This window comes from Hesperophylax consimilis, chromosome 30, assembly GCF_061612785.1.
Source record: "Hesperophylax consimilis isolate HC1 chromosome 30, BYU_Hcon_1.0, whole genome shotgun sequence".
NCBI lineage: Eukaryota > Metazoa > Arthropoda > Insecta > Trichoptera > Limnephilidae > Hesperophylax > Hesperophylax consimilis.
The window spans coordinates 7231821-7303909 of NC_142865.1; the positions used below are offsets into that span (position 1 = coordinate 7231821).

At 34.2% G+C, this 72089-nt stretch overlaps 1 protein-coding gene across 1 annotated transcript; it reads right to left on the minus strand.

Moving 5' to 3' along the window:
• Positions 1 to 21002: 21002 nt before the first annotated feature.
• Positions 21003 to 56010, minus strand: LOC149409581 (uncharacterized). Its single transcript, XM_089649404.1, has 6 exons — positions 55836 to 56010; positions 44150 to 44235; positions 30785 to 31591; positions 25239 to 25374; positions 23320 to 23496; positions 21003 to 22076 (listed from the first exon to the last, which is right to left on the minus strand). The coding sequence occupies exons 2-6, from the start codon at positions 44162 to 44164 to the stop codon at positions 21907 to 21909; spliced, it is 1305 nt and encodes a 434-aa protein (XP_089505530.1). The 5' UTR covers positions 44165 to 44235; positions 55836 to 56010; the 3' UTR covers positions 21003 to 21906.
• Between the last annotated feature and the right edge of the window lie 16079 nt (positions 56011 to 72089).

Genomic DNA, 72089 nt, shown 5'->3' on the forward strand with positions numbered 1-72089 from the left:
CGTATTTATTGGGTTAAAATACAGTTTCTACACGTGTTAATAGGGAGCAATTATTCTTATATATAAACAGAAATATTATAAGGCGTCAAAGCGCCGAGAATTAATAACTAAGGTCCCACAGTTTTGTCGTGCGAGTAATTCATCCTTGAACTGGCGATATGACACGTTTACGGTGATTTTAAATCTCATCATCGTGCGACATAAGCCTCAAAGGAGTTGGCATCGTAAAATGTGTGATATCAGAATATTCATTTTCTTAATTATTTAGGTACATCCATCTGCTGTCCGGTACACTTAGATTGAAGATGCCTTAATCTCACTGGCTCCAGATGGTTAGGAGCAGTTGAGACTCTTGTGCGGTACTTACATTTAAGAAAGTGTTAGAATATTGAAGCAAATAATTCACAATTTTGTTATTAAAACGCTTTTAATAATTACAAAAAAACATATTCTTCTTCTTCTGGTGCCTTCTCCTATCAGGTTGGCTATCATTATGGCAAGAGGTGAAGACAGTTACGTGGATTATCAATCTATTGTACCAATCTTCGATAAAAAAACAATTATTCGTGCTGGCACTGCTGGTGGACGCGGTGGACTCTCTTGCTGCAGCAGCTGGTCCAGTTTCTTCATCACCTAGGATTTTTGCTGCAGATTCTCCATCTTCTATCTTCGTCGAACGTCACAGCGGTGCTGCCAAGGTCTGTTATCTATGTGAGGATATTGTGTCAGCGCTTTATTAGCAGCAGACACATACCTGGATGGATGATGAACCTCGTGTTGGCACTGTTGGTGGACTCTCTCCCTGCAGCAGCTGGTCCAGTTTCTTCACCACCCAGGATTCTTGCTGCAGAGTCTCCATCTTCTATCTTCATGTCACCTGTTCCTGTTTTTCATTTTACTTTACTTAACTTCACTTTATTTTGGTAATATTTATATTTTTTGTAACACCTGCATCAACTGTAAAGCGCCCCTGAGGTGATAACTCAAAAAAGCGGCGCTATAAAAATTGTCCAATATTATTATTATCATTAAATTTAAATAATTAAATCAGGAACATTATTTTTCTCCGTATAGTATTGCATACCATTTGAAATCAGCTATCTAACTAATAAATCTTGTAACCTATAATAATGTACATCACTGGGCATATTGAGGGAACAGGGTCTCGTGATCGCTGATCAGGTTGCGTACGTTTTTTTGCCGCTCACTGTACCAGTACCTTCACCGTCGAATATCATCTGATAATGTGAAATGATTGAGAAATCATTACGTGGGTATTTTTGCAGGGCTAGGAGTTATCCGTTTAAATAAGAAATAAATTAAATTTTTAAAATTAATTTATCATAATTAATTAAATACATTTTTTCAACTTTATTGCCGAACAAGTCCCAATTGTCAACAAAGATAGGAAGGAGATTGGTAGGAGGAAGTTTGTGAAATTCGCGGCATTAATCATAGCTGAGTAATCGAGAGGTGGCGGGTTTAAAGCCGGCGTGCGCAAGTAAATTTAATTTAGTTAATTTGTGTTGTTTCACAATAAATTAATTAAAAATAAAATAATATTGTCTACGTTCCAGAGTGGAAATACCGCCTCGGTATAATACCAACATTCAGAATTTGAAACTTTGCTTGAAATAACTCGTTTTTGACGAGATCTGAATAGCCAGATACTTCCCCACCTCACTCTTCCCTGTCCCTTTCGGCCTCGTAACATAATCCAAATCAGGAAGCCATAGTCTCATTGGATCTAGACGGTTGGGAGCAGTTTGAGCTCTTGTGCGATATTTATATAAATAAAAATTGTTCGTTTGTTCAAAATCTTAAATATTTGAAAGTTCTTGCTTTGAAATTTTGACACAACGTTTCATTCGAATACGGATATGTTTTTATATACCTATATTATTTAGGTAAAAACATTTTTTTTAAACAGCGCCATCTGTTGGACGTATAAGCGACACGCTATTGTTTTTTTTATCTGACAAGTTAGTGGTGGCGGAGTACAGCAAGTTTACAATAAAAAATAAAATAAATACGCATAGATTGACGTCCGGCATAGTCCAGTGGTAACGCATTGGACTGCCATTCCGAAGGTCGCGGGTTCGAACCCGGCGTGCGCAAATAAATTTTATTTGATTAATTTGTGTTATTTCACAATTAATTAATTAAAATAATATATAGTATATTTGCGGCACGTTCCAGAGTGGAAGATACTACCAGTATCGCCCTGGTGTAAGACCACCATTCAGAATTGAAACGTTGCTCCAAATGGCTTTAGCCGTGTTTAGTGACTAGATCTGAATAGCCAGGTACTTCCCCACCTTCCTCTTTCCCTTCCCCACTCACCTTCAGCCTCACAACATACCCCAATTGGGGATGCCATAGTCTCACTGGCTCCAGACGGGAGCAGTTGGGACTCTTGTGAGGTATTCACTATAAAAAAAAAAAAATAAAAAAAAAAGATTTAAAATGGCGATATTTCACTAAGACATATTAGCTGGCTGTTAAAAATCTCGATACGAGAGGTCTGATTTCCTGTCAATTAGTAGCTGTTATTTGCTCAATAGATTAATCCATTTCATCGTGAGCTATGCAGCTTTTTAAAAAACACTTTTCAGATGAAATATATTATGAGAAGTCGCCATATTGTGTCCATTCGTTACTTATCATCATTAAATGCTTGCAAAAAAGATTCAAACAACCTTCCACGTAGCATCAAACAAATAACCGACATACTTAAATTTTAATCATCACTAAAAACATTTCTTTTAAACAAATGTCACTACACCTTAAATAAATACATTACATAAATTAAATACCTCTGTTTTTTTTATTTTCATTCATTTTTAACATGTAATTGTTGGGTTATGTAATATAATATGTATTTGTTGGGTTAGCTGGAAGAAATAGGATGATACCAATAAGCTCTACCCATTGTACTCTGTATTTTTGTGCAATAAATATATTTTTGAAAAAAATAAAAATATTATTCAGAAATTATCTTATGTATTATGTGAAATTTGTCATTGCTATATTCAGAAGAGTTAGTTTGTGAATACCAGTATTTACAATCATTTCTATATTTTCTCAATTCGTTTTACGAAGCGGTGTTATTGCTGGAAATCCTGGGTTCGATTCTCAGATGCGACCGTTACCTTTTTTATTTTCTGTGTCTTGTTCTGTTTCATTTATATTCATAAAATACATTAATTCATTCATAAAACTACCTATTTAAAAAAAATATATATCACAAGACCCTTCTTTTACAGAACCAGAGATATGCTACCTAATAACACTTAAGTAAATGTTGCTCAACTCAATTTAATCACCGTAATTAGTTCGTACTTATCTAACATTGCATCTTGTTCGGCATTTTTCTAACACCGCGTTAGCAATTTTTCAGATAATGTATGAGATACAAACCTAACATTACAACTGACAGCAATACGGGCATTTTGTAAAGTAGCGGTTGGATAGGTCAGTGTTTCACAAGAGAGTTTGTAAAAATTGCAAAAATATTGATTCGGATAAATTTGCTAATAGAAAAAAGTTATTACTTTTTGCTTACTTCATAAAATGCCTGGAATCTGGATGGCACTATCAAGTGAATCAGATACTTGAGTCGGGCCATGTAAAGAGTCAGAAAATAGTACAGTATGTATGAGACGATGTATGAATGTGAATGAGGCAATAAGCGTGTGCCAAGATTGAGATGTTTAGCGGTCCGTTCTCTCTGCCTACCCCTGCGGAGAAACGGCCTGATAGTTAGTTAGTTTATCTCTCAGCTATTGTGCTCCCAATCGTTTTTTGTCGTACACTCGTATCGTATCGTGTCTTACACTCGTATCTTCCACTCTGGAACGTGTCGGAAACATATAACTTTAAACGAATAAGTTGTAAAATAACACAAAGTAATCAAATAAAATTTACTTGCGCACGCCGTAATTTGAACCCGTGACCTTCGGCTTGCTAGTCGAGAGCCTTACCCCTTGGCCACGGAGGCCATCAATATACGAAATAAATTTCGATCCTACCCGATCGGCATTTGGCGAGGTTGTTAGCATGGTTGACGGTTGTTAGAGGTAGTTAGTACCTCCATACAACCAAAAAGAGTTTGAAAATAGCTTTTTTTTTTCAACGTTGAATGAACAGTCCAAAGGATAAAAAATATAACACGTGATTTTGATAATGATTCCTTCTGTTGTTAAATAACAGTACTTAATGATTCTTTCTATTGTTAAATATCAGTATTTAATGATTCCTGCCATTGTTAAATGACAGCATTTAATGATTCCTACTATTGTTAAATAACTTAATGATTCTTTCTATTGTTAAATATCAGTATTTAATGATTACTACCATTGTTAAATAACAGTATTATAAGATTCCTACTATTGTTAAATGACAGTATTTAATGATTCCTACTATTGTTAAATACCTTAATGATTCTTTCTATTGTTAAATATCAGTATTTAATGATTACTACCATTGTTAAAAAACAGTATTATAAGATTCCTACTATTGTTAAATGACAGTATTTAATTATTCTTACCATTGTCAAATAACAGTATTTAATGATTCCCACTATTTTTAAATAACAATATTTAATGATTCCCACTATTGTTAAATAACAGTATTTAATGATTCTTTATATTGTTAAATAACAGTATTTAATGATTGCTACTATTGTTAAATAACAGTATTTAATGATTCCTACTATTGTTAAAACGATCGTAGAGCCTTAAACAAAACACCCGGAAGGATGTTAACAAGGAACCAGGAAGTACCTACACAAAACATTATTATCACGAAGATAATTTTATTATATCCATATGAAAAAAAGGTTAAAGAATTTCGCCACCACAAAGGAAATTATTGTAACATGCCTTCCAATGCCACTGAGTACAACTTGTTAGAGAAACATGCAGTTGTTGTCCTTGTTCATATTATTAGTGTCGGTGGAGTAGGGTGGACACATTTGAGAATGCTACGTATACACAGCCAATTCTGTTTACTATCGCAGCTACATGGCATATTCCAATTTTTCAATTTAAGGCGATGCCATACGTAGCAATCCAAAATAATGTGTTTTTTGTTTGAAAATTTAGTCGCCTAGAAATGTTTCAGATGCTTCAATTAAATACTGCGAGTAGAATACATCCTGGCCTTTGAAAAAATCGAGTAATTTTTAGATAAGTCTTTTTATAAGCCCAGAAAAAATTAAGGTATAAGTCTTATGTAAACTGCTTTAAAGTTCAAAATCTCTTACTTACGAACCCATTTTCGGTTATGATTTTATTATTTAATGTGGCAAATTAAAATATTTATAAAATTATCGAAAAAAAAATATATTTATGCCTGAACATCCACAAAATAAAATAAAAGGCACTTTTTGGCAATGTTTTTTTCTTGCATAAATCAAAACTGGCGGATGGTGTTAAGCGGGAATTTAAACCTTATCGCTATCAACGGTTGTTATTGATAGCAGCTCAATTTAAAATATTTCACGACGTAGTGCATCGCATTAAACAAATTCTGTTTAAAATATAATCGGTATGTACTTTAACGCTTTTCTGAATTATTCAAATAAACAACAGTTTCAATTTTGAAAATGACACTTAATTTCAAAGCAATAATATCTAGAGTTCATTGGTCCAGAGTCACGCAGGACAGACACAAAGCCAAATAAATAATTAATTAATTTTAATAATTTACATTAAAAATAAACAGTTCATTGGTTACAGTGATGAACTAATTATAAATATGTATTTCATTATGATGTCTTATTCGTTGTGGGTGCATTCAATAATTACCGGGTGACGTGTGATGTGTGACGTGTGACAATGATAATACAGAAGACAATACAATAATGTCCTGTCCCTGCTTCGTGAACAGGCTCGATCGCACCGAGCAGTACAATGGAATAATACAACAATCTTACCGTAGTTCAAACGCGCATTACGAGCGAGTTTGCCAAAAATATTTTCTTTCTATCTGTCTTTCATACCAAGATATATTGTAATGTTCCATTTACACGACATTTTTAGCCTAAATACGATATCCGATCGTCGAGCGCCGATATACTTAGTGGCTATTGTCTTTTCAAAACGCGTTTACACATTCAACGTGCCCGGGCGGGGTTTTGGGGTAAGACGCTATCCTGCAGAGGTAGCTTACCCATCTATCTCCGTGAGAGTGTCTTAGTTCATTGCCCTGCCTTCTAAACTACTGTTCACACTAGGACAGCGGGTCCAGAGCTGGGAAAAAAACAATATTGTACTATCCTCGTGTGATCGCTGCATAAGTCTGTATGTTCCGTCACGCCGATTTGCTTTTGACAGGCCGTGTGCTGACAAATAGTATGGTCAGAATTTGAACTGTACAGTTTGAATTCACACACGTCAACTATAATCACGGAGGGCCGTGAGCCGTACAATCGCATCGAAATGTTTGTCTTGTTAAAACCAATGTGTGTACTCTCGCCGGTTATTTATCGGAATAATCCCTTAAACGTATTTTATCGCAACTATCGTAATCCAATTCAACATAACGAGTGCTACCGTATAACGATCACCGTCCCAGTGCTGACAGATGATTATCGAGATGCAGATTTCGTTCGCCACCCGGTAAGCTGACTGTGAATTAACCTTACAAATTGTGTTTTTGCATTCGCCTGTCATAAGCCATAGGCTTTATCCATGCTTTATCTGTGTGGAATAGCCCTTCAAAATACGGCTTTCCCAACCCTTGTTCATTCCTCGAACACTGTATATGTGTGAGTGTGTTGGTTTGTTTTTGGGTGGTAGTGGTGATCTAGAAATATAAATGGTGCGATATGAAACCTTAAAAAAGCTTTAAATATAACATAAAAAGCCTTGAGCGTCCACCCTACCGTACAAGTTGCTGTAGGAACATGCCTTCGACGTCCTTGTGCAGTAATTCTTCTCAGTCACGACTATTTCAGCAGTTATAATAATATTGAGGTAATCTCTTCGCGGTAAAGGTCCCCGGCCGATCTACACGCAGATATAAGCAGGGGACTCATGTTCGGAGCCCGGGTAAGAACTTACTGTTTGTATGCGGTTTGCGCACTGAACAAAAACTTACAAGAACTGTGACCTTTTACAACTTATTGTCTTTCTTTTTGTTTTTTATTTTTGTTTTATTTCTTTTCATTTGATTTTTTTTTTCTTTTTCTTTTTTTTTCTCTTCCTTTTTTATTTTTCTGTAACATCCTCGATATTAGAGTAAGAGCTCAACCATAGATTAACCCTAGTCTATTATTTTACCCATAGATGGCGTTTAACTATCGAGTATTGTAGAGACTGAGTGTAAAATAAATAAGGTGGGACTCTCAAGGTCGGGGGTCAACAAGATTCCAACCACCTACTAATGAAGCCACCAGAGCCCACTGTCAATCGATCACATTAAATTTCAAGTGTTTTATATAATAATAGAGTTTGAGAGAAAACCCGGATATACAACAAACTGGCGCAGCTGGTAGGATCTTTTGGATAGGTCGAGAGGACACCAGCGACTTCCATGAAGGCATTTCTAAGGATTACTTTTATTTATCGTTTAATCAAAAATGTATTAATTAATTAATTTATTTATCAACACCCTGCTGGGCTTTACCATAATAATCACAACATATTTTTAAAACAAGAGGTTGTTTGAGAAAAAAAAGTACATAAACCAGAACATAGAACTACGGTTTCCTAACATTTATGCTAAATGGTTGAGAGGTAAGGCTCTCAACAAGCAAGCCGAAGGACGCAGGTTTTAATCCTGGCATTCAAATGAAAATTTTATGTGATCAATTTGTGTTATTTTACAATTTACTAATTTAGTAAAGGATGATACTCTCAGTATCGCCCTGGTGTAAGACCACGATTCAAAATCGAAACGTTGCTTGAAATGGCTTTGGCCACGTTAAGTGACCAGATCTGAATAGCAAGGTACTTCCCCACCTTCGTCTTCCCCATTTCCTTTCCCTCCCCACTACCTTCAGCCTTACGAAATACCCCACTTGGGGATGCCACTGGCACATAGTCTCGCTGGCTTCAGACGGCCGGGAGCAGTTGGGACTATTGTGCGATTTTATATTGAAATAGGGCCCTGTACTACGCGGGTGCAATTGGAGCAGTCCGCGTAGTGCCTACTACCCACTAACTACTTCCTACTTCCTACTACCTACTATTCAAAACTAGTCGCTAAATTCCCCCGCACAGCCTCTAGAGTTGCTTTTTCCAAACTTTTTGGGGGTGACCCACTGAACGTCTCCCTCTAGAATTTCAAGCACTATTTTCAGAGAACCTAGAGTTCTGGCAATCTCAGTAAATATCCAGAACGAATCAATTCAGAATTTACAATGAAAACTCACAGCTTAAGACATCTATTGTATTTAATTCCATTCACTTTCAAATGCACAGAATCCGTTAAACCTTTAAAAAATACTCAACCATTTTGGTAGTTCCCATATAAGGACAAGCCAAGTTCCAAACCTAAATTTATTTCAACCTTTGAAATAGTAACGGCAGATGGCAATAACTAGCTTTTCCTCTATATTATACAATTATTATTTAAAATAATAAATTTGGGTGATTGAAATTTATCAGATAGTAATTGATTGAACAAATCCTTTGTTAGTGAAGTCCTCAATCTTCACCTATATAAATGATCCTCAAAAAACTGTCATAAGCCTCAAAGCTTCTTTTTACTATGCAAATTATTCGTATTCCGGTTGAAAACGGGACTGCAGGCCTTATCCAATGAAACGACAGGTTTCCTAATAAATTATCGGAAACGGTATGCTATCGCGTTTTCAACAAGCTTTTTATAATTCAGCACTACTCATTTTTCTCCGTGTACCCTTCTTCAATTGACTATTGACATGGCCCGACTCTTGGTTCGCCTATTCGTGCCATGTCTTTTTGGGTATTCTTCGTACTCTTTCTACGTTCATTCGCTCTGCGTATACAAACCATCTACCAAACATACGATATAACATCTTTTTACTTTCTCACTGCAATATACTTATTACAACACTTAATACATATCATATTATTAATTGCTTATAAATAACTGCAATAATGTATTGTACACTCCTCTTTCAAACACAAACTAACGTTTCTATGCAAGAGTAGTATTCAAATATCTCAATATGTAGAAATCCTACCGGCTGCGCCAATTGTTATGTATCTGCTTTACTTGCAGATTTCTGTGTTGGGAACTCTTTGATGAAGTAAAAGGTTCTTTTACCATAATTGTATTTATTTACGTAACAATTAATAAATCTGGATTTAGCTTCCCTGTTCGTTACCCGAGGGTTGGTAATTCTCTGTTTCTGGAAGCTTGTTTTTTTTTTTTCTTATTATTTCTGGCTTTCACCCTTCAAGGGTTGTTCTTGGCCATCATTTAAAATTATTGAGAAATGAAAGGTGAATTTAAATATTAATTTTATTTAAATTGGCAAATTTCAAAATTATAATGAAAATTGGAGTCGAGTTCAGACTTAGAAGAGATGAGATGTTGAATGGAGGGGAGGCAATTTTAGATAAGGCTTGATAGAAGAGAGGATATTTGTTTAGAGAGGGACAACCAAAAAATATGTGATCTAAAGTTCCCACTTCTAGACCACAGAATGTACAATCTGGGGAGTCGACAACGTGAATTTTAAAAAGATGGGAAGGAACGGAACAATGTCCGATCCTCATTCGAATGAGTGAAGAAATTTCTTTTTTGGAAAAATGAGGGAATTGCTGAAACCACGGTTTTGATGGAATAGTCCTTTGTATTGAGGCATAGCAGGCTCCCTTGGATTGACTAGCAATGTGCCAATACTCCGACCAAACATTGCGGGATCTATCTTTGATGATGGAAAAAATGTCAGATAGGGGAATGTGGTTTACGAGGGTAACAATAGGGTTGGACGCTCCTTGTTTTGCCAAGGCATCCGCAATATCATTACCCATGATACCAACATGTCCAGGAATCCAAATCAGAGTTACAGTTTTACCAGAGCTTTGAATGGAGGCTATCATCTCTCGAATAAGGCATACAAAGTGATCATCAGGATGAAGAAGAGGACTGGATTTAAGTTTTTGGAGGGAACTGAGAGAGTCAGAGAGAACGAGGGAATGTTCAAAATTATTTTTGATTATATATTTGAGAGATTCTATTATTGCAATGCACTCGGCTGAAAATATTGAAAATTGATTTGAAATTGAATGAAATATTCTGTCATTAGAATTATTGTGGTAAACGTTAATACCTATACCACAGTTAGGAGAGTCGGGAGATTTGGATCCATCAGTAAATAAAAGAGAAAAGTTGGGCCATTTAGATGAAATAATGTCATTGAACATATTATTGACAGTTCGGGCCGGGAGATTGGAATGACTTTTAAGGATTCCGATCCCTTCTATTATTGTTGGGGATAGGGTGACGTGACTATATTTTAATTTGTATAAGGGAAGTAGATCATTTTGGATAATGTGAAGCTCTGAGAGAGACTTAAAATTTTTACAGATGTCAGGAAGAGGTTTAGTTGAAGCTCTGATTGTAGATGAATGAGTTGAGTCAATGAACAACGAGACGCTGGGGATAACCTGATGACATTTAGAATTTAAGCATTTAAGAACAAATTTGTCAGCAAATAGTTGACGCCTTAAATAAAGAGGAGGATCAGAACATTCTACTTGAAGGGAATTGATGGGTGATGATTGCATCGCTCCAGTTATAATTCGCAAAGATTTAGATTGAATTTTGTCTAATTTATCAAGTACATGTTTTGAGGCAGTACTAAAAAGTGGGCAGGCATAGTCAAGATGGCTTCGAATAAGTGCGTTGTAAAGCAACTTAATGCAAGTAGGGTGAGCACCCCACCAAACGCCAGATAATGATCTGATGATATTTAAATTTTTTTCGCATTTAGTAACTAAATTATTAATATGGGAAGACCATTTAAGTTTCCTATCAAATGTTACTCCCAAAAAATTTACTTCAGAAGCGTTGGGGATTGGAGAATTTTTAAATAAAATTTGAACGGGGGGGTTTTTATGGCGGTTTGAGAAGGTGACACACTGAGTCTTTTGGATTGAAAGTTCAAGACCATTTAACGTGAGCCATGTGCAAAGGGCATTCATGGCTTCGTTAAGATATTTGACGGCGAGAGGGATGATTTTGGATGATAAGAAGAAAGCTATGTCATCTGCGAACTCAATAACTATTACTTGTGGGGGAATAGCGACATGCATATCATATGTGTATATATTATACAGTAAGGGGGACAATACATCGCCTTGTGGTAAACCCTTCCAAATAGACCTACTTTGAGGAAAAATATCTGGAAGTTCAATGAAAATTTTTCTATCTAGAAATAGATTAATAATAGATTGGACAAACATGGGGGGAAGGCCAAGGCCTAGAAGTTTTTTTTTCAAGATTGGGATGGAAACATTGTCAAAGGCGCCTTCTATATCTATAAAGACGGCAAGACAAACTTCCTGTTTAGAAATTGATAAATTAATATCAGTACTGATGATGGCAAGGTTATCTTGAGTGGATTTTTTTTTCCTAAATCCAAATTGAGATGGAGAGAGAAGCTGTTTACTCTCGACAAAAAATTCTAATCGGTTTTTAATTAATTTTTCATAAAGTTTACTGAGGGTGGATGAAAGAGCGATTGGCCTGTAGTTGGATCCAGAATTTGGTGATTTGTTTGTTTTTAAAATAGGGATGATTATTTGACAACTCCAGTCATCAGGCATTATACCAGTCTGGAAGATTTTATTTAAGATGCTTAAGAAGTGGTTTAGAACATTATTATTACTATTTTTGATTATGCTGTAAGGTATACCATCTCTGCCTGGAGATGAGTCCTTGACTGTTGATAAACAATTTTTTAGCTCAATTAAGGTGAACGGAGAGTCTAGCCAATGATTAGACATAGGAGAATTATAGATGGGCGTTATTTCATCTAAGTTAGGTACAGAAGGGGGGGCAATTTTGTCCAAAAATTCATCGATCCATTTAGAATGAGACGCTCGAGGAGATGGTGAACTGAAGGAGGATCTAAATCTTCGGATCATAGACCAAACTTCCGAAATTGGAGTGTTCGGAGATACTGAACTGCAGAAGTTGTACCACCCGGATCTTTTTTTTGACCTCAATACCCTTTTGGCATTGGATTCAGCGTTTTTGTATATAAGATAGTTCTCCATAGTCATATTGTAACGATAGGAAAGAGATTTAGCTTTCCGAATTCTTACTACTTTGGAACATTCCTCATCCCACCAGGGAGTTGGAGGGAGTTTTTTGAGAGATTTAGTTTTAGGGGGAGGATTTGATTTATTTATTGCAGTTATGAGCATTGATTTGAAGTTATTATAATCATCTTTGACGGAAAATATATCGGTGGCGGGTGAATTTAATAGGAACTTGTCCATATGAGAGTTAAATTCATCCCATTTGGTGTGTTTCGTTTTAATTTTTGTCGAAATATGAGACTTGTCTGATTGGAAAGAAGTTTGATAAGTAATGGTGATCGGGAAATGATCACTGGAGCAAGGGTCGGGGGACACCACCCACGAGGAGAGAGAAGCCAGACTAGTAGAACATATCGATAGATCCACTGCACTGGGGTTTGTGCTGGGGCGTGAGATCCTAGTAGGAGATCCGTCATTCAAAAGAAAAAGGTTGGATTGATCTAGGAAATCCATCACACTTCGACCATCTCGGTCGGAGAAAGCAGAACCCCAGACGGGGGAATGGGCATTAAAATCGCCTAATATAAAGAAAGGAGGGCTTAGTTGACTTACAATTTGCAACCAAGTTTGTTTATTGAAGTGGGCTGTTGGGGGAAGATAGACTGAAATAAAGGATGTGTCCTTTATTTTAGCTGCAACCATTTGGAAGTCAGCATTGGGGGGTTTGATATTATTTATTGGGGAAAATGATATGGATTTTTTAATAAAAAGGGCAGCACCGCCGCCCAAACCTTCCGGGCGGTCATCGCGGAGACAGGAATACCCTCCCACATTAAAATGGGTGGATGGAGTAAACCAAGTCTCCGAGATAGCAGCCAAAGAAATAATGTTGGAATTTAATAGGTTAAGAAGATCAGATTTGTTAGAAATAGCACTTCGGCTATTCCACTGAAGTATTCTGACATCCTGAAGAGTCATTTTGAATAAATGATTTTAATGTGGAAATAATAGTAGCAGCGTTGGACGGTAGATTAGTTTGAGAAGAAATAAGGTCAATTAGAAGCATAATAAGAGTTTGGATAAATGAAGAATTGTCTTGGGAGAGTTTTTCAGAAAGTTTAAGAGAGTTCATTGAGGACGGATTATAATTATTTGCACACCCATTTGTGGCATTTGAAAGAGGTGAACCATTGGGATTTAAGAGCAGTGAGTTGTGTTGTTGCTGATCATATCCAGGAGCCGGTTTAGAAATAGCGTTTTTGTATGTGAATTTAGTTGAACGAGAAGAAGTTGTTGTAGTGGAGGGAAGAGGGTTGGATGAGGAGTTGCTGGATAAAGCCTCAGCAAATGACTTTTTGACAGGCGGGAATAGTTTAGAAGCCTGCAGAAAAGACAAGTTCTGAGAGGCCATAGAAATTTTAATATTTTTTTGGCGAGATTGTTCTGGGCAAGATGTGTTGATAGCTGTATGTGAGCCTGAGCAGTTAAAACATTTAGGTGAGGAGGAAGAAGGACATTGGTCAGCTGCGTGGTTTTCTCCACATTTAAAACATCTGGGTTGAGATCTGCATGCAGCTTTGGTATGACCAAAACGGCAGCAATTGAAACATTGAGTGGTGGGATAAGTATACATTTCAACTGGTAATGAGTTGAAGAATAAATATATATGGGAGGGAAGAGATTGACCTTCAAAGGTGATAACGACAGATTGGGAGGGCTTCCAAGAAATTATACCCTCAGAGGAGTCCTTGTAATTTAGCCTCCTGGCTTTTATGGGATTGCCAATGTGTTGGGGGGTTGAAAGTGAAGACAGAATTTCTTCGATGGACAGATCGGTCGAGATACCTCTGACCAAGCCCATGCGAGTGACATTGAAAGTAGGGATATATGCCTTAAACTTTGAATTAGATGAAATGAAGACATTTTTGATGAAACTGTTGGCAGCTGACCCTGAGAGGAATTCGACGGAGATTCGGAAGCGACCCTCGGCTTTTACACCTCCAGGCTTGATTGAAAGATTCTTGCTATTTGATAGGAATTTGCCAAATTCAAGAGGGTGGATGGTTTTTCCTTGCTCAGTTTTTTGGGCGTATACTATGAATGGGCCACGGGAATGAGGAGAATAAAAGTTTGTTGGAGGAAGTTGAGAAAGTGCTGGTGGGGACTGTGAAGTCGAAAGCGAGTCAAGTTTTATTGGGGAAGAAGGAGTAAATTTCCTTTTTTTGGTAGAAGTCAAAATGACAGAATCACTGTCAGAAATTTCTACATTTTCCCCGTCTGGGGGGTCCGGAGAGGGATCTGGGGGCTTTGTAGGGGGTCCAGGAGGGAAATCTTCCTCCATTATTCACAGCAGTAAACAACTACAATAATAGTATGAAAAATGACAGAAGTAAAAAAGTTTATAAATATCTGAAAATCAGCAGCGAAAAGTGACTCCTGGAAGATCAGAAGGGAGAAGAAACCTCAAGGCACAACACACTACACTTTTTTTTGGCCAGAAAACAAAATAGAATGGAAAAAAAATAATTTTAGATAGAGCAAAACAAAACAACTGATGACAGCCAAATGTTATTGTTGCAATCCTGGAAGCTTGTTGTCTGTCAATAATATCCCACAGGCAATTGCTACACTCTAGCGACATCTGTCGGACTCTGGAGTAAGCTTTATGACTAGTGTCATCTATCGCTTGAATACCCAACTTATTACCATACATCACACCAATGTAAATATTATTTTATTTATTTTTCGGAATAACTTTATTGAGTAAAACCTCAAATTGTAATATTTAAATATTGAAGACAATATTAGTGATTTCTAAACGAAAATCTGAAACAGAAAAATCAGAAAAGGAAACCGTTTCCTTTTCTGATTTTTCTGTTTCAGATTTTCGTTTAGAAATCACTAATATTGTCTTCAATATTTAAATATTATTTTATGTGTAATTACTTTATTTCTTTAATTAAAACATATTTTTTAATCTACCTCGTTACGCTTGCAGATTTGAACGGAAACCAATATTGTCACTGACTGTGTACATAACTTCTGACATTGTATTAACTATTCCTTTGTATATAATTTGTACTGAGATATCGAACTTCTGAAATTGAAGTTTAAACAAAGGAACAGTCAGACAAAATTTTATTTGATTAATTTGTGTTATTTCACAATTTATTCATTTAAAATAATATGCATGGTTTACTTCCGGCACGTTCCAGAGTGGAAGATACTCTCAGTATCGCCCTGTTGTAAGACCACCATTCAGAATTGAAACAACCTTCAACCAACATACCTCAATTGGGGATGCCATAGTATCACTGGTTTTAGACTTTAAACACTTATCGGTGTTTAACTGCAATTATATTTGATCAAAACTAGATAACGCTTCTGCTGTTTGGGCACCATACCAGAAAAAAATACATGGAATAACTTGAACAAATAGACAAAAAGTTTCCAAGATCTCTATTTTTCCCAACGCAGTTGGCAAGTATCTTCTTGTAAATTCCTACCTTGGCTTTGTACCTATGAGTATATCCCTGTCTGTTTCCTATTTTTTTTCTTCTTGTTTGTTCTACTGAACCTCCCTTTTTTCTATTTTTTTTATTGTTTTGTGTGTGAAACTTATAATTTTGATATCAAAATAGCAATGTAAAATTAAACCTATTAACTCCCATTGGTATTGTATGTTCCTCCTGTCCTACAATGAGTTTTGTAACTCATCGGGAATACTATAGCAAAAATTAAAATATTTAATAATCTTAATGCACGGTTATTAGCATTACATGAATTTGCTCTCCTAGACGCGCTGCAAAAGTTTTCAATCTAGGATGAATGTGGTCCTTTACTATTTCATTGACAGCCCATACCTCCTTGAATGTTATAAATTATCGAACAACTACCGTCAGAGTTGACATTACGATCTGCTATGTATTCCACGTAGCAGAATGAACGTTCTGGCCCATCATAGCACGACAAGAGGTATACTACAGGGTTTTCCAATAAGAGGTGTTATTTTGATATTCAATCGTAAAAAATTAATGGTTTCTTTACTTGTTTGGCACGTTACGCCGTCTTGTTGAAAGTAAACGTTGTCCAGATCAATACTATCTAATTCCGGCCATAAAAAATCATTAATCATCTCTCGATAGCGCAATCTATTCACCGTAACTGTTGCTCCAGCCTCATTTTTGAAAAAGTAAGGTTCAATGACTCCGTGGGACCATAAACCGCAACAAACAGTCATACGTTGAAGATAAAGAGGCTTTTCAACAATAACTTTAGAGTTTTCCGAGCCCCAGATGCGACAATTTTGCTTGTTGACGAAACCACCGAGGTAGAAATGGGCCTCATCACTCAAGATGATTTGCATTTGATTCACTCAAGTGAATTTTAATAATTTCAATGCGTTGTTAAAGCGTGTATCGTTCCATTTTTATTAATGGCGTAGTTTCTACTTGTCAAATGTTAAAAAATGACAGCTTCAAAAGTAACATCTACCGAAATAGCGGGCTATTCAAAATAACACCTCTTATTGGAAAACCCTGTAAAACTAAACAATATGTAATGAACTGTAAAATATGTTATTCTTAAATTTATTTTTGAGTAATGTTATTTATTTTATGTCTATTGTAATAGATTTCTAAATCTGTAATACACACATTTTATGTAGGTGTATTAGAAACATGTTTTTCTATTCCCAAACACAAACATCAGAACAAATCATAAAATCGAGCATGTAATTTCTTTTTAAGTGAAATTAATCTGTGAAATGTCTTCAAGTTTGGGAGGTAGGTATGGATACCGCCACCCGGGAACCATTCATTGGAAAAGCAACACCTCTGGAGAAGCAGTAGACTTAGAATTAGTTAACTTAAAACTTGAAAATTAAAAATAGTGGACATTATAGACATCTCTGGTCAGTTATTGTATAGATTTTGCTCTTCAGGTGAGTGACAATGAAATTCAGTAATCTGTGCATTAAGCAGCTGGATTCATCTGAATTATGTTTGTTTGACAAAAGAGGATGCCACTATTCCTGTTTGTTCAAAGACTTGGTTACAGATTTAAATATTTTCGACGCAAAAAAGTGACAATTTTTTAATTACAATGTGTTAATTCAAATTTCATTCAAAATTCTACTCTCTTGAGAGCTTGTCGTGACAGATCATTATTTCATGGTGAAAATGCAAGTTTTATGGTGTTGATTGCCGTCCGCTGCCGAATTTGGAGATTAACCTTGAGGATAAGGAATTGCTGCTAATCTCAATGCGAGTGATATATTCGGTGAGTTTTCTGTTTTATGTATTTGGTGGCTGGATGATAATTTGTTACGCTGCATGCAGAGTGAATTTTTGTAATCAACCCATTTTTTCATGGGGAATTATTTAATCCCCTGATAATCTGTGTGGCTCACAATCATACGATCATCACCAACCTCTGCCATAGGTCACTCCAAGTAGCGCACTGCGTTGGCGACTTAGCAGGAGTACCCTGGTGTATGTGATGAGGTTTGTCCAGGTCTTGTGACAGATGCGTCTGTCCACCAGCTATGTGGTGGGTCGAGTCGGGAGAAATCAGTTGAGGGAGGCCACGTAACCTCTTCAGCCGAACCTTTTTGACTCAACGCATTGGGAAAGATGGATTCATATTATGTTACTCCTGGACACACTGACCCCCAGATTGCTAGAACTTCCTCTTCTTCCTTTGTACACACATTTGAAACTTTATTTTATTAAGATCATTGTTTAGAATAGCTTTGACTGCTAATGAGAAAATTGCACAAATATAATATAATATCGTGCAAGAATAAAATAAGAAAATCAAAATCATATTCAAAGATCTTTTTATTTAGCGATATAAAAGCATTACATGGTATTCATTCGTTGGTTCGATATTAAACATTATCTTATAGCTAAAAAGATGGAAACATTTTATGTAAAAGTACTGACACATTAAATAAAAAATACTGATCAATTAAATAAAAATACTGATACATTAAATAAAAAAAATACTGATAAATTAAATAAAAATACTGATAAATTAAATAAAAATACTGATAAATAAAATAAAAATACTGATACATTTAACACAAATACTGATGCATCATATAAAAATACTAATAAATTACATAAAAATACTGATTAAATGACATTAAATACAAATATAAATGAAAAATATTTAAGAAAATACGAAACGGTATTAAAATTAATACGATGAACATATACAGGGTGTCCGGAAACTCGTAGTACAAGCGGGAAACTGGTGAATCTACATCACATTTGGAGTCGATTTTGTAGTATATATTTTTTTTATTTGAGCTTTCGTTATCGAGTAAATCGAGTTTGAAGTTGATTTTTTTTTTATTTTTTTTTTTCAAATTCTTATAAATTATTACTGAAGATCAAAGTACACAACTAATTAAAACTATTTGAAAGTAAAACAAATGAAGAAACTCGGATTTGAAGCATTATTTTGAAATCACCCTTCATTTAACCCGGTGTAATCATAAAATATTTCTGCTCTGCAGGGTTAAAACATCTGTTATTCAACCCTAAACACCAGAAAAAACTTTAACCCTAAAATAGCCGAAAAATATTTTTTTTTGGTTTTTTTTTTTTTTTTTTTGAAAATGCTCAAATCAAAAAACTTTATGTTTTTTTGGGTTCCCCATGTGGCGTAGATTCTCCAGTTTCCCGCTTGTACTACGAGTTTCCGGACACCGTGTATAAATAAGACCAAAAAGAGCATTATAAATAAACAATAGTTTGTCATTACACAGGTATGTATAAATTAAATATAAATTAATATATTTTTTTAGAAAACTAATTGAAGTGTGTTGTGAGGTTTATGGGAGTGAAAATGGAAAAAAGATTTCTTGTGATGTTAATACCGCGCAAGAGTCCCAACTGCTCCCAACTTGGAGCCTGTGAGACTGTGGCATCTACATTGGGGTATGTTGTGAGCTGATGGTAGTGGGGAGAGGAAGGAGATGTGTAAGAGGAAGGTGGGGAAGTACCTGACAGGTCAGATCAGATCACCGGAATAGTGATATTCTTTGTACACCAGAGCAATACTGAGAGCAATAACGTGCCGCTAAAATACTATTTATTATTTTAAATATGAAATAATTTTTTTTTTTTAAAATAAAAAAAAAATTTTAAAAAAAATTTAAAAAAGAAAGACAAACATTCCAAAGAACAGACAAAGTATACACATTCTGAAATAACACAATTAAAACGCAAGGATTTGATCTCGCGACCTCCGGACTGCTAGTCGAAAGCCTCCTTAACCACGGAGATGGGAAAGAGGAAGGTAGGTAAATATCTGACTGATCTGGCCATCAAACCCAGCTAAAGCCATTTGAAGCAAAGTTTCGATTCTGAATGGTTTTCTTTCAACAGGGTGATACTGAGAGTATCTACAGTATAAATATTTAAGAAAAATAAAATCAAAATTAGAATGTACTAATACATACGTTAAAGATATTTGAAACATGTCTACTTATAAAAATATTCTATATATTGTGTAAGGCGAAATGGAATAAATTAAACATTATTTTAAATAATTTAATAAATGCAAAATTAGCGTTTAGCATAATAAACTTAAATTATAAGGAAAATAATTTTGAATAGAAATACATTTAATAAAATAATAAATAATGATATGAATATTTTGAATTTCGAATCCTAAATAGGAATTTCACAAAATTTGAATAGGATTTCTACAGCACTTTAATAGAACTTCCACAGATCTTGAATAGGACTTCCACAGATCTTAAATAGAACTTCCACAGAACTTGAATAGGAGTTCCACAGATCTTGAATAGGACTTCCGCAAAACTTGAATATGACTTCCACAGATCTTGAATAGGACTTCCACAGAACTTGAATAACATGGCGTCCTTAATGTAATTTGTTAAATGCGCGCTTATACTGCGTTCACAGTGAACAACTAATTAATGAGAATTTATCAGCTTTAGGAAATGAAGAATTATTTAAAAAATCGATGTTAGAACGACAAGGTTCTTGTAGAAATAATAGAATAGTGTATTTATTTAAGAAAAGAAATAATAAATAGCTAAAACTTATTTTTAATGTTTTATGTCTAGTATCGACTCCTTATCAATAAATTATCGATTATATTATCGCATATTCGTGGCTTACTTTAAAACATGGTAAATATTGCAGTTTTTCGTTTTTGTGGATGCCATCAAATAAAAAAAATAATCGTACCTACTGAATGACTCTCCCTTCGGTTTAATTTGTTTATGGCAAATTTAATTTTTGAAGTGAAACTTCTTTAGGCGCGTAATGGATTTTCGGGGACGGAGTAAAACCGAGTCAGGATCGACACGAAAATGCGGGTACCCCCACCACCGCTCACCGTTCACTGTCCCTCTCTCACCATATGCGCTTGTTGAGGTGGGGGAGCCGCTCACGAACGTTCTCTCTCTTCTCTTCTTTCCTCTCTCTCAGACACCAGCGAACTGCGCCACGCCAAGCATCAGCTGCTTGGTTAGTATACTGCGTCGTGAGTGTAATACGAGTGAAATACGTAATTGATTGTGGTTCATACGGTTTGGTACAGAATTTCAGTGTTAAAAATGAGTAGTGACGAGATAGAGGTGATGAACACATCATTGTCATTGTAATTTCTTTGTAATTTTTAATTGTAATATTGTTATTTATGTAATATTGTATACTTGTGAATAAATTGAAAATTTTTGGAACTATACATTAATCGAACGTCATTCATCTATAAGAAAATATTAGAAAAAGCAAATCCATGCTTCGTCGTTGAATTATTTAACCTCTAATTTTCAAACTAACCTAAGAGAGAAAATAGAGATGATGAAATGAAAATAGAGAGAGAGGAATACTAGAAGTTTCACTTCTGTCTTGCGTAGGCTTGACACACCCACTTTTTTTTTTATGTGAATGGATTGAACTTTAGAATGAGGATAACATAGTTTGTACTTCTTTTATATGAATTTTTCACAAGAGTTCCAACTGCCCGTAGACAGTGGAAATAGGGCGACTCCAATCAAAACCTCCTAGAAGGTTTTGCTCCAACGGAGTATTTTATTAAAAAAAAAATTAGGTGTAAATTTTACTTCCTGATTCTGATCATAAAATTGTAGTAAAAAAATAATTATTTTAAAAACGATCTAGAATCATGCGTTTCCAAACGGTTCCAACTGGCTACAACGTCATTATGACAATGCTGGTAAGACAGCTATCACCGATGCATGTCGTTTTGGGGGAAAATCGAAAATAGCACATTTTAAATCGTTGTAGAAAAATCAGTCAACGTAAAAATAGAATGAAAATATCTCCTGTACCATAATTCGTGAAAAAAAAAACATTAAAAAATTGTGAAAATGATCTATTATTAGCTACGACCAGATTGCACGAACTATCTACACGACTGTGCAATGAAAGTTATGCATTTGGTGTGTAGATGAAACAAAGGCGGTGCGCCACAATGCGTAGAAGCAAGCAGCGGTAGTTTGGGTGGATGAACGATGTTGGCGACACGCGTGTACCTCCAGGTGCAATACTAATAATGAGGCTCATCTCCCTTGTTTCTAAAATATCTAAGGAATGGTCATTAATCCAAGTTGGGATCTCTAAAAAAACATGATTAATTTGATGGCAATCCTTAAAAAACATCACGTAAACGTTAACTTAGCTTAAATTCAAAATCAATGGAATTGTGGGGTGCCGTATGCTTGAGAAGGCTTGTTGCTGTTAGACTGACTTCCTGTATTGTAGGAATTGTACTTTCCGGCGGAACCGGAAGAGGGGAAGCCGGTAACGGAACCGCTGTACTCAGGGGCGCTGAATTGATTGGCAGAAGGAGCTATGTAAGAACCTGAAACATAAAGAACATGTATAAGATTAAATGACTTTGTAAGATCTGTTTACAAATTAAGTTTTTTTTAATAGAAAGACAAACATTTCCAGATTATGACTAATCTGACAATATCGGAAAATACACTACTATAACCACAGTAGGTGGAAAATATTGATTGTGTTGTGAGAGGACTTAGCCAGCCGAGGAATTGAACACACTACCCCTGGGTGGGACCCAAACACGATGTCATATTTTGTTAAGAAGTAAAATTATGACAGCATAAAAATTGTTATTGTCTTTTATAAAATTATGATGTTTCATTGATACTGATAAGTGAAGCAAATACAAAATCAATAAAAAATTATTCTATAAAAATAATATTTGAAATATACATATCATTAAATAATATATCAGAGTAAAGAATATAATGGAAACGTTGAAATTAGATTTTCATACCATAAATTTATGAGACTAGATTATATTGTATGGACCATAGATGGGATTTTTAAAGTGACAGTACAATACGCCTAGTTGTATCTTCGCTTTAACAAACTTATTTTCTCTCAAATTTTAAATTTTTTATTTTAATATATTCGCCATTAGTGTATTACATACTCATTTTGTTTGTCATATTATTCAACAAGATAGTGTTCTATTATGTAATTGTCTTACTATTATGTAATTGTGTCACTATTATGTAATTGTGTTATTATTATGTATGATATAATGTTACAGTTATGTAATTGTAACTGTGTACATGTATGATAATTTGAAACCTGTTAATTTGATTGTACTAAATCGGGAAACCTTCCTAGTTGGACTGTCAAAATTTTCCTTCCATATATTTTAATGTATCTATTCAAAATAAATAAGAGGTTATAGTAGAATTTATTTCGGCAAGCAGAACAACAAATCTAATTGAACAAACTGCCTACCTCTATTTGTACTTATTTAATTTTTTATTTTACTATTACTAAACTACCATTTTTCCATCTTACATTACAAAGAAATCTGTTTTGATGTTGATGTGCTAGTGTGGATTTTTCGTCTTAAAAACATGTAAAAGCCCAGTTGGGCATAAAAAATCAACATAAATTATAACAACTTGTGGCAAACGGATTGCATCCCCCGGTTCGTCGATCAATAATAAAAAATGTGTTCATGTGTTCACGTGATGATACGTTAAAATGTATGTTTTATTTATTTATATGATGTGGTGGCTATTCTCCCAAAGGCCTTCAAAGGGTTAATGATGTATTACCTTGGCTATGCTGGGCCGCACCACCTGCAGGTACCCCGTAGGCCGCGCTGGGGTTAGCACCTACCCCTAAGTTGTTGTTCCCACCACCGTACGTGTTGTAGACCTCGGGGTACTTGGCCTCCCCCTCGTACTTGACATCTGCGTGGAATCCTGTCTTCCAGTCTGCGTGGTAGGTTACTGGAATATAAAAAATACAACTATAAACATAAAATATTTACAAAATTACTCATAAATATCATCATATCTGTAATGTATGGCAAAAAATTGGGTATTCAAGCGATAGATGGCACTAGTCAGAAAGCTTACTCCAGAGTCCGACAGATGTCGCTAGAGTGTAGCAATTGCCTGTGGGATATTATTGACTGACAACAAGCTTCTAGAAACAGAGAATTACCAACCCTCGGGTAATGAACAGTGTAGCTAAATCCAGACTTAGTTATTGTAACGTAAATAAAACGCAATTATAGTAAAGAACCTTTTACTTTTTCACAAGAGTTCCCAACACAAAAATCTGCAAGTAAGCAGAGATATAACAATATCTTTTTATCACAATGAGTTACATGATTAAAGCGGTGTTGGAAATTGGTAGCATGGCGCGTTGTATTTGTATTTAAAAGTTTATCATAAATACTTCTGAATAATTAAAATATATTCGAAAAAGTCATCAATCACCATTTTTTAATGTTGCGAAAGATTTATCCAAGTGTTGGACAAATCTAATCTTGACAATTCTAAGTGTTAGATTTTTTTATCAATTGATTTTATTTGAAACGAAAAAAAGTCACAGTAACCTTCATAATACGCATGTGTAATTAACAATTTTTATTTTTTTATTTCGTATAAAGTACTATTTTTAAAGTTTAAAATAAAAATATATTGGTATTTTAATTGCGAATGTCCGTCTGTAATATTATAATCTAAAAGCGTTTTTCATGCGCTTTCAAAAACAATATTTCCTTAACTATTTATACTTCACACAGTTCAACGTCCCTTCCCGTACACTCCGAAATAATGACTTGCTGTTCCTCAATCAGCATTCCACTAATTATGGTTAACATTCTCCTTTGTCCAAAATGTCGAGACTTGTCAACTCACCGTCAAGTCAAAGCATTGATTTTTTTGATGTAAGCCTAAATGAATTTCGACAGTCAATACGTAATGTGTAATTTTTAAAGCCCTTGTTCCGTCACGCCGTTTGCTTTCGACAGGCCATGTGCTAACCAATAGTATGGTCAGAATTTGAACTGTGTAGTTTAAATTCACACACGTCAGCTATAATCACGGAGTCCGTGAGCCGGACAATCGCACAAAAAACGTTCGTCTTGTCAAAACCAATGTGTACACTATCGCCGGTTATTTATCGGAATAATCCCTTAATACGTATTTTATCGCAACCAATTCAAAATAACGAGTGCTACCGTACAACGATCACCATTCCAGTGCTGACAGATGATTCTCGAGATGCAGATTTCATTCGCCACCCGGTAAGTTGATTGTGAATTAACCTTACGAATTGTGTTTTCGCATTCGCCTGTCATAAGCCATAGGCTTCATTCATGCTTTATCTGTGTGGAATAACCCTTTAGTACGGCTATCCCAACCCTTGTTCGTTCCTCGAACAGCCCTTTAAACCTTCGTCATGCATTGTAATTGTAATTGTCTTGTAACCTTGTAATTGTCTTCCATCTGTACTTTATATATTATCAGTATATTGTGATTGCTCATCATTTATATATGCTCTCTTTTCACTGCCATCTCTGTTTAAAATATTATTTTGTTAATGGACTATTTGTCCGTAAATAAATAAATAAATGTAATCAGTGATTGCATTGCTTACCGGTTTGCAATAAATAGAATATTTAAATAACATTTACCATCAGTAAATGAATTGAGAAACAAATAACAAAAATGATAATTACCAATCTGGGTCCTTCCGTCCGGAAGTTGAACTCTGTACTCTCCCTTAACAGTGTTTCCGTCAGACATTTCCTTCCTGCCGTAATCATTTCCGGTGTAAGGATCCTTCACTGCATACCCAAACTCGTAAGACTTGGGCTGGAAAAATTACAAAACAAATTATTAACAAGCTCAATAATTTATTTAAAGCTGTCGATGTAACAGTACTATAAAAGAGAACAAGGTTTCACATCATACAGAAGCTTTCGATAGATTTTGATATTTTTTACAAAAGAAATAGACAACCATCCTCTTCTCCATCTCTTTCACTTCCCCATTTGCTTCAGCCTCATAAGATACCCCAATAATTACTGGGGATGTCATAGTTCAATTGATTTTCAACGGTTTGAAGCAGTTCAATTCAATTCGATTAGTTTATTCCTTTAAAAACATTACAAAATTATATTTTAAATCGTTTAAACATACATTTTTAAAATGGTATTACATAATTAAGTAAGCGGTGTAACAACTATACCAGTAATAATAGAGCTTGCCTTTTAAAGGCAGTTTCACCGATGGTAAATTTGTCGGTATCCGAATTGATTCTGTTCAACAGCGAGACTGCTCTCCCTATCGGCATGATCATTGGCAAGTTAGTCCTGCAGGCCGGGAGATAAAACCAGTCTATGCTGTCGGTGACGGAGATAACCATCAGGAACATAGAGACTAATACTCTCCATGATAGTCGGATTTTCAAACCATCCACGAATCAGTTTGAAGAAGTGTGATACAATACGCACATCTCTTCTGACCCGTAGATGGTTCATACCGAGCATGCCCAAGAGAAAGTCAGTAGGATAGAGCCACGGCTAGTAGCCATACTCCCTCATGTAGAGGAATCCCAGAAATTACAGTTGCGACTCCTAGGCGGTATTAAACGCACGTAGCCGTCGATAACATTTGTCGAGGCCTTATCCCACCCTGGGATGGAGTACCTAAAGTTTTGACGCAATTTTTTTGTTGTTGTTTATTTGTATGATAAAAATGTAGCATAGTTTTTTCATCGACTCCACATAGGAGGCTCCGAGGAAAATAATTTCCCTCGGTGCATGTGTTATCCTCGGGTACGCTGTGTGCTGGAAGGGTATTTCTGGAAGTTCTGAGAAGGAAAGCGGTTTCAGGGGTGCGAAGGAATCCGGGAATCAATATATCCAGGAGTGACGGACGTATGTATCTATCCCTCCCAATGCGGTCAAAGCCATGGGTTGACTAGTCGAAGGGTCTTCCTCAACCGGCATATTTAATTGCCATATTTGTTCGCCACGAAGCTGGTGAGCAGATACATCCACCCCCAAGACCTGGACAAACCTCATCTCCTGAACCCTGCACCCCTGCTAATTCTTGTCATTTAATTACTTGTGGCAGAGGTATTGGTTATCAAATGAATGGTTCCCGAGGTGGCAGTTCTCATACCAGCCTCCCAAATTATGTAGGTATGTATTTTTATTACAAAAAATTCCTCTATAACTCGTACTTCAAATAAAAATTTTCTGCAATAAAATCTACCATAGTTTTTGCACATTATGATAATTTTTACACGTTTCATCTTGAATAGGTTTAAAAGTGTTTCTATAAATTAATAATTTCAAAGTCTTGTCACGCATGTCTCAAAATCATTTGACATTGACCCGAGTGCCGGGGTTAACATAATACGTAAATAACAAAAATAAATTGTTTAACTTAATGTTTTCTGAAAACTAACGAATTTTAAATTTGACAGCAAGGTTCAGGGTCTTTGTTTTAATCTCAAAAAGAATCAGAGACGTTTTTACCAAAAAAACACCGCAGCTGGATTTAAATAATCTCAAGTAATACATCGCGATGTTTCAAAGCTTATAAATATAATATGATAATGGGTAATGGGCAGAATAATATTTTGTTTTCGTCGACTAAGGATTAAGACAATGTGCTCCACTCTATGTAAGATTTTTTTCCTCCGTTGCTCATCTCACTAGGGAATTCCTGTGTCAAGATACAATTATATTCAATCAAAGAACTAATTCACATAACACATACACAGATGGATCACATCGAACATGGGGCTCCTAAGGTGATTCATGACAGAAGCATGGGCAATCCAACAAACATCACCACTCTCAGCCAGTATGGAAATTTTAACCAGTTTCTTGAATAGATTCAACGAATCTATAGTTTTTAACCACTTTCTTGAATAGATTCAACGAATCTATAGTTTTTAACCACTTTCTTGAATAGATTCTACGAATCTATAGTTTTTAACCACTTTCTTGAATAGATTCAACGAATCTATAGTTTTTGACCACTTTCTTGAATAGATTCTACGAATCTATAGTTTTTAACTACTTTCTTGAATAAATTCAACGAACCTACAGTTTTTATATTTTCACCGAGCAAATAATAAAGCAACGGAGCTTTATAAAAAAAACTCCTTTTGTCCAAAGAATGTTCTGGTGTTCACCTACTTATAAATTAAAGAAGAACACAATCTAGTGTTGCGCACTTGTTGTGTTCTTTTGACAGTATCAATTTACAGAGAGTCTGTATTTATGTACAGCTATCAACTACAATTATCAGCATTCTTTCAAATTTACAAATATATAAAGCTTCTCGTGAAGAAAAAACCATTTAACAGATGGCCTCCGAAGTCGAGGGGTTAAATCCAAATATATTTTATTTTAAATGAGATTCGTTAAGATTATTTCTCTCCTATTTAAAATATGTCCAAATTCCATTTGAGTTCACAAACAATTTTTAAACAAAGTTCTATTAAAAAACGTTTGTTTTAATTTTTAGAACAACAAGGTTACATTTACAAATTTTACGAGCATATTAATTCTATCTGTCATAGATAAAATTATTATTTTTATTTTTTCATTGTACTTCGAGTTCTTCGCTTAGAAAAATAATGTTCCATCTGCCAATTGTGTAAAACTGCGAAAATAAATGAAAAATCACATGTAAGAGAGTGCAAAATTCACGTATTGTAATTGATTTTTATTTAGGTTTAAGAACATTTAATGTTGAAAAAAACATTGCTTTTAATAAACAAACTTATTCAGTATGTAACTTTTTCAAAAATTTTATCTTTAACATTTTATTCGCCATTCAAACTTCGAACTACAATATCTCAGCTTCATACAAATGGCAGATAGAACCTTGTTGTTCCAAGGGAACGACAGGTGTAGAACGAAATTTTCTTAAGGCGAAGCTTAATGCCAAATCACTATTTTGATTAAACTCTATTGTATATAACAAATTGGTGTACATTATGAATACCAAAAAGCATAGATAAATTAAAGGTTTTCCTATCGTTTCGCTTCAGTAGAATACAAATAAAACAATAAAAAACATAAATTTAAACTACTTAAAACATATTTTTTCAACAGAAATGTATTAACGCATAAAAAAATACAGTATTATAGCTAAAATTATGTGTGACAGTTTCATTTGATTAACTTTTTTGCTTTCTTCAAAATTATTTACAATATAAATAAAAAACAGTTTTGTGCTTGAAATCGGACGTTTCTAGACTCCATTTGTCAAGCAATTTTAATGCCTATTATTACCTACGATATAAGGTATACCAAGAATATACACATTTTTGGCTTGTAGCTTCCTCTTAAACGAATAATTTTGTCTCACGCTAGTAAAATCACTGATTATGATCACTCATCCAAATGAACTTGATCTTAAAAACAATAATTTCATCTCGTCAATCACAGCTTCGCTCCGTAAAATTTATTTCCCGATCACGAATCTTAAAAAATACATCATAACTTATGTTATGAGTTATGAGTCATTAAGTAATTAGTTTAATTATATTACCACTGAAGAGATAACTTCATAGAATTGTGTTGTTGGCGTATCTGTGGACCCGAAGTAAGATCAATTCTATCTTATTATATTATAACCTGATATGATTGAAAAATTGAAATAATCATGTTATCAAATTTTCAAAAGAGATTCGCTGTTTTTGAACGTATCTCAAAATAACACAACATACCAACTAGAACTACTCAATCGAAAATCCTTTTTAATGCAACAACAATACCAGGACTGAGTCATTTTGATACTCCATTGTACCTAGATTGCATGCAGTTGGCAATAATTTTACAGACATTTTAGATGTGTTCAACTGCATGGAATATAGTTACAAGAAGGCTATAATAACATACCTCAATAATAATTAAGGTTAACATAATACTTTTCTACTTCGTGGGTTCTATACGACATGTTTGGACAAGTCTACATGGGCGTATAATATAAATAAATAAATAAAATTTAATATAGTTTTGGAGGGCAGACGAAAGACTAATTCATATTTTAATAATACAGATGGGCATATGCTGTTTAAAATTTTATTGTTTTTTACTCAAACAAATATTATTCTTTTTTAATGTGTTTTCATGCCGATGGTGTTTTTTTCCTTGAAATTCTGTTTACCATTTTACACGAGACTATACTAAAAATATATATTTTTAGACAAACGTATTGAAATAGTTATTGTTAATTATTTATTTTATTTTATGTTAAAAATGGCGAACAGTAACCAGGTGAACTGTTTGACCGTTTTCTGTTTAGTTAAATTATTTCAAATTATATGGGAGTCTTTATGGTATTTTTTGAAATGCAAAGATAATGATTGGTGTTCTATCTTTCTTAAACTGTATATACCATGTTTCTGACAATAATATAACATGATATAGAACGAGTTTTATGTACATGACCCCAGTAAATCAAATTTCAGAGTGAGACTATGGCATCCTCAATTGGGGTATGTTGTGAAGCTGAAGGAAGTGAGGAGAGGAAGGAGGCGGGGAAGAGTAAGTTGGGGGAGTACCCGGCAATTCAGATCTGGTCACCAAACACGTCTAAAGCCATTTCAAGCAACGTTTCAATTCTGAATGTTGGTCTTACACCATGGCAATACTGAGAGTAACTTCCCCTCTGGAAGGTGCCACAAGTATTCTATATATTATATTTAAATTAATAAATTGTGAAATAACACAAATTCGTCAAATAAAATTTATTTGCGCACACCGGGATTTGAACCCGCGACCTTCGGATTGCTAGTCGAGAGCTTTGCCTAGGTGACTTGGTTTTCTGGAAGGTTCGTTAGTTATATAATAAAAAATATTCGAATTGGCATGAACACATTTTCAAATATTCACTTAATTAGAAGAACTACATGTACAGATATAATATTGTCTATTTTCGCTAAACACGAGAAAAAATACCATTACTCAGTGACGTTTCAAAAATACATCACTATATTCACCAATACACACAATCCAAAGTTTGTGTTGCTTGGGCCAAATCGTAGGCGACACATTACGCTATACGCTTCATGGCTTAGCCTATTTCAGCATATCGCTCGCCAAACACTACCAATTGAAATGTATGGCGAGCGATATGCTGAAATATGCCAAGTTATGAAATTATGGCGCTGTCTATTATGGCTTATAACACTCCTAGGATTTTCCTTTTCAGTGTTTAAAAATCATTAAAAATTTGGTGTAATTTTTCTTACCTCGCTGCTTTCACTGTGTCCATGATCTCCGCCATGGTTGTCGTTGCCATGGTTATAATTTCCTTGGTTCTGGGCTGGAGCTCCGTAGTTTGAGCTTGGGCTTGTCACACCAGCACTTGGATAGCCTGAACTTGGTGCATTATAGCTTGGAGAAGGTTTGTTGAAATTGTATCCATTGTTTCCTCCAGCAACGCTTTGAGTGGAATAGCTTGAACTTGGCGCATGATAGCTTGAACTAGGGGCATTGTAGCTTGAACTAGGCGCATTATAGCTTGAACTGGGAGCAAGATAGTTGTTGCTGGGAGCAGCGTAATTATTGCTGGGTGTTCCATAGCTTGAGCTGGGAGCGTTGTAGCTCTGAGAGGGAGCACCATAATTTGAACTAGGCGCTAAATAGCTGTTGCTTGCAGGTTTGTAGTTTTGCGTAACGTAATTTGAGCTAGGTGCTACGTAGCTTGAACTCGGAACTCCATAGCTAGATCCAGGAGCATTGTACATAGTATTGGGTGTATTATAGCTTGGGCTAGGTGCGTGATAGTTTGAACTGGGTGCGTTATAACTTTGGCTTGGCGCTCCATAATTTGAGCTGGGGGTTCCGTAGCTTGAGCTAGGGGTTCCATAGCTTGAGCTTGGTGTTCCGTAGCTTGAGCTTGGTGTTCCGTAGCTTGAGCTTGGTGTTCCGTAGCTTGTGCTAGGGGGACTGTAGCTTGGTGGAGGTGGAGGAGGAGCATAGTTGTAGCCGGAGAAACCAACTCTAACCGGCGGCTCAGCAAGAATTGTGGTTGCGAGGACCAGAACTGTTAACGCCTGCAAATAAAGAAGTAAAAAATATTAAAACTTTATGATTGCTGTAATACATAATAATATGTGGAATTCCATGACTAATATTTTATAAGGAAATGGTCATGCAGTCACATTATTAACAGTATCTTATAAAATGTTCCTAATTCCCATTGTTTAAGACGCCTTAGCATGTTTCACCTGAAAACATCAAATATCGTACATCTAAAATTTATTTAGATGTACGAAAATTAATGTATTCTCAGTCTTTTGTAATTATTGTACCCATCTGTGTATTAATTTTATAAATGGATTGTTCTCGCGTAAGTGCATAAATAAATTTTTCTCCTTGTATGTTTAATAATAATTACTTATTACAAACAAAAATCTTTCGAAAGTCAACATTAAAATATAACATTATAGTACCTACATATTTAACCTTCAAAGTGAAGTAATTTCCCAATACAATATCGTGAAGTGTATCACTTGAGAAATCATGAGTGATACAAATTCAAACTATGTTTCTTCGTTTCCAGCAGAGATATAAATCAAATGCTGTGATCTCTGACTAAAATAATAATACAAGACGAATGATCTGTGTTTCTCAATCTGAGAGGTAATGTTTGCTGTTTTGTGTTTACAAAGCCACAAAGTTAATTAGGCAATGTTTCTTAATGGTTTTCTTAGCGGTTACTTCAGCAGAACAGGATGGAGAGTATTTTTATCGAAGGAAGCAAACACTTTGTGATGTGACATTATATATTAAATGAAAAAATACACTTTGTAAAACACCACTTTTATTATGAATAAATATTAACAGCCAACCAGGTTTCGCTTAGCTCAAGCTTCGTCAGGGCTTATTATACCAACTGATATAATAATAATAATACAGCTTACATTTATAAGCTTGAGCTAAGCGAAACCTGGTTGGCTGTTAATATTAATTCATAATAAAAGTGGTGTTTTACAAAGTGTATTTTTTTCATTTAATATAGGATGGAGAATAATTGATGGTGGTCCATGGGGAGAATTTTTGGGACATGGAGCGATTAAATTATAAGTTATAATATTTTATAATGTATGCCAAGTTATGGGTAATTATTAGTGACCGGTTAACTCATCAACATGATAACTCAACACACCATTGAAAAGTGACATAAAGTCATAAAAAGTGATGAAACAAAAACAAGATTAAATAGGTTACGTAGGTTAGGCTATATATGTTATTTATTTTTATCGCGAATGACTTTATATAACTTTTTGAAGGCGTGTTGAATTGTCATGGTGTTCAGTTATCACGGAACCGTGTGACTATAGCATCTCCAATTGGGGTAAGATGTGAGGCTGTATGTAGTTGGGAGGGAAAGCAGATGGGGAAGAGGAAGATAGAGAAGTATTACTCAGATCTGGTCACCATACACGCCTAAAGCCATTTCAACTCCGAACGATGGATTTACACCAGGGCGATACTGAGAATATCTTCCACTCTGGAACGTGCCGCAAATGTACCTTTTATTATTTTAAATGATTAAATTATGAAATAACACAAATTAATCAAATACAATTTACTTGCGCAGGCCGAGATTTGAGCCCGGTACCACCGAATTGCTAGTCAAGAGCCTTACTCCTCGACCACAGGAGCTTTAATAAAGTTTAACTAGTTTGGAACACTTGCCCGTAGTGCCCTCTTACCCCGCAAATGTACCTTATATTATTTGTAATTGTTAAATTACACAAATCAATCGAATGTGATTCATTTGTGCACGCCGGGATTTGAACCGGGACCACCGGATTACTAGTCGAGAGCCTTATTCCTCGATCACAGAAGATTCGATAAAGTTTTTTGAACTAGTTTGGAACATCTGCCCGTAGTCCCCTCTAACCCCGAAATAGCCCAAAGATACTGGGTGCGTTACGATCTTTATCAATTCCGTTTAAATTAATTTGAATTTTCCTTTTATATTGTCTTTTGTTTTATTCTTCAGATACCTAACAAAAACAAAATGATTTTTGAATTAAATTATTTTTTTTGGTCCATCCAGTACACCACTTTATAAGCAAGGATCTTTTTAAAAAAATGGAGCTGTACCTTTAAAACTATAAATATTTTGAATAAAATTCATAGTGTTTTTTAATTGTCTAATACGGTTCTAATACGATGCATTTTGCATGGGCGAGTATTTTAGTAACGCACCGCTACAGATCATTTATGAGTAAGTAAATATTCCACATATTATAAACCCATGATTTTAATTTCAAATGTTAAATCTTAAATTCGTGCACATAATTTCGTCAAGAAATTATAATTATTTTAAATGTTTCAAAGTTCGGATACTCGTGGGATACGCGAGGTTGCAAAATTGATCTTTCCAAGGACAAAATATAAACAAAAACAAAAAATAATATATGACCTAATCACCTTTAAATATTCCCACGATTTCTTTTTCGTATCAAATTTATAATACATCATTAATTATGGTATTTTTAATGATAATTAAAGTCGATTAAAACACTCGACCTTGGACGGTTTTTCAATTTGTGTCGTTTTTTGACATATTTCCGACAATAGGAAATAATTATAAAAATCGTACGATGACCTTCTGTATCTTTAAAACAATGAGGTTTTTGATATCTTACCAAGAGTAGTAAGTAGTTGATATCACTTTTGTAATGAGTAAATGATTGATGATGACAGCAAAGAATTTAGGATTGGAGAGTGGAATAAGTGCCGCCCTTGTGAAAAAACCATTGTTGAAATCTGGAACGTTGCCTAAATAGATTGTAGAATTGTATTATATAGGTAGATTAATGTCGACTAACTTTAGAGACAAGCTCCGTGGCTCTAGCTAGATCTATATATCTAATCTATATATCTATTTTAAGCCCGTCAGCACAAGTCCATCGTCAAGACCTGGAAAAACCTCACCCTGTAAACCCAAGCACCCCTGAAATGTTAAACTACTTGGGGCTATGGCAGAGCTTTTGGTTATCCAGTAAATAGTTCCTGGGTCAGCGAACTCAAATTGAAAATGTAAATATTATATTTTACACTGACTCCACACTTTTGAGGAGAAGAATGATTCTTGAAGAGAACCACATTGTAGGAGGGAAATATAATGTGAAACAATTGGCCGGCTAATCGTTCCACCAGCAGAGCTGTTGAAGTCAAGAACAATTCGAGGAAACGACCCGTTGCCAAGTGACAAATGTCAATCGTGTGTCGGGCACGCGTTTGGCATGTTTTACGACTATGCATCGTGACGAAGGTATCAATGACGCATCATCATTATACCGGTAATACAAGGACAGTATTACCATTTGACGCCTATGCTCTAAACATTGCAATCCGTTTGTTAAGGTAGGGGAACCTATCAAACAAACCGCCCTTATCTGCACAGTCCAGGGTTTTTCATGTATTTTGGAGCTCCAGACCAGAAATGGCTGCCAAATTCAACAATGGGGGCAAATTGCGATTTGTACAGGGTTAGCAGTTGTGTAATATCTACAGTATCTGCTAGCCCTATACAGAACTTCCAGCTCGAGTGGTTAACTTGATTCTAGCTTCGATGGAGCCGCCCTGCCTGAACTGGTCACCTATAGTTACACCAAGCATTCAATTTAAATATGAATATCAAATACTGCCTCTATCTCCTTTCAGAGGTTAGCTAACAGTGCATAATAATCCTACTGGCTGTAGTTTGGAAAATAATACTGTGTGATAATAAATCAAAAACCTAAATTTATTTCATCAATAATGACTATACACGGAAAATATAGATCGATAATATGGGGACCCGAAGATGCCCTTTACTCAAATGATGTAGAAAAGGTGCAAAAAAGTTTATGCGATACCTCTACATGCGAGAGTTCGGATATTACCCTTTATTGTATCCCTCTGATTTTCTTGCCGGAATGCTGGGGATAGAACGTCTAGACGTTAGGAGAAATATTGCAATGGTGTTAGTGGCGCACAAGCTGCTAAATGGGCACATTTGCAATCCAGATATTCTGGAACGAATTTCTTTTTATGTCCCTGATAATTTCATCAGAGCTAGACAGCACAGATTATTTATTTTTCCAAGGGGCAGGACCAACCTACCAATGATCATGCCTTTGGGGAGAATAACTACTTTGTTAAATCATATTTCTTCTGTGATTGACATTTTCAATTTGAACCAAAGAGAATTTAAGACGGCAATAAGCATACTATTTAACAAATCTGGTTAATCAGATAGTATTGATGTATTTACACATGCAAATAAATGTATGTACTGACTTCTTATAAACTGTAATTTATAAACTGTTATTAATTTGTGAAATGTAAATGGAATATACTGTTTTTCGCAATAAATCAATAAAATAAAATAAAATAAAAACTTACAGTTATGAAATCTGTTAATTGATTCAAAATCTGGTAAAATTATTCGTTTTCCTGTTAAAAACGGGACTGCAGGCCTTTAACGAATAAATTGACAGAGTTCCTAACAAGGTATCGGTTAAAAGCGAATATTTTATGAGGACAGCGAAACACGTGTTCATACAAATGCCGATATTGAAATTGACGTTCTGATATTGTCGCATTCCGTCATGATATTTAATAGGAAAAGAACACGTGCTCTCAATATATTCTGAAAGACTTCAGGAAATTGGCATACCATCACTTTTCTTCGTATACATGTTGAATAAATTAACATTAATCGTTCTTTTTCTAACTGATGAATTTATTGAGTTAATTACGGCGCGTGACGTTGAATGAAATAGTTTCCCCTCTATTCAAACTATTTCTGTTTCTGGGATTTACATATTGGCAAATCTGACTAGTGTCCAAACATAACTTTAAACGTATAACCCATTGTTCGCCTTTCTTGGCACTATTTCCATGGTGAAAGAGATATAGAGGACACGGGGTGATAAATGCAAAATAACTTAAAGATTAAATAATAATAATAAATAAATATTGGACAATTTTTATAGCGCCGCTTTTGTTGATGCAGGTATTAAAAAAATATATAAATATTACCAAAATAAAGTGAAGTTAAGTAAAGTAAAATGAAGAACCGGAACATGTGATATGAAGATAGAAGATGGAGACTCTGCAGCAAGAATCCTAGGTGGTGAAGAAACTGGACCAGCTGCTGCAGCGAAAGAGTCCACCAACAGTGCCAACACGTTAAGTATAGTAAAAAATAATGCAAGGTTTCAGACCCGCGAGTCAATGAGCTTACGGACATCGTCAATATCTTCGGCATCTGGTAAATTCTGTATGTATCGGTCCATTAAGAAGTTAAACGTTAGTTGATAGGGCAATAGCTGTATTGGCGATACTGAAAGTACGTACCATTCTAGGCACTAGTCAAACAACTCTGTATTTGCACATACTCCTTGCCTCAATCACATTCAAACATCGTCTCATACATATTCTTCTATTATGCTAACTTTAAATGTATCAAGAATGATGTAAGTGTAATGCGTAAGATAAAAAAATAGAATTGATAGAATTGTTGAATGGAGTAAAATAAATCGGATTGACTTGTTTCTAAATGTTTAATTTTGTCATTCACTAGGGCGAGTCATAGCTGGTATTACCGGTATGCAATGGACGCCCGAAGTTTAAAACGTGTCTCGACAATGAAGGATCTTGGAATCATGTTTGATAGTAGGCTGACATTTCATGCTCATATTGAGGCGACATGTAGCACTTCACTTAGAATTCTGGGCTTTGTTCTACGCACTGCAAGGAATTTTAGAGATAACCGGGTGCTTATAGTTTTTTTTAATTCCTTAGTAAGGAGTAGACTTGAATGTGGGTCAGTGATTTGGAGTCCACACCAGGTAAAGTATTCTCTCATGTTGGAGAGAGTTCAGAAGAAATTCTTGAGATTTCTCTACATGAGGGAGTATGGCTACTACCCGTGGCTCTATCCCACTGACTTTCTTTTGGGTGTGCTTCGAATGATCTATCTACGGGTCAGGAGGGATGTGCGCATTGCTACACATTTCTTTAGACTGATTCGTGGATGGTTTGAAAACTCGGTCATCATGGAGAGCATTCATTTCTATGTTCCCGATGGTTATCTACGTCACCGACAACAACGACTATTTTATCTCCCGGCCTGCAGAACTCACTTGCCAATGGTCATGCCTGTGGGGAGAGCAATCTTGCTGTTGAACAGAATCAATTCGGATATCGACATTTTTTGCATCAATGAAGCTTCCTTTAAAAGGCAAGCTCTATTATCACTGGTATAGTTGATATACACACTGTTAATATTAATCTAAGAATTCTTACTGTAAAAATATTTTAAAAACGCATTGAAATTAACAATTTTGTAATGTTTTTGAAATGAATAAACAAAATTGAATTGATTTTTGTTATTTGTTTTTGGGGTGTTATGCCGTGTTGCGCTAACTCCTTCTTTAGCCAACGTTTCGGACAGCATTGCAGTTTCCATCATCAGGACAGATGTGTTATTTGAGGTTGTGTTAAAATGTGAGCTTATGTATGAATAATGTATAAAAACAAATAACAAAAATACTTTTGGCCGTGAAAATCTTAAATCATATTTTTTTTAAATTGAATTTAATTGAATTGAATTGAATGCTTTGATATATTGGGGACGCCCGATAAAAACAAGGCACGATGAAGTGAACCAGATGCTCGAGACGGAATAAGAGATTAATAACAGAGTACACGAATGTGAATGAAGCAAGGAGTGTGAATTAGACAAAAATCTTATCTGTGTATTAAACAAAACTAAATTATGGAGTTGCAAGGGGGTAATCCAATTTGGTACTACCAAGTAACCCTAGGTGAAATTAACAAAAAAATAAGATCATAAGTGCAAACTCTGGTGTACCACAGGACACCAATTTAGGACCCTTATTATATTAAATTGTTTGGCGTTCCGTCATCTCTGCCTACCCCTAAGTGGAAATGGTATTGTGTTAATTTTTTTATTCGTCATTTTAAATCCAACACTACCCCATTCCGAACAGTAATTTCATTACAAGACCGATCCTGTACGAATTATCAGTTCAAGATACTTCCCAAGCTATCGCAAACTCCTAAATCTGTCTCAACTCAAGTTATTCCGTTTCCTAGTGAAATACATTCCCACTAGCCAGACATAATGTTATGGGTTGCTACCACTACGCCATCTAGCCATTGTTCTAAATGGACAATGCACGAGTGTGAGAGAATCTAATTATGACTACTAACACAAAATGATGGGAATTTAAACTAATTTTGTTAGTAGTTGAATGGGTGCATCTTAATTTGTTATTATGGATAAAAAAAATAATTAACTTTGTATTTTTTTTTGTTTGGGGTGGCGGTCACCTTTTTACATAAGTCACCTTTTTTAATTTAATACTAGATGATTTCCCGACATTGCCCGGGCTTTATACAGAGATTTTAAAATCAGATATTGATAGTAACGTTCCTGTAATTTTGAACGAGAAGTGTGGAAAATTTCATCGTAAAGTATTAAAATCCGGCTTTAAATGCTGGGAAAAGAAGGTGGCGTGGTTTTTCAAAATCTCATATAGACAGCGACTTTTCTTCTCATTTTTTGAAGATCGTGTGAGCAAAATTTCATCAATGTTGGAATAAAAGTCATCATCAAACATATCATAAAAATAACAAAGTTTGTCTGTTTGTCCCCCATAGACTAAAAGCTACTCGACCGATATCGCTGAAAATTTCGTTCTTATCATTGTGGTTGAAATGGTAGAAGTTGGAGACGCTCGGGGAAGACTTCGCATTATCTCTTCATGGGAATAATATTCGGAATGGAAGAAAAGTCGTTTTATAATGTAGTTTTTTTAGTAGTACCATTGTGGTATCCAGTAGTGAATGGTGGAAATCGGGCAGGCCCAAGGAAGACGTGGCATGATCGAGTGAAATAAAAACTTATAAAAAGTAAACATTTGAATTCTTTAGAATAACATTATCATCATCACTTTTGGCTCTACAACCCCTGGTGGGTCTTGGCCTCTTAAAGAGTCTTCCTCCACTCATCTCCCGCCAGCTCTCTCCAGTTTCGAAGCTCCAAGGCAGACAAATCTTTGAGAACGTTGTCGCTCCATCTTAACCTTGGCCTTCCCAGGCTCCTTCTCCCTATCGGTCTTGAGCTCAGCAGGGATTTTGGTTCTTGATGCTCGGTCATTCTCTCCACATGACCTAGCCACCGAAGTCTTCCCAGTTTTATGAACTTTGTGATGTTTAGCTCCTTAAGCAGAGTATAGAGCTCATTGTTATAACGTCTGCGCCAAAATCCATTTTCTAGAACCGGTCCGAAGATGCGCCTCAAAATTTTCCTTTCAAAAACATCCAGTGCTCGCTCATTCTTCTTAGTTAGAACCCACGTCTCGGGTGCGTACGTAAGCACTGGTCTAATTAGTGTTTTGTACACTAATACCTTGGTGGTTCTGGATTTTATTTGTTTTTGTAGGCGGAAATAATAGAATAACATTATATATCTCCATATTAAAAATTTTCCCAGTTTTCAGATACACTAGAATTCACAACATCAAAACTTTACTGCAAAACCATTGAAAACGCCTAGTACACTTCAGCTAGTGTATCATGAAAACAAACCCACACGTCATACCTAGACATTTTTCTTTATAATATTACTAGCTGACGTGTACCTGGCGTTGCTAGGGGTTAACCTTAGGATATAGACATATACCATCCCTGACTTTTATGCAGGCCTTTTAAAGATATACAATTCCGTAGTACATTATTTTGATGTATCTAACAAAGTTTAGTCAGCGTTAGCAATGTAAGCGCCCTAAATTATATTTTACGACTTGATTACAAAAAATCGACTTTTCTCTATTTTCTATAAATATAATATGCATGTATTATATATGTAAACTTTACGGAAAAAAAACTCTAAATGAAAGTGAAAATCCTATTAAAATATGTTCCGTAGTTTAGAAGAACTAAGCGCACAAACAGACAGACGCTGATAGCGACTTTATTTTGTACTATTTATTGCAGATAATATAAAGGTAGATACATGTTTATTTTTAAGTTCTTTTTTTTAATTTTAAATACATAAACGGCTATACTGCCTTTTATAAATAAACATATAATAGAGTACAAAAGTAAGAAAAATAATATCATTACATAATAGTAGTTTTAAACTTAAAAATAACATACAATTATTTTGTGTATCACAACCAAAAATAACAAAAAAAGAACAATGAGAAATATCATCATTTCATTTCAACATGTCCATATTGCGTATATAAAGTTACATTATGGAAAAATAATTTTTGAGTGGATGTTTATATTGCGCTAATTTTAAGAAATATAGAAAAGGGCATAGATATTTAACGGCAAGCATACGATTTCATCAACGTAAGAGCATTTAATACTTCAAAGAATTGCTGAAATTTCACGGATACGTAAAAATGATTCCATTTTAGGCGACATAAGACTTTTATAACGTGGGCCTCCTCGACGCTCATATTTTAATTATTTCTAATGAACGTATTACTAACATTGCAAATTTTTCTAGAGGGATCCCTACGGATGTAAGTTATTTATATTTAAAATGAATAAAAACAGGACCTTATCATAAAAATATTTTATCTAAAACGGTTTGAGAAATTTACAAAACATTTTTTAACTATAAAATTAGCGGTAAGCACCAGATTTTATTTTCCTAGACGATGCTTTAGTAACTTCCTGCGGAATCCTTTGAGATTTTAGTAATACGTTAATCACTAATAATTTAAATAAACATCACGGAAAGATCGATTTCTTGGCCTGCTAAGGCAAAGTAGACCGTAGGTCCGTCCATTAAGCGCCAAATATTGTTTTCTCACGACTTTATCACTTATGTCTAAGATCTCCCTTTATTTTAGAGTTTTGATAGGGAAAATTCAACTGCAGGTCTGTCCAATATTTTCGCTCACTGCTGCTTCATATACGTCGTTAAGATTCTGGCTTTATTTTAGGGAATTGTCTCGTCTTAATGCGTTCAAATAAACCATCATTCGCATCTACAAAAGATCGCAGTACCTACCTATATTACAAAACCATTCGTGCAATACCAAACTATAATCATCTTGTACCAACTTCACTCCATCTTTTCACAGCTCTAATTTCTTCTCCACGCTTCTCGACGAGAACACACGAAATAATGCTTAATTTCCCAATGCGAGATTTTATGCGTCATTTTCGCACTAGTTAGTTGTGTTCGCAGACTTGATGATTGCGAAGCCGGTGAAACAGTTACAGACGTAACACAAAACTCTTCTCTGTGTATTAAAACAAAACTATATTATGAAGTTTCAACGGGATACCATCTTGGTACTACCAAGTAACCCAAAGTTACATTAACATAAAAATAAGATCACAAGTACAACTCCGGTGTACCACAGGAAACCAATTTAGGACCCTTATTATTTTTAATTTTTATAAATAACTTTCGTAAAAATATCAAATTCTTCCATTAATTTCTTTTCACTGATTACATTAAACTGTTTTTGAGAACACAATCATTGAAGGACCGTAGACATCTGCCGGAAGACATTAATTCAATTATTGACTGGAGCATTTGTAATAACATATGTTCAGTTATTTACCAGACCGTATATTTTAATAGCAAAATTAAAGGCACTTGGTAACTATGACGCTCGCATTAATTTCATGCTCACATTGAAAAGATCTACAAATCGAGCACAAAAATTATTGGTTGGGTTAGGTTACCTTACATAATATTGATGGGTTTAACTGACGACAATTTTATATCAATTTAACTAGTACTGCTGGGCTCGTAGGGTCTGTCGATAATTAAGCCGATACACAATACATTTAGTAATTCAATTCGACATTGTTAATTTTATATTTTAATTTACTTGTAATATTTTATACCTTACCACTAACACCACGGGCAGAAATCATAACAATCTGTATTTGTAAATGTAAATATGTATGTTAGTCGTAAATCTCTAGTTTAAGCTGTAGTAAGTCGTATTATAGGCGGTATTGTGAAAATGCTCATTGGTCATAAAAATGTATAGTTTAAGTCATTAGTTAAAAGTCTTAGTTGTAAATCACTCGACATTTATCTTAGTTATAAGCTCCTAGTCATAAGTCTCTATCTATAAAACTTAGTTATAAGCCAAAAATCTAAGTGATCAATGCATAAATTAAGTTTCTAAGCGCCCTTGAGGTGATTTTCTCACGAAAACGGCTCTATATAAATAATCCAATAATAATAATAATTATTTCATTTCAATATCGGTTCGGGTATCGACAGCGCGGTCGTGCTCGGAAAATGGGTATAAAGTCTATCGATCCGATGCGCAGGGGGAGGAGAATCTACGCGGCGATCTAATGTCCAGAAAATAAATGAAACAACGCGTGGGAAAAAATTTGGGCAAGTCAAAATTTCTTAATAAAAAAGTTTCCACCGATTACTTCATTAAAATCGCATTTACTTCAATTAGAAATTGGTAGATACACAAGAAAGAACAATAAACAATTCATTATTCTAAAATATTTTTGAAGGGACCGGTTTTTTTATGAGAACGGTTACACATGGTTTAGCAAAATTATTGTATGATATGGCATAACGTAATTATTTTATGATGTGTTTGAGATTTGGTTGATGCAACTAGTTTCTTCCAGATTCAATTTGTAATAGTTGTAGTGTTTGCAATTAAACAAACATCGCCTCAACTAAATTGATATATGTATATAAAACATACAATGTTAAGAATAGTGTCCCGTTGTGGGTTTTTTAAACAAATCTTTGGAATTGTTTTAAATCTTCAATATACACATGATTTGTTGGTACTTACTTCTACCATTTTTTATTGCTTCTACTTGTAATTACTTGTTGTGGTTCATTCTGTCTGTGCATATAGATAAACAATAGCGCGTGTTACTTTTACGTCCAACAGATGGCTGTGTTTTTGAAAAAAAGGCATATTTTTACCTGTCACATGTGACATATATATATATATTGTAGGTATATAAAACCCGCATATTCGAATGCAACGTTGTATTAAAATTTCAAAGCAATCGATGAAGAACTTTCCGAGATTTAAGATTTTGAACAAAAGAACATCTTAATTTTTATTTAATGATAAAGACAATAATTTAAATAAACTGAATTTGTAATCTTTGTGTGTCCATTTACAATACACATGTAACATCGACTTCAAATAAAAAGAAGAAATGTAAAATATACATATATTATGATGGGTAATGCATGGCATTTAAATGCCCCTTGTATCCTTCAAGGGTACTGTTAAATATGTCAACAGTCTTCGAAATATTATTGAATACCGCCATACCTCGTGTCACGCTTTGCCGAGCCAGTACGTTCGTTCTGCTATGTGTAATACATAGCAGATTATGGTGCCGTCACTGGCTGTAGTTGTTTGGTATGAATAACTTATAGCATTCCAGGAGGTATGGGCCATCTAATTTTATACGCCGTTACTGTAATGGCCCCATTCCTCCACGACTGGAGACTTTGTGTCCAATCTTCATGATGTATTAATAGTGGGTAGTCTTCATGCGTTCTTATATACAGGAATATAATATTATAATCTTACCTTTAGCATCGCCATTCTGAGGTAGGTTTTAGTACACACTCCTTTTGTTCGTTGGTTTTAGACGTCAGCTGAGAAGACGGTTATATCTATGAAAAACAAACACAAGTATTAGACCTGGAAATATGTTAAATTGTTTTTCAAAAGAAAAACATTAGTACCTACATTTAGGATTCCCACTTATCTGTAGTGGTACGCCACTACTCGAGTTGGACACTGTCGGGTACTACTTAGTAAATAGTAGTACCTAGGTACCTACGCCGTCGTAGAACCTACTGAACATTGCCTAGAGGTCAAGCAGGATGGTACCTAAAACTACCTCGCTATTTCTACAGGCATTGGGCGACCGCCAGAATCTTCAACGTTATGGGCGGCAACATATTGTAGCGATAGTAACTAGAATGTTCAGGAACGTTCTTAGGTGAAACATGAATTGCATTGGAACCTAATAGCGAACACCGCAGGTAGTGCCCATCTTTCTATCCGCTGGATGATTCTCGATGAATTCGCACCTTATATAAGTGACAGCGGGAAGGTACTCAGGCAATCTACTACTTACATATCTTTAACGCACTAATCGAAACAACTTAATCCATTCGCGCCGCGACTTAAATAATCCTTGCTGTGTCTGTTGTGATTAATTGCTTGTGTGATATATAAAAACTGTTAAAATTCATTCACGGCTGTTTTATCCCGGCAACAGAATAAATCTATTATAAAATATTACATTGTTTAATTTTAACACCAAACACATATTCAACCTTCGCAACATGTCTTTCAGGAACTAATTGAGGAACGATGAAAGATTACAGAATGTTGCAGAATTGCGATCTCTATGTGCTAAAATGTGTTACATATATGGAGATTCAGAATGTATCAAAGGCTGAAGAATACTTATTGAAAAAGATAAATAAAACGACGCTTAGATGGTTTGAGCATGTAGAGCGGATGAACCGAGAGAGTGGTGTAAAGAGTAGAAGAAGTCCAGTATGGGACAAGGTATGATCAAGTAAATCAAAATTATTTAAATATGTTTAAATACAAGACTAACCACTGGTGGAATTTCTCGTGAAATTTATTAATTAATAAATTATGCTATATATTCAATATTTTTGATGATCGGGTCGAAAAAAATACAATTTTCGAAATTAGATCAAATTATCTTTTAGATATGCGTAATTAAAATCAATATTGATATTTATAAATAATAAAATTTTAATATCCTACATAAAAACGTAAAACTTTTAAAAAGTCACCTGTACGAGACAATAAACCGTCCGTACAATAACTGTAGATACGAAGGTAGCTGGGTACACTTGTCAGCGTTTTCAGTCTTGGTAGATGTTGTAGAGGATGGTAGTGGAGCTTAAAGCCACGATCAGAGAGGAATTTATTTCCAGATCTGAGCTGACGAAAAGAATTTATTACTGGCAAAAACTGAATTTACTACTGAATAAAAACACTTGAAAATATTTCTTGAGACTTTTGGAGACTTGGAGATGGTTTTTCGGGAGAGAGGATTCCCTCTCAGAAGTAGTTGTTGAACTGACTTTGTATGGAATTCGGTTCTCTATTTATAGAACGTTTTCAAATCGAACCCTCTCGGAGGCGTTCTATCCTCTTTCGTGAGGAGTAAAGTGGTTAGGTATTTTTCCTCTCTGCAATTATCTTGTTGAGAGGAAAGTTATATTTTAATATGATACCTTTAACCAAGTCAGTTCAGTCTACCAAAACCATATCCCGCAGTCCCGTTTATTTATTTTATAAATAATTATACAAATTTTCATATTGGGTTTGAAGTTAAATATCTTTGGTTTGAACATTTCCCAATGGGTAACAAATATAGTTAGATATAATTATTCATGTTATTGTATTAGTATATAATCATTTCTTGATGTTGGTATTTATTTCGTAGTTATATCTTGCATCTTTTTCCCGTAAATCCAGTCTGATGATATCACAATTAATCACATTTGAATCTGTTATCAGTGTTTGATAAGAAAGTCAAGGTGATATGGTGGGCTGTGATTGGTTGGAGACGGCGGCCATCATGGAATTCCATCCGGGGAGTAGTGGAGGGGGTCCTACGTAAATACTGAGTAGCCTTCCTAGCCGTGGTCACTTCGTGGGTTGGTGTGTCCGAGGGAGGTGCTGGATGATTATTTTCAGATGTGTTTCAGGTTCTGCTATTATATTGCTATGTAATTATCTTGATTAATCACATATAATACTTTTTGAGTTATTTTGATGTAAAGATTTCCAAATGTGTCGGCGACACGGTATCAAGCGGTTTCGGGGTTGAAGTGTTTTTGTGATTTTGGCGTACTGTCGGCGACACGGTATCAAGTGGTTTCGGGGTTTGAGTGTTTTTGTGATTTTGGCGTAAATATGAATTCTCTTGAAATATTCTGGAGGTCTGGATACGTATGATACATCACCTTACTTGTATAAATAAAAATATTTAAATAATTTTTAAACTTTCAAATATCAACGGAAAATTCCCGCCAATTTGAAATCTTTAACTTTGACAATTTTTAGAATTTTATACTCGAAATGAATTTTAAATATTTGAGAAAAACTGAAAAGAATAATTATTTTTCTTTCCAACGGCGAAAAAATCACACATTCATCTGCATTTTAGAAAAAAATGCATTAACGCCCGCGGTCAGATTTGTCCTTCAGAGGATATAATGGAATACAATGTTTGTGGCCAGTAATGTCCTTCTGAGGCTCACAGGGTTAATACGAAGCTTAATGATGTATCACCATTTTAGATCAATATTTATTACGAATCGGTTTATATCATGAATATAAAAAAATATGCTTTCGATAAATAAAAGTGTTTCCTATCGTTTTGCTTGAGTGGAATTGAAATAAAATTGTTAATTACTTTGAAATACCGAAACGAAGTCAAGCGTACGACCACAAATGTTAATTAAATCAATGCACAGTTATCGAAAAGGTATAACATGAGCGTCTCCTGTCCCCATCCCATCTTCCTCTGCCTCTTGCCCTTTCCCATTCCTTCTTCCTTATAATATATTTATATGATTCTTATTTTTTTTATTTTTTGTTAATTTCATTTTTAGTTAATGGTTATAACCAATTACAATTTTGTATTATATCACATTAACCAACATTAGCATAAGAAACTATTTTGGCTTACCTCATATTTAACCTCTTGTATAACTTATCCTGTATAAAATTGCTGTTTGTTTCTTACAATAAATAAATAAATAAAAACGTAAACTATTAAAGAAAATATTTTTTTCAAAAGTACAGTATTATGGCTAAGATTAACTGTGACAGTTTCCCTTTATATTTTTTTACTTATAAAATTATTCAGAAAATACACTTTGGCCAAAAATTTGCCAAGCAACTTTTACGCTTTTTACCTATATTATTGGCGTTATAAGGCACATTAAGAATATACACATTTTTGGCATGTGGTTTTCTTTAACCCTCCGCACAGTATAACAAAGATGATAACGGCCTTGCGGTTTGCCTTTTATTTGAAAAAAAAATTAGAAAAATATGGATCGTTTTGAGTAATTAAGTTTCTTTAAAATAAGTCACTCTTTTGTCACCGATTATGAGATCTAGCGTGGACGAGCGATAAAGCTCTATTTCAATACGGTATTGACTAAATTCGTCATCTATTGTCAGTTAGCGATAATTGCGAGCACGTTCAACGATTGATATGAATTGTTCCGACAGCCTATAGACGAATTTTAGCGCAGCCTCCATAGTATCAGATAAGCTTCGGTTAGCTGTCAATGTACACATTTTTTTTAAATGATGTCGTTCTTTCTGCAAAACAATTGGTTTATTAACGAACGAAGCTCTCAGAATTGAAAGAAGTTGTATACGTGGTGAGTTCAATCCGTTTGGGCCGATGACGCTACAATGATTCGGGCTTGGAAAAACGAAATTTCAAAGACCTCATTCACTAATTTATTCCCTTTTTAGTGTCAAAAAGTTAATGCGGACTGCCAATGAATATTTAGGTTGGTATTTCAATTCAACGTTGTTCATTTATTAATATTTTTACGTAGCTGGAAAAGCAGTAGACTTAAAAATAGTTTGAAATAAATTTTGAAAATTAAAAATAGTGGACAGAATAGACATCTCTGGTCAGTTTTGTATAGATTTTGCTCTGCAGGTAAGTGATAATGAATTACAGTCATCTTTGCATTAATCAGCTGGATTCATCCAAATTATATCGTTTGACAAAAGAGAGAGCCACTATTCCTGTTTGGTCGATTTAAGACTAAAAGATTAAAATATTTTTGTCACAAGTGAATGACAGTACTTTTTGAATTAAAATGTGCTAATTCAATATTATTCAAAATTCTACTCTCTTGAGAGCTGGTCGTGACAGATTATAATTTCATGGTGCGAATGCAAGTGTTATTGTGCCGATTGACGTCCGCTGCCGAATTTGAAGATTAAGGAATCGCTGATAAACTCAATGCGAGTGATATTTTCGGTGAGTCTTCTGTTTTTTTATGTATTTGCTGGCTGGATTATAATTTGTTGCTTTTCCTGCAGATTGCATTTTGTAATCAACCCATTTTTTTCACATGGAATTAATTATTCCCCGATGGTCTGACAAGCTAGATCATCACCAGTAGCTGTGTGACGTTTGACGTTTCGGAATGTCAATTCATCAATAATGCTTCCAGTGTTTCTAGCGCACATCGATTTATTATTTATTGCATTATCAATATCGGTTTGGCTGCCAACAGCGCGACTGTGCTCGGAAAATCATTCTAAAATCGTAGGTAGTTACGTCTATCGATCTGATATTGTAGAATTATCTATTTCACTTTGCTCATTCACTTTAATATGCTTCCTTCTACCATCTTTCATAGCTAGCGTAAATAACACATACTTTAAACGTGGGTACCTTTTATTGGAAGAACGTTATTGGTGATTTCTGTACATCCTTTCTTCCGCGTCTGTGCGTGACATCACGATATTCTTACTACTGCAGATTATTATCTCATCTTACTGTAATTGACGACCTTCGTGGATAAGTGGTTACGATCCTAGGCTACGTATCCGGAGGTCTCGGGTTCCAAATCCCGACGTGCGCAAGACAATTTTATTTGATGTTTTAAAACTTGTTGAGTAAAAGCCTTTAAGCTGTTATAAATATCTCTAGTTAGAAGCATTACTGAATACAACTCAGTAGTTTGGTCTCCCTCTTACAAAATTCATATTAACATTGAGCGAATAAAAAAAAAATCTTTTATAAATTTTAAATTAAATATCCTACTAGAAGACTTACAATATCATTTCTTATTAAAGATATGCGTAAAATAAACCACTTAACTTTTATATTCAAAATTCTGAACTCTAAATTCGACTATTGCGAACTTCTGCAACTCATAAACTTACGAATACCTACAATAACAACACGATAAAATACACTATTCCACTGCAACACACATAAGCGCAATTACATTGCGAACTCCCCAATACAACGGTTTCACACTATGGGAAACCAATATACTTAGGTGATGTCGATATATTTAATATTAACTTTGCGAATTTTGTGGACCACGTAAAAGATTTATTTCAAGACTATTCCTAAATGGAAGTTGTATTTTTGTAAACCAGTTAAATCGCTGTATTTTTTATTTATGTTCTTGTTCTTTTTAATTTTTTTTCTTGCATTTTTAATGTATATTTATTTTTGTTATTTCTTTCTCATGTTTCAAAATTGTCTGTCATCAAAATTGTACCGCCTACATGTAAAATCCCTCTGGGCGTTAAATAAATAAAACCTCAAAAATGTAATATTTTATCATTTAAGATAATATTCTCTCAAATTCACAAATGAAAAATATGAAAAATAAATCGGTCTGTTTTTTCTGCTTCGCATTTTGCATTTTACATTTGATAATATTATTTAAAAATGATTATTTTAAATTGATATTATTTCGCAATATATTCATTAAAAATAATGTAGAAAATATTTGCGGCACGTTCCAGAGTGGTACATACTTTCAGTATTGCCCTGATGAAAGACTATCATTATCAACACTACTATCCCCTCACAATTTTCCCCAATTGGGGATGCCACAGTCTATAGTCATAGTCTAGAGCAGAGGTTCCCAACCTTATCTTTCTCACAACTCACTTTCCAAGTGTATTTTTCTTGAAAACTCCATTTAAAAAGCAAAAATATCGATGCAGGCGTAAAAACATTAAGTTAAAGTTACTTAATATCATGACCTTAAAATATCACGGTTGGTAGTGTGCTAACTAATCGTTCCCACTCGGGCGTTGCGGGTTTTTCTACTACTTGTACTACTACTCATCATTGCACAAACTACATTTTCCACTTATAATGGTGGAAATGGGTGGATTTTCAACGTTTTGCGATTATTTATAACCTTAAAATATTGCTTTCTAAATTAAAAAAAAAGTTTTTTGAAACGGTTCATAGGATGCAAGATTCTTGCAATGGTGTATCTACGACTTGATTAGAAAAATGTCGTTTTTTTGTCGTCATTTCCTCCGAACCCCAATTCAGCTCACCGCCCCTTAAAACCTTTCAACGCCTCCTATTTGGATAACACCAACGCCCAGGAACGGTCCTATGCATGCGCAATTGAAGCAGTCCGCTTGCAGGAACCAACTCAATACATCGCACATAAGCAATACAACGTATTACCTAGTAATCTAAAACTTCCGTCAACGAACAAAAAAATATTGGCAAAAACTCTTAAAAGCTATTTCCTCAGCAGTTTTATTAATGACTAACACCATATTTCTTTGGAACTCCATAATGACATCTGCGTTTATTTATTTAAATGTATTTATGTTGTCTTGTCAATCGTAATTGTAATTGCAATTGTAATCTAATGTTGTCTTTCCCGAAATGAGTTTTTTAAACTCACTGGGAATAATACATTATAACTTTGTTATTATTTTGTAATGTATTATCTTGTAATAAATAAATAAACTTACTAAGAGGCCTAACTAAGTCCATAACACCTAACACAGCGTCCTTTAGGTTTTTATTAGCGCCAGGCACAATGTGGCTCAGGACCGGCCAATAAACTTATATAAGACAAAGGAATCAAATTAAAATACTCATTAAATTCATTGACAAATAATATGACTGTCTAATTAAATTTCTTCTTTACATATAGCTTTGTTTTTAATGAATGTATTATTTCTTTTACCGTCTTTAGCAAAACAAAACCTCTCACCTCAGAATTAGTATACCTGTGGATTTGAATCAGTTAGGTTCTCACCAATTGAGAAACAGATTGTACTACATATGTACAAACATTGAACGCATACTAATCCTACGGAAGATAGTTACACATCTGACCCCACAATCTCCATAGATCTGTAACATTGTATCTGATACACTGACACTATCATCCGCATAAAACTCTCCCCATTTCAATTATATCAATAGTTTTAAAAATCTTATTTGGATTATTTTTATTGCCTCTAAGGATAATTGACGGCCTCCGTCGTCGAGGGGTGAGGCACTCGACTAGCAAGCTGGAGATCACAGGGTTCAAACCCTGGCGCGCACAGGTAAATTTTATTTAATTAATTTGTGTTATTTCAAAAATTATAAATTAAAAATAATATACAGTATAGTTGTGGCACGTTTCAAAGTGTAAGATACTCTCAGTATCCTGATGTAAGACAACCATTCAGAATTTAAACGTTGCTTGAATTGGCTTTGTCCGTGTTTGGTGACCAGATTTGAATAACCAGGTACTTCCCCATTTCCTTTTCTCCATCTCCTTTCCCTCCTCACTACCTGCAGCCTCACAAAATACCCTGATTGGGGATGCCATAGTCTTACTGGCTCTTGACGGTTGGGACTCTTAGTAAAATTTATTACGAGTTCTTAAGCACTTTCTTAGAACAAATTATTGTTATTTGTTTTTGGTGTGTTATGCAGTGTTGCGCTAACTCCTTCTTTAGCCAACGTTTCGGAGAGCATTGCAGTGTCCATCATCAGGGCAGATGTGTTATTTGAGGTTGTGGTGAAATGTGAGCTTATGTATGAGGATGTGATACCGTGTTGCCAGCTTCAACCCTCTGAGCTAACATTAACGTATATATTTTTTTTTTATAGTGGTTTTCTTCGTTTAGCTCTGGTGTATCCGTCAATTACCGGATACCAAGAACTATTAAGCTTAGCTCCATCGTTTCTATTAATATTTATGGAATTTTTATGAATTTCAATGGCCTCCGTAATCAGCCGTGCTCTATAAGTTTTGGGTCTCCCCAGGACTTCAGGAACAAATCCAAAGTAATGCCCGGTGTCAATCAAATGCTCGGCAAATGCCGATTTGTCAGGGTGGCCGAGTTTACAAGCTCTGAAGTGTTCTGAAATCCTTTTGGAAATAGTCCGTTCTGTCTGGCCTACATAGACCTTGTCACATCCGGAACAGCTGAGTTTATACACTCCATCTGTTTCCAGAGGAAACTTAGTCTTTGCAGACCTCAGTAAGTCCTGTATCTTTGTTGTTCTGTGTAATTCTTTGTTGTTGTTCAATTGCTGGCAATTCTGTCTGTCACATTGTGCACATAAGGCAAGAAGGCACAGCCTTTCGACTCTTGTTCAATTCTGTTTTCGTTTGGTGCAGATTTGGACAAAAAGTTGCAGATTCGGAAAAAAAATAATCTTAAATCATATTAGAACGAATTACTAAAAATTACTTCTTATATTCATTATATATATACTAAAAAATATTATTTTATGTTGAAAATCACTTCAGTGGTTAGTATAAATGATTTATTATGTTGATTTAAGGGAACTACTTATACCATAAATAATTTTCATTAAAAATACAACAAAGTAAAAAAAAATGAGAATCTTAATTGTGCAGCTCATAGTCTATGCTGTAAAATAATATTTATATAATAACTGCGCTAAAGATTCAAATTTCATTATTTAAATTTATACACTATTGTAATGTAATTTATAATTATAGCAACTGAAAACAGAATAACGTCTCACAATAAATTATTATTCTTGATAATTAACTAAATCACACGTTTTTGTAGAAAATACTGTGTAATTATTATTATTATTATTTGTAAGCACGTTTTAAATTTGGGGAAAGTTGTAAATTAAGATTTTTTTTAAATACTTCTGTTTTGTTTATTACAATTTAACACGAATAAATTTTGAGTGCCTAAATTAATCACAGATGTGAACAAAGCAATTTTTTTAACCATCGAAAGCATTTTCTCGAATAGGCATAGGTAACAATATATTATTTTTGAAAATGGTAGAAGAAGTCATGGCACGATCAAGTGAATCAAATGCTTCGGTTGAGACATGTCAAGAGTCAGAATGGTCGAAGGGTATGAATGTGAATGAAGCAATTAGTGTGTACCGACACGTAGTTTACTGGCGGTCCATCTTTTTCTGTCTACCCCCGTAAAAATATACGATTCATCGAAAACGAATGAGAATAAATGAAAACGCGAATAAAAAATATACCATTCATCGAGAACGATGGAGAATAAATGAAAACGTGAATATAAACAATACGATTCATCGAGAACGATGGAGAATAAATGAAAACGTGAATATAAACAATACGATTCATCGAGAACGATGGAGAATAAATGAAAACGTGAATTGAAAATATAAGATTCATAAAGAACGAAGGAGAATAAATTAAAACGTGAATTGAAAATATACGATTCATCGAGAACGAAGGAGAATAAATGAAAACGTGAATAGAAAATATATGTTTATTATTTTTTTTTGGTAAACTAATGTTTTTAAGACAAGATTTTTTATGCATAGCACAAAGGGTAACAATTATTTTACAAGCAATAATTATTCGCCTGAAACACTCATCCACATTGAAAAATCTCCTGATAAAAGATACATGACGCCAACGGGACTCGAACCCGTGTCCCTTCGATTTCCGGTCGACAGCTCTGACCACTGAGCTATGGCGGCTTATCTCTTACCCGCGAAATGATTCAATATATACTAGTGTTTCATTCAACAATTACTGCTTGTTACATTTTTTCACCTGAAATATTATAAAATAAAGTTGGTTGTTCGTCTTAGTTTAACATATAGTCATTCATACGATGTGCTCAAATTATGATGAGAACATTCTCGTTTAAGTCATTAGGCTGTAATTGAATTAAATAACTAATAAGTTGAAGGTGAGTGTAAAGAAAAGCGAGGCCAAACTACAAAAGGTTAATGTCGTAATTAGATAAAACAAGAAAAATATTTTGTTGAATCTGCAACAATAAATACTATTTACTTTCAACCTTTCGTAGAGATAGAATTATCGATGAATTCCGTTTTAGCAAGGACCTTCTAAAGGGATATGCAGTTTTCAAGCATGTAAGAATTTATTATTGCAATTATACATGAAGGAATTCTTAAAATAGCTCTGCAGGACATCATAAATTTACTAACAATATGATTGTTTTTTTTTTAAACAAATAAAATATTGGTAATCAACATTTAGAAATATGAGATATATACTAGCTCAGTGGTTAGAGTGTAATCTCGATAAGACGGAGGTTCTGGGTTTGATCCCCAGTTGCGATCGTTACCTTTTTTTTAATTTTCTGTTTTGTTTTGTTTAGACTTGTCAACATCATTTTCTCCTTCTTCAATGACTTTAATGCGTGTAACCTTAAAAAGTTATTCTGATAAATTGAACTATAAATTTACTAAGGGCCGATGTATCAATTGTTCTTTAAGTTAGCGTGAATTCGCGAATCCTTGCTAAAAGTGAAGCTTGCTAATTTGTCCGGTTAATCCTTGACGAAAAGATTTGGTTTCAGTAAAACATCTGAAAAATTTGAAATTTACGTAAATAATTGCATACTTTTGTCTAGCAACATTGTTATTGCCTATCAGTACAGACTTGGATTAGGGATGTCGATGACATTATTGTCTACTCCAAAACAGTCTGGTTATGGGAGGGATTTTAAATGTTCAACTGTGTGAAAATTCAACAAATAGTTCGTCATAATTTCAAGAAGAAAGAACTGACTGCAGCAAAACAAATACTATTTACAATTATTAGGTTTCTAGGTGGTTCCTGGCCTAATACCAATATACCGATTGTGGGACACTTTACAAAAAACAACACGTAAATTATACAGCGAGAGTTGATATTTTGAAATATCGAGGTAACAGTTTGTCATTATAAGAATCACGTACCTCTTTTAAAATCATGGATAAATATGTAAGTGATATTTATTTATTTTACCCACATGTTTATTTTTTTAAGACAAAGAGAATCTAAATATACACAACAACATAACACACAAAATCCTTTATAATGCAATAATAAAAACATTAATTATTTTATGTAAATAAGTTTGTGCTAGATTCTGAAACACGACTGGAAACACCATCAATGGAATAAGCCAATTGAAATGTTTTGTTGATAAGTCCAAAGTTAGGTTAAAAATATCTTATTTACAAATATCGAAATTCTTTCTTTTACACTTAATTATTATGTGATATCTATGCTTACGACGTAAAAGTATACGAATTTTTGGCTAAGCTCGTTATGAAAAATAAGCGAGGATAATGGGTCAACTATAACGGCCCTAAATATTCTTATCAGAATTTATTTTTTAAATACAACACATATAATATATAAAAATATAATATATAATATATAAAAACAAATCTTTTACATACCTTTATATCAAGTGAGTCAAAACTTTGAAACAAAAACTTTTTTAAACTAATTTTTTAACGTTTTATTTTTCTTCTATTGTAGTTTAATTTATAAACAGACAAAGAAGTAATAAAAAAATACTATAACACTGGTCGAGTTAGAATTAGTGTGAACAAGTATTTGTGAGATGGGAACACGATGTGAACTGCGCATTTTTTAGTTTACGTTCATTTTATATAGATCATCGTTGCAAAACTGTGGTACAGAAGTAGATGCGGCGGGACACAGTTTTTTAAACGTTGTTAAAAAAATTACGCTTTATTTTTACTAGGTCTGTCAAAATCATCGTATCGATACATTCATATCGAGAAAAGTCATATATTTATTACAAGCATTGTTCTTTTTATGTTTTTAAAAAATCAACCCATCTTAAACGATTTAAGAAAATAAAGCTATAATAGGTATATCTGTTTTTATTAATAAAAATAATTTATTCCAGAATGTATGCAGGGGTAGGCAATGCAATACATTCCATATTTGAAATAATATACATAATTAGCGTTGGAAAAATAATAATAATACATGGGTGATTCCGATAGGCACAAAAAAGCGGAATTTAAGTGAAAAAAGATAAAATATAAACACAAAAATGAGTGTAAGCAGCCGTTTATGGAGGATATTTGCACATCTCCCGTCTCCAGAAGGTCATCAGAGGGGACTCCATCCAAGCAACCATGGCAGTGATGATTTTGTTACTTGATTGGCGTAGTCTGCGCCATAAGCTTCCCATGTGATGGCGGAGAAGCGCTCTGAAAGAGTGTACTAGTCGAACATTTCCGTGGTGCTGCAGTATCTCGGTAGGCGGAATAGTTGGCGATACGCATATATTTATATAAGTATTTCAAAATATATATTTTTCTCTGTTTTAGTTAGACCGAAGGTTGAAATTTCTCCCTAGAGACTGGTTCTTAACTGCTGTGAACTTTCAAAATGTATTTTAAGCTTTAAAAAAAACTAAAATATATATTTTTTGTTTTGACAGAGAATCGAATCTTCCTCCCCAGGGATTGGAACCAACTGCGCCATTTCCAGATTGGGTAGTACCGTAATTACCGATATTAACTGCTGTAATGTTTCAGATAAATGCGTATATTTTCGCGTTTGTGTATGTGAATGCCACCAAAATTTAATAGAATGCATTGTCATTGACAGTGAATCTATCTGTAGAGTTTCAGTCTGATTGAATGTAGAAAAATAGGTTAATTTACACTTCCAAGATTTTCATTATTTCACGAAAATAAAAAAGCCGCAAGGTCATCAGGCCATAATTGTGTGCTGATACTGACTCCGATATTTGTCAGTAAGACATTGAACTGATGGAGGAAGGATGCAATAAGTAGACTAAATGCTGTAGAAATGAGATCCCTGAGGTGAATGTGTGTTTAATAGTGCTACAAATTAGGGTATCCGTAAAGAATGAAAATCTGATGAAAGCGCAACTAATATCGAAAAAAATAGTGAAATTAAAATACACCTCGTTTGTTGAGGGGTAAGAATCTCGACCAGCAATCCGAATGTCGCGGGTTCGAATAAAATTTTAAATTTTTGCTAACTAATCAATTAACATTAGATATTAAACAGTATATTAGAGACGCGAGTTGAAAATGCTCTCAGTATCACCCTGTTGAAATACTACCATTCAAAATTTTAACGTTGCTTGAAATGGTTACAGCCGTATTTATTGACCAGATCTGAATATACAGGTACTTCTCCGTCTTCATCTGCCCCATCCCCTTCTCTTCCCCACCAAATTATAAAAAGATGCACGAATATGATTGAAGGAAGAAGAACTTCTTCAACAATTTCAGATAGAACAGATGGTCTATATTATTATTGAACTCCCCGGCGTTGCCCGAGCTTTAGACCTTTTTTTCAAAATCATATGTAGACAGTATGTTTGTATGTATGTATGTTTGTTTATGTATGTATGTATGTATGTTTCCTCTTTTTTTTTTTCAAAATTTCATCAATCTCGGAATAAGACTGTAGATTTGTATGCAAATAAAATCCACACGCGCTGCCCGCCCCCCCTGAACGCCACAGATACTTTTCTTCATATATATAAATGTAAATTGATGACATCAGATTTCTTTTGAATTGATGTTGATCAAATTTCTTGTGGTTTTCTGTTCAGTAAAGAAAAAAAAACTTTAAATCAATTAGTCAATTCTTGCATATAATATTATAAAGATACGTTTATAACGTTCATTGAAAAACTAGACCAACCGTAACAAAGAAGAAGACCAAATATCTACGCGTGTTTATACTCTGTACCAATTGAAAAGCGTGAATATCAGTGAGGATTAAATGTCCATTGTTTGGTGGACTAGTTATTTTTTGCATTGATAGTTTGCTAATATATCATAATTTATTAGCTGTTTCGTATGTTGACATGGATAAAAGCACTTTAGGATGCTCCAAGACAATGCTTTGCTGTCGGAATATCTAGACACCGGAGGAACATACATTAACTGTTTACAGGAACTCTTTAACTCGACGGTATCTTTAAAGCACGTGCTGTCGGAGGGTAGAAAACGCATAGACCGGCAAAACGTTCTTATGAACGAGTCGTGTAACGACCCGTTCTAATGTGACAAATATCAACCTTCTGCGAATGTTTGGCGCTCGTTTGAAAAAAAGGAAAGAAAATAGAAAAATACAGAAAAAGAGGAGATGTAAATTAATAAAATATAGATTAAAACATAAAGTTACCCGATGTTTGTTTACCATACTTATTTAAATCATAATAATAATAAGTATATTATATTAGAGAGTATAAGTATTTAGAAATTTCCAAATTACTAGTTAGAAAAGGGATGAGGTTTATAAATATTCAGGGTACCCACAATCAAATAGATTAGATCATACTAGTGTATTAAAAATGAAATTAGGATTAAATTTCAAACTAGGATCAGAAAATTTTAAAATGCAATCTATCTGCTAAAAATTTAGTAAAAGCAATAAATACTTGGGCAATACCTCTATTAACGTACTCATTTGGTATAATTAAATGGTCCATTACAGATTTAGATAACTTAGAACGATTAATTGTAACTACGCTAACAAAGTTTAATTGATATCATCCAAATTAAGATATAGAACGAATTAATTTACCTAGAAATTTAGGAGGTAGAGGTATAGTCAAAATAACTTGTTTTGAAACATAATCAGGTAGAAATTTTAAGAAATTTTTCCCATAGGAAAGCAAATAGCTCAGAAATGCACAATATAATTTGCAAGGCAGATGAAAACATTACACCTTTTAATTTATACGACGAGAATGCCAACATTTTTATAAATCCCAAATAGGAATTATTAGATTTCTGGTCACTTCAATTATCTCAATCAAACGTATGTTGACAAATTTTCGTCAAACAAATGGTTGAGTATTGGAGAGTTGAGCGCAGAAATAGAAGGATCTATGCTTGCCATTCAGGATAGATTCATTAGTACTAAAAATTATAGAAGCATATAATAAAAGATACAAATAAAGTTGATGATTTATATAGAAAATGTTTGGTTTTTTCGGAAACTATAGAACATAATTATCTCGGGATGTTCTGTATTGGCGCCGTCCGAGTGTACATTTAGGCGCAATCAAGTTTTAAAAATAATTCACCAAAGTTTGGTAATTACACCCGATATAGTTTTACATGAAAAAAATTATAAAAATAACTTATATCATTGATGTCGCTATTCCAAATTCCTGTAATATTCAAAAATATGTTTCTGAAATAATAAGAAAATACACAGATTTAGGAGATGAGATTTAAAGAATTTGGCATTCTTAGACTGTAAAAATATTACCATTTGTTATTTCGGCTACTGACATTATACCTAGCTCTCTCATTCAAAATTTAGGCTTATTAGATCTGTCAAAGAATTTATATATAAAAATCAGTCATTTTAAATACATGTAGGATTACGAAAGATTTTTTTAATATATATATTAAGGGATCAGTAGGATTTTTAGGACCAGTTAGAAGTTCTACCGAGCCGAATCCCCTGATATGAAAATATCTGGTGTCGGTGAATTGTTTTCCCTTTGATCTCTGGTGAGTTGACGTGTGGTTCTTGTATTGTTTTTATTTTATTTATTATGCTTATATAATGCACTTGCATAATGTGTATTGACTAGATGATCATTTGTGGAAAAGTGTGTGGAAGGGTTTAGTTTTTCCTATTTTTTTTGTTTTTTTTAAGTAAAAGTTCACTCTCACACATTACAAAATATGGTTTGAAAATGTTATAAAACGTTTTTCATCTATAGAGATCAATTTTATAGGCCTGCCAAAACAAATTCGACCGTAGGTCCTTCCAATACACCGGGACCGTTGGTCACATATTTTGTACACGTCATCTTAACTTACATCGTTAAGAATCCGACTTTATTTTCATTTTATTATTGTTAATTTAAAATATTTTTCGTACTTTGTTTCAAATGTACTTCTTAATTGCTTTGTTTCAATGTTCATCTAATGAAGTCACCCGTGAAATTCTGTAATTTCTAAGTTTTGATAATAGTCGTTACAAATGCCTTTAATTAGTCAGGTTTACATACTTCATTAAAAGCCTCATCACCTATTTCAATATCTTCAAACGTTACAAAATACTGTGTGAAAAAAACCTATAGGTTTTCTCTCGTATACAGTCATTTCATTAACCGTGTCTCAACACCACTAAAAAGGTACTGACGAATTGCGATCCATTTGTTTTAGTTAAAAATATACCTTCGTCATTTCACAATGATAAAAATAGATTAATAGTTGGCATCAAGTAGATTGACGGACTCTGTGGTCGAGGGGTTAGGCTCTAGACTAGCAATCCGAAGGCCGCGGGTTCAAATCCCGATGATAATGTGGGCTTCATTGAGTGCTTTACCCGTGCTGAGGCCCAGATTTTACAGCAGGACTATCTCGACCATTCGTTTACTCCACATAAGAAAGGATATATTCAAACGTCCTTCATTTCTTGACACACTATTTCTTAGATTCCTACCTTCCCCTCACATCTTTTCCTCAGGGTCTCCTGAAATGTAAAAAAAGCATTACTAGATTTTTTTTAATTACCCGTATAGAATTTACTGATTTTATTTATTTATTAGCTCGCAAGCGAATACATTATATAATTATTACACAAAAGAAATACTTTTCCAACATGGTTATAGCGATCACTCCAATTATAGGTGAGAACACTATTTATTACAATATTATTTGTGCAACGAAACGTTTAGAATTACAAGTACATAAAACAAAGAGGACCAACATTAAATATTGTATAATAATACATAATGATAATATAATAATAATAATGACAGTAAATTAAAAACAAAAATAGTATAACATAAATAAAAAGATTATAAAAATACAGAGTAAATACAATGTACTTGTTAAAAACACGCTAACTGAAAAATTCTGATCACCGGGATTCATGTAGACCAATTTTAAAAAATCTTAAACTTCTGACAGTGACGGACATATATATAATGGAGTTATGCCTGTTAGTACGATCATCTCCAGAAAAGTTCCCACAAAAAAACTAAACACATAAACACGCTACAAGGTTCACAGAAAACCTATTAATCCCAAAAGCAAACAAAACTACATTTTAAAAAGGACCACACTACATGGCCATTAAAATATATAACAACCTTCCACGTAGCATCAAACAAATAACCGACACACTTAAATTTAAATCAACACTAAAAACATTTCTTTTAAACAAATGTCACTACACCTTGAATGAATTAAATACCACTGTTTTTTTATTTTTTATTTACTGTTATTTATTTTTATTTATTTGTTAACATGTAATTGTTGGGTTTTGTGATATAATGTGTATTTGTTGGGTTAGCTGGAAGAAATAGGATGTAACCTATAAGTTATACCCTTTATACTCTTTTTGTGCAGTAAATATTTTTTTGAATTTTGAATTTTTTGAATTTGAATCCTTGAAATAAATAAAAGATTGAAAATATATAATGAATACTTGCAAAGATTGTGATAACTCGTTATTAACATTTACTAAATGGTGCTAAATTAATTTTGGTTTTAAATGTATCAAAATTTAAAACTAAAATATCAAATAATATGACCGGTCGGTGGCCGAGTTGACATCGCGCTTGGGTCCCACTCGGGCGTAGTGTGTTCAATTCTTCGGCTGGCTAAGTCCTCCATCACAACACAAGCAACATTTTCAGCTTACTGTGGTGGTAGTAGGAGATTTTCAAATATTGTCAGGTTATTCGTAACCCGGGAATGTTTGTCTTTCTTTTAAAAAAAAAAATATATAAAATTTATTGCCAAGTCTCTCCATGATAGATTTGAACACAAATATATATTGTTGTGAAATAATGTGTTCCATATAGTATGCTCTGGAGGTACATGTAATGATAGCAAATTAAAAGCGTCAGGGCAGTCCAGTCTTGAAAAAATAATTATAGATAGAAGATAGATATATACATTTATAGATGAATCATTGGTAGTATTTCTTATATTAGAAGACTACAAATGTTTTTTAAGTGCCCCTTTTTAAATCTTGTTGAGACATAGAGACGGGAGAGGATTATCTGCACACTCTAAAATACACGGAAATAAAAATAATAAATCTAGTCGCCAAATTAACAACATAATTATTACATCAACTGAATTTCCGTAATCTGCCAAAATAATAATGGTCCTCATTAAATTACTACAAAATCGTTGACAGACTGAATTTAGAACCGTGGGAAGAAAGCAAAATACTGTTAAGAGAATTCAAACCTTACTACCATCGTTGATTAAATTATATTGTATGTAAGATCGATGTAGAAAATTTTATCTTCTTTGTTAAACACTGAAGAGGTACAGTGATAGAAATGTGAAGTGGCAACGTCAGTGTGCCCAAAGTAAGCTCAATTATATCTCACTTTTGGTGCATTAAATAAATAAAATTTTAATAGCGCGAGCGAGCTCTGTACGAGTATGATGGCCGAGCGCACAGGAAATATTATTTGTGGCAACAAATAATGCATATTTAATTTTATCCCTCCGGAGTTTTTTAATAGCGCGAGCGAGTGAGATGGCGCGCATCATCCGCAAGGGAGTGACAGCAGCTGTGGTATGGTTCCAGAGAAATATTATTTGTGGCAAGAATTGATGTCTACATATTTTATTTTATCCCCCGGGAGTTTTTTTAATAGCGCGAGCGAGTGCGATGGTGCACTTCATCCACAAGTGATTAAACATTATTCCTTTAGGGAAGTTACTTTTAAGCAAGAAAAACGATGTGTGGCAAGTAATGATATCTATTTATTAATCCATTTTATTTCTCCCTAAGGCGATGCCATACGTAGTAATGCAAAATCATGTGTTTTTGGTTTGAAATTTTGGTCGCCTAGAAATGTTTCAGATGCTTTAATTAAATACTGCGAGTATAATACATCTTTGCCTTTGAAATAATCGAGTATTTTTTAGATAAGTCTTTTTATAAGCCCAGAAAAAATAATGTATAAGGCCTATGAAAACTGTTTTAAAGTTCAAAATCTCCCACTTACGAACCCATTTTCGGTTATGATTTTATTTTATAATGTGGCAAATTAAGTTATTTATAAAATGATCGAAAAAAAATTAAATATTTATGCCTGAACATCCACAAAATAAAGTAAAAGGCACTTTTTGGCCATGTTTTTTTCTTTCATAAATCAAAACTGGCGGATAGTGCTAAGCGGGAACTTAAACTTTATCGCCATCTATGTAAGGGTTGTTATTGATAGCGGTTCAATTTAAAATATTACACGACGTAGTGCATCGCCTTAAACAGTTTTGTTAATAGCGCGATCTAGTGAGATGGCGCGCATCGTACACAAATCAGTCACTGTGCGAGCAAAATGGCGGAAACAGTTGTGGCATGGTTCCAGCGCGAAATATGTATTATTTTTCAGGCAAGTAATGATATTTTCGGGCGAGCGAGTGAGAGGGCGCACATCATCCAAAATTGAGGCACCGTGTTAGTATAATGGAAAAAAAGCTGTGGTAGTGTAGCAATATTATTTGTAGCAAGTAACGATATCTACATATTTAAAAAAATGTTTTAATCTTATAATATTGAAAATTAATGATTATGTGTTTTTAGGTTTCCTGGTACCTAATACAAAAATTAGCAAATTAAACATATTACCTATTTATATACTTTATTATACACAAATAAGAGGTGTTATTTTGATATTTAATCGAAAAAGATCAATGATTTCGTTGCTTGTGTGGCACGTAGCGCCGTTTTGTTGAAAGTAAACGTTGTCCAGATCAATATCATCCAATTTCGTCCATAAAAAAATCATTATCTCTTGATAGCGCAATCCATTCACCGTAACTGTTGCTCCAGCCTCATTTTCAAAAAAGTAAGGTCCAATGACTCCCCCGGACCATAAACTGCACCAAACAGTCACACGTTGAGGATAGAGAGGCTTTTCAACAATAACTCTTGGGTTTTCCGAGCCCCAGATGCGACAATTTTGCTTGTTGACGAAGCCGCCGAGGTGGAAATGGGCCTCATCACTCAAGATGATTTGCATTTGATTCACTCAAGTGAATTTTAATAATTTCAATGCGTTGTTGAAGCGTGTATCGTTCCATTTTTATTAATAGCGTAGTTTCTTCTTGTCAAATGTCAAAAAATGACAGCTTCAAAAGTAACATCTACCGAAATAGTGGGCTATTCAAAATAACACCTCTTATTGGAAAACCCTGTATTTTAAATTATTCACAAACGATAGTAATTTCAAAGTTTTGGGTAGGTGGCCATGTATTGGAAAGATCTAATCAATTAAGTAATTATTCGTCTCTTGGAATCATTCATTTTAAATAAAAATCGGATGATTTTCCATAAATTAAAATCACGATCTTTACAAAAACCTTTTCCATGTCAATAATAAAAATTATTGAGTAATATAATAGGCTTTATTGAAGAACGCTCACAAAACATCATCGGTATATCAAGGACGTAATTAAGTGTTTTTGTATAAAGCCCATATATTATATTAAGATCAAATTCTCGCTCCAATAAATTAATTGGCATTATTGTTCATAGTATTGCGCAAATATTTCTTTGTAAAGAGGATTTCAAGGATAAAATAGTACTTAAGTATTTTTTAAAAGTTGCACTAATTCATCTTGGAACAATAAGGTCATTTTAGGAATCAGGTAACGCCGGTCTTTTTTTAAATTTTTTTTATTACAGGAGACGTTTGACGTAAGGTTCCCGTGAGAACTTAGGCCATAGGCCCATTGTGCTACCTCCCATTTTACCTAATTCCTTATACAGTAATCCGGTCCCTTTTATAAAGTTTACCTGGGTTATCATTGGATATTTTGCTACGTCTTCAGGTTCTAAAATGTGTCTTCCCACCTGGGATACCTTTCTGAGCCTTGTTTCCAACAGGGTTGGACATTGGCAAATCAAACCAAAGGTGAATTAGAGTCTCTTCATCCTCTTCATATTTCCTGCATCTGTAGGTATTCTTACACCAACTGCATGTGTCTCCTGAGATGGCAGTGTCCCGTTAGTAGTCCCACCAGTTCCCTCAGTGAGTTTCTGACCATATTAGTTGTATGGTTCGCTTTGGGTCTGTTCCGTTTATGAGTACTTTGGATTGCATCATTCCGGGTGCTCTTTTCCATTCCTCTCAGTAACGGGATTTGATCCACTTTTCAATATGTATTTTGGCTTGGCAAGTTGCTACTCCAACGGCCGGCTTGGATCCCGCAAATGGTACTTTCGACTCTTTCCTTGCTAGTCTATCAGCCCGCTCATTGCTCTCAATTCCTTTATGTCCTGGTACCCAGATCAGGGTTATTTTATTGATGGTATCAAGTTCTTCAAGAATGGTCCAGCATTCCATCACCAGTCTGGAGTCTATTTCTGGAGTCTAAAGTGTCATTAGAGCTGACTGACTATCAGAGTATATGCCTATGTTTTTATTCCTGTATCCGATACGTATGTTCTCCGGTGCACAAGCTAAGATGAACTCCATCTCAGTTTGAAATACAGTGCAATGTGTTTCTAGAGGTATACTCAGTTCCCTCTTGGAACCCTGTAAACAGACCCCCGTTCCTTCCTCCATCTTGGACACATCTGTGAACCGCATTAACAAGATCTTCTTCTTCAATGGCGCTACAGCCCATTTCGAGCCTTGGCCTCCTTTAACATGAGCCTCCACCGCCCTCTGTCCTCGGCCGTCGTCTTCCAATCTGCAACATGGAGTAGTCCTCTGGCATCTTTCCTGACATCGTCCTCCCATCTCAGCCTAGGTCTGCCCGCCTTTCGTTTGCCTCCCGGGTGTCCTGTTAGAACCTTCTTTGGTACACGTGTGCTTGGCATTCGGTGCACATGTCCGGCCCATCTTAGTCTTTGGAGCCGTAAATGAGTAGAGAGTCTGGGAGCTTGGTAGATGTCATATAGCTCCTTATTGTGGCGGATTCTCCATGCCTCTCCCTCTCGCACCGCTCCTAAGATTCTTCCAAGTACCTTTCTTTCGAAGGTGTCCAGCCGTTCCGCAGACTTTGCTGTCAGTGTTCCCGCCTCACATCCAGAGGCCAAGACCGTTCTAATAATTGTTTTATTCAGGGTTATTTTGGTTTTCCTATGGACGTTTCGGGCATTAACAAGATCAATGAACTCAAATCTGGTTTGAATGTATATGTTATTTTCAAATTTAGAAATACATTCTTAATGAATAATTCAGACAAGCGATGCATTATTTACCTACGTATTTGTTTAATCTTTTCTCAAATAACTCAGAGCAACAAAGAATTTATATGTTTTAATTTATAAAAAAATGCCTGCTTATGTTTGTGCTCGCAAAACTCGAATAAACCTCCGATATCGCTTAAAATTTCAAAGTTTGTTCTTATTGAGCATTGCCTTAAATCAACAATTCAAGATTACAAAGATACTTACTGATAAAATTGCTTTAGTTGATTCGGAAGTTAAAGATGTTCTAGGACGATATACGTTTCGCAATTAGATTCGTTAGTTAACAATGGGCTAACTATGAACTATTTCTACAAGTAGAAGGTACCTAATATCTTGTTATTGTATTTCTTTGTTACTTAACTCAGTTTTTGGTCTCTCAATTAACTCAAACTAATGTACTTTGAATTCAGAATTTTCAAATAAAACTGCAATTTTTTTATTTTATTTCGGTTGACCAGTAGAAGAAATCATAACAGTATAAACTCAAAAACACTTTTTTCAGGGTTGTCTACAAACTTCTTGTTTTGTCGCTATACTTGAGGTGACTGTTTCATTTTATGAATAGAAAACGCATATCGATTATGGTTTGTTAAAACCCTTCAAGCCACAAATTGAAAATTTTACGATAAAAACGAATATTTACGGATTGGAAAAACTTTAAAAAAAATTTATAGAGTGGTTATTTATTTTTTTAAATTAAGGGTTGATTAATTTGAAATCATGAAATAACAAAAATTTCAAAAATGTGGCCTGAAATTCGATGAGAAATTATTATTATTTCAAATTTATACAACAGATAAACAACCCCTTGTGACTAGATAAATGATCTATTTTATGCCAGTTCCTATTCTACGTTTCAATTAATAAACTCTTCACATACGTCTATCAATTGAATACATTTTTTACAATACAGTAAACAATTTAACACAGAAATATACTAAAAAAAGTTTAGATTGTGACATTTCGTAAAAATCGTTTAATTATAAAGGAAATCGGATTTTTTGAGTTACACCAGTTTTGTATGATATATATAATTAATATTTAATTTTCAATCTTAGTTAACATTTTTTATACATTATTTCATATATGTATTATTATGTAACACGGGATATTGTAATTTCAATTTTGATAAATAATATTCCAATAATTTTCTGTTGATAATATTAAATATTAATGGATATAATGATATCCTATATATAATAAAGGATGTCATTATATTATCTATTTGTTACAATTTACAGTCATCAATTAGATCAATTATTGATCAACTTTTGTTACACACAGCAATTTTATCGAGAATGCATTCACTTTTCCATAATAATTTCAATCGGGAAGTAATAATCTCTCTGTATTTTTTTCTTAATTTCATTATTCGATAATAACAGATCATCAATAAATAAAAATAATTCACTTTTGATTGCCATCAGATTGTGCTACATTTTACCTAATCTGTCCAAATTAAATACGAATTGCAACAAATAATGTAATTAATTATTTTGTCGGTATGTTTTGCAACACTGTCAAATAATAATGATGCGTCAAAGATTTTGACACAAAAAGATTGTTAGAATTACACGATTGTTATATTTTAACAGCAAAATATAAGTAACGTAATCGAAGTTAAATCACACACACACCTACTCACAAAGATGCGCTGCGTCTCAACAGCCCGGAAATTGGTCAAATAAGCAGTAACAATAATTCCGCACTCTTCTGGTGTGAATCGCTCCATTGCTTATTATCGACTAATTCTCTATCTGTCTACGATATCAATGTCAAAGCACAATGACATTTGATGCCGTATGTAAAAATTATGGCACATTCGAATTATGAGATAATTTTTGCACCAGCTCGTATTTTTAACATTAGCCCTACACGGGAGGCCCTGGAGAAAACAATAGCCAAAAAAAATATTTCTGTTTCCCATCAAAATGCGTAAATCTATAAATTTTGATTGATAAACTTGTCGAATTCCCCTTCCGATTCCAATTCCGTTTTTTTCTGTATCGGAATTAAGTTTGAAGGCTTGAAATAAATTATTAAAATGACCCAAACTAACAACCTAAAAACCAATTTTTGCATGTTTACTTAAACCCTCGACTTAAATAGTAGTCTTCATTACATATATATGTTGAATTCAATTGTTCTTAAACAGAATTCGAAAACTTTATTACATTTTGTTGTTTCAACCAGTATTATTTATGAAATGTAAATAAAAATGAAAAAAATTAGGCGTATTTAAGTAGAAACTATGAAAGATAAAGCGAGGATTTGTTTTTAAAACTTATCAAAACCAATAATTTTTTAATGACAATAAGGCGTAAACAAGGTAAAATACTGTTTCTCAGTGACTTTTCGCAGTTACACTGTTAAAATTGCTTACAAATTATGCACCATTGCACGTAATCCTAATTTTTGAATTGTTGTGTTGGTAATTGTAAGTCATCTTAATCTTTATTTCGTATTTCTTAGCGTACTTTTTTAAAATTATTTTACTGTTCAGTTACAAATGCAATCGACTGTTAACTTACTCCAATTTTTTGACACAATTCTCATAACATGGAAGTTTGAACCCTCCGGAATTAAGCTACACGGCATCGTGAAATTTTGAATAATTGTAAATAACATTACAACGAAACCAATAAAACTTTCCGATTATTAGTGCAATTTATACCTATTGCGTTTCAAGACGTTGCATTCGTTTTAATAGCCGGGTGTAATTGAAGATGAATGCTGGTTATGTTTCATAAAGTTGATTAAGATAGTGATTTATTTTTAAATCGTTTTTAATCGGCTCAGATTTCTGGTTTTTATAAGAATATTATTGTGAAGATTAATTGCTCGATTCTTTGGCAAACATTTGATTTACGTGTATTTATTTTAAATAGACTCTTGGTAAAGTGGTTTTGCATTTTACTCTGAACCGGCAAATGATTCGTACATTAAGAACAAGAAGAACATTAAGATCAAGAAGAACAAGGAGATTAAGAAGAACAAAAAGAACGAGAAGAACAAGAAGAACATGGTGAACAAGAAGAAGACAAATAACAAGAAGAACTAGAAGAACAAGAAGAACAAGAAGAAAAAGAAGAAAAAGAAGAAAAAGAAGAACAAGAAGAACAAGAAAAACAAGAAGAAAAAGAAGAACAAGGGGAACAAGAATAACAAGAAGAACAAGAAGGACGAGAATAACAAGAAGAACGAGAAGAATAAGACAACTAGAAGCACAATATTAACAAGAAGACCATAAATAATACGAAAAAACAAGGAAAAAACTCCAAATAAATAACTAAACAAAAAAATACTTATGGTTGTGGTTTAAATTGATTTATATTGTTAAAGATGTTAAAAAAATGCATTCATCTTGTAGAAGGTAGATAATCCCAGGCAAAACATTATCAGTTTCAGTAAATTTTCCAATCACTACTTATCACGACCATGATTGTTATGTCAAGCTACTTATTCGTTGACAAAGGAGATGACTGTATCTCAATCAAGCGCAATCGTTTCGCTTCTTTAGCTTCATGCCACGTGTGCCCTGATTTTCACGAATTTTGAAATTTCAATAACAAATGTCCACATCAAAAGAGAACATTGCAAATAAAATGCTGCCTGATTTGGGAAAATTACATAATTTATTCTATATATTATTATTTGGTACATTTCGGACGCTGCCGAAGAATGGATGCCTTCAGTGGTCCGTTGACTAGATCGAATGATTAGAATTTAAATTTAAACAACTTTTGCACATCTCTTCAGTGTTGCTGTGTTCGCTGCTTAATGAGTCTAGTTTTTGGACTGTTAATTCGTGGTGGAATTCCATTGTATTAGAATTCCACCACGAATTAACAGTCCAAAAACTAGACTCATCGAATGATTTGTATTTTTTTTTTTTTACAAAATATACTTACTCAATATTGTAACGTAATTATCGTTCAAGAGATTTAGAAAGACCAATTAGAAGAGTGTTGTGTTGCTAAAGAAAGTGAGAAAGAGATGATGAGAAGAGGATGGTCGGATTAGGTTAGGTTAGGTTAAATTAGGAAGGAAGATTGGAAGATGGGAAAGATAGAGGTTAATAAGTTCATTGGCACCTAGCACAATCACAACGATAAAGGTTTTATCGACAATGTTTAACATATTAAGCATATTCATTTAGTAGACTTTAACTGAGTTTTGTTTGTTGACGATCTGCGGTCGTACTCGAAAATAATGAAAAATTACCGACATTGTCGAAAAAACTTTTATATTTTGCTCGCGCTAAGGGGCTTGTCAACAAAGACGACTATTGCTACGTCAAGAGATTTTTATGTCGATTCTGATCGATATGAAGAAACACCAATACAACAACTTACAGACGATAAACTCAAAGATAAGGAAAGTATTTAACACGAAAATGAGGTCTACAAACATGGAATTCAACAAACATGAAGAAGAAGAAATCAACACTCATGAAAATGAGGTATACAAACATGACGATGAATGAATCAACAAGCATGAAGAAGAAGAAACGACAAACATAAAAATGAGGTCTACAAATATGACGATGAAGAAATAAACACACAAGAAGAAGAAGAAACGACAAACATGAAAATGAGGTTCACAAACATGAAGATCAGGAAATCATCAAACATAAAAATGAGGTCTAAAAACATGAAGATGAGGAATTCGTGATATAACACCAACACAATAACCTACATTCCGCCTAGGAACAGGAATTCCTAATGACTATTATGAAGATATGTATATGTATACCATACTATTTATTTTAACAGTCATTTATAAAAAATAAATAAAAATGCTGATAGAATTTACCAATATCTTACAAGTAAATGTGTTTTTATTTTCGAATCCGCATAATCTTAGCCCGGCAGATTGCGACTACAAATTGATGATAATTTCAGAAGTTCCCACGTTAATAATTGTTCCCTATGCAGACCTGAATATGCAATACTTCTTTCCACATTTGGACAAACAGACCCAATTATACAACGCACATAAACTGCATTAACGAGGGCAGTAAACAAAATTACCTACGCGACAACGTACACATAGATGCAATGGAAAATGATCCTGGTTCCTTCATTCATGGAGAGACATGGAAATCAGTGTTTCGGAGATCTTTCTCTGCTTCTCTTGCTTTCCACTTTATCAGTGACTATATTTTCAAAATTATAAATAATCATCTTAGCCAAGAGTGACCACATTCAAAATCAATATAAATTTTATTGGAAATTTGAAGGTTATACCCGTGACATTTCTTTATTGACAAAGAAGATATGACACGGAAAAAAACACTGAAAAACAAAAAGGTCTTAATTGTCTCAACTGAGATTCGAACCTTGAATCTCAGTCTTACTGATAATAGTTTTATTTCTAATTTGAAATAATCAGAGATCGACAAAAATGACGTTAAATAATTAGATCCCAATGACCAAGTTAGTTGAAATCCTTGGTTTGATTCGCAGCTGAGACAGTTACCT

Bases quoted from the DNA above. Each gene is read 5' to 3' on its own strand.
- LOC149409581 (XM_089649404.1), bottom strand. The intron at 25,375-30,784 runs GTAAGAAAAATT...TAATTTTTCCAG, and splicing joins GACACAGTGAAAGCAGCGAG to CCCAAGTCTTACGAGTTTGG. The intron at 23,497-25,238 runs GTAATTATCATT...TTTATATTCCAG, and splicing joins GGACGGAAGGACCCAGATTG to TAACCTACCACGCAGACTGG.